This window comes from Rattus rattus, chromosome 9 (genome assembly GCF_011064425.1).
Source record: "Rattus rattus isolate New Zealand chromosome 9, Rrattus_CSIRO_v1, whole genome shotgun sequence".
Lineage (NCBI taxonomy): Eukaryota > Metazoa > Chordata > Mammalia > Rodentia > Muridae > Rattus > Rattus rattus.
Genome location: NC_046162.1, coordinates 11,139,763 through 11,194,006, shown reverse-complemented (window position 1 = coordinate 11,194,006; position 54,244 = coordinate 11,139,763). Strand labels below are relative to the sequence as shown.

General features: G+C 45.7%; 1 protein-coding gene and 1 non-coding gene across 3 annotated transcripts; both read right to left on the bottom strand.

Annotated features, from left to right (window-relative positions):
• Positions 1-589: 589 nt before the first annotated feature.
• Zc3h7a (zinc finger CCCH-type containing 7A) lies at positions 590-39,693 on the bottom strand. 2 transcript variants are annotated; one of them, XM_032911784.1, is made up of 23 exons: positions 39,593-39,693; positions 27,517-27,617; positions 25,855-25,894; positions 23,951-24,148; positions 22,349-22,507; positions 22,058-22,138; positions 21,938-21,976; positions 19,934-19,967; positions 19,445-19,722; positions 15,662-15,869; positions 14,576-14,640; positions 13,869-14,055; positions 13,319-13,480; positions 11,742-11,938; positions 10,955-11,055; positions 9,989-10,170; positions 9,140-9,216; positions 8,450-8,583; positions 7,978-8,083; positions 5,029-5,137; positions 4,308-4,441; positions 2,799-2,962; positions 590-1,476 (listed from the first exon to the last, which is right to left on the bottom strand). In XM_032911784.1, exons 2-23 carry the CDS (start codon positions 27,582-27,584, stop codon positions 1,287-1,289), a joined length of 2,913 nt encoding a protein of 970 aa, XP_032767675.1. In that variant the 5' UTR covers positions 27,585-27,617; positions 39,593-39,693; the 3' UTR covers positions 590-1,286. The 2 variants fall into 2 exon arrangements, with proteins under 2 accessions (XP_032767675.1, XP_032767674.1); XM_032911783.1 differs by lacking the exons at positions 27,517-27,617; positions 39,593-39,693 and having other exon boundaries at positions 25,855-25,912.
• LOC116910692 lies at positions 30,782-30,941 on the bottom strand. The gene has a single exon (XR_004389221.1). It is a non-coding gene; the product is annotated as a U1 spliceosomal RNA (small nuclear RNA).
• Positions 39,694-54,244: the final 14,551 nt, after the last annotated feature.

Genomic DNA, 54,244 nt, shown 5'->3' with positions numbered 1-54,244 from the left:
AGGCAAGTAGCTCTCTTTGAGATCCAGGCCAGTCAGAGCTACACAGAGAGACCTCAGCAATAAAAAAATAAAATAAAAGTGGTAACTTGAATTCAGTCAACAGACCCTCATAAAAGTGGTAGGAGAGATCTGATCAGAGTTGTCACCTATACACACTGGCACATATGTGTCCCCACACATGGTGTGCACACATCCACTAATAATCAACTAGAAAAAACCCAGCTCACTTGTACACCCAGGCTTGGGGGCACTCCTGTAATCCTAACTCCAGCAACCTGAGAGGTGATGGCAGGAGGATCAGGAGTCCAAAACTAGGCTGGACTATGTAAGATCAAAATGCAAAGGCATTTGGTGAGCTCAGCCCAGGGATACAGCTATCCTCACTACTTAGGAAGAACAGTGGGAGGATTACATGTTCAACCGCCTCAAAAGAAAAGGTAAAAACAGGCTGGCTTTTAGTTCAAAGGTACAGTGCCAGCCCCAGTGCTCAAGCCCCAGCACCCCTTACACCAATAAACAAACAAAACCTCTCTAAACCCCAGTTCCAATAACTCCTGATGGAGAAAGGACCACACCAAAACTACGAAAGTCATCTCTATGTAAAATCTTTTATTACAAGCAAATCGGTCCATACGCTACACAATACCAGCAGTACAAGTTTAATCTTTCAAAAATCATCATTTAAACAGCAAAAGACCAAGAAATAAAATTTGTGTCAACTGATTACTTTTAAAATATTCTTGATGTGCATGATCATCAGTTCCCTTATCACAGTGAGACATACAAATACAGAAAATACCCATTTAACAGACCCTAGTGCTAAATGGTTATTTGGCTTAAAAATCTGAGTTAAGAAAATCCTTTTTAGCAACCTACATACAGATAAGTAGCAGACTTTATTATTTTATTAAATAAATTCATTCCACTAAAACACAGAAGGAATTTCATCCCTTGCTCATTCCAATCCCAGTGTGCATTATTCTCTCGTGGCCATGGTTCTTCCCTTAGAGTCATCCTGAACCTTACCCTCTTCCCCAACACACCTCAGCCAAACTTCTGTCCAACAGAGTGCAACCTGGAAGCAAGTCGCCGCCATCTGATGCCAGTGGCTGCACAGAGCCTAGCCAGGCCTGTCAAACAGCCTGTCCTATCTACTATGGTTGCTGCTCAGGAGGAACGATAGATGCTGATCAAGCAGAAAATCTGCAGCTCCTCTGCTATGCGCCGTTCAACACTTGCAATTTTTCTGGTCAGTGCTCCGATTGGGTTACATAAAAGCCAGCATATTACTTTAAATCTTTAAACAAAAAACTATATTTTCCAAAGTCATTATCATTTGGGGCAATTAAATGATCTTTCCGTGCTTTCTGGAGTTTCATCTGAAGGGCCTTCCTTCTCTCTTCCCATTCATGAAGTTCAGCATTTCCATGTGCAAATTTACAGCTGCTTCCTTCTGTGCAGGAGCCATTCATATACCTGTCAGCAGTAAATGATGCAGTTAGAGACAGGATCGTGACTCCTCTCCAGCTGCATGGCTGATCTGCCCACACCTGGGGTCATAAAGTTGTCATTCCCTCTCTTATGGCTGCTGGAGAGAACACAGGGCCTCCTCCTGCCTACTGAGCACAGTTCCTTCTAACCATGGAGTGGCATCCCAGACCCAGTTAGAAGGGTAAGTCTGGGACATAAATCTCTTATGGGCACAATATACACAACAAGGAAATCAGATCTGTAAACCACTTAAAAGTGTTCCATCAGAAAGTCCTGACTAGGGCTGGAAGCCTAGCTCAATGGTCAAGCTTGCCTGGGATGTGGACACAGAGGAGGATCACTGGGTGTCCTGCTCCATCACTCTCCACCCAATTCCCTTAAACAGTCTCCCACCCAAACTAAGCGAGGCTGGGAAGCAAGGTCCAACAGCCCCTGTCCCTGCCCTTCCCACAGGCAAACACGGCTGGCTTTTCACATGGATTCTGGAGGCCTGTGCAGGAAGTGCTGCTCATACCTGCTGGACCAACTTCCCAGCCTCAGCCTGGGGATGGGGTATGTAAGAAGAAAAATATTTTAAAGATCTTATGATTTTAAAATTAACCAACAAGAATATTTTTGTTTTCTTGTGATGTTGGGCCTTATGTATCCTATCCCTCTGATTGGGTCCCCAAGACAAAGGCTCTAAATCTAGTAATTAAACACAAACAGTAATTTTTGAGGGCGTGGGGTGTTTTTTTCAAGACAGGGTTTCTCTGTGTATCCTAGAACTCACTCTGTAGACCAAGCTAGCCTTGAACTCAGAGATTTGCCTGCCTCTGCCTCCAGGGTGCTGGGACTAAAGCTGTGTGTACCACCTAATACTTGTTTGTTTGTTTGTTTCTATGTATATAAATATGCCTGAGTATGTATGAGACCAAAAGACCATGTCCAATCCCTTGGAACAGAAGTTATAGGTAATTGTGAGCCACTTGGTATGTGTAGTAAGAAGCAGATCTGGGGTCTCTCAGAAAGCAGCAGGTGCTCATGACTGCTAAGCCATCTGTCCAACCCAATGCTGTATTCTAAGTTTATATTTAAAATATAACTTAAAGGCCGCTTCTAAGTGGATGAGTACTGGTTATGAGCTCTGAGACTGCAAAGGTGGCGAGGGAGGGTGTGGACAGGTGTACCAGCATAGCACTCCTGGGCGTTCTAGGGCCTGCCAGGGCACAGTACCATTACAAGACTCCCACCCGCTTCCTACTCTGTCTGCAGACACAATGACATGCGATCAGCTCTTTTCACAGGGAACCTGTAGGGCTACATACCTGTCACAAACACTGAAGTACCCTGTGGGGAAGCGGTGCTGCCAGCAGTACTGGTCGTCCTCAGTGTGGAAAACCTTCTCCTTGTGCTTCTCGGAGGAGATGTGGTCTTGCCACTGCTTCTCACTGTTACAGTTCTTCCCACACATCCAGCAGTGGAAGTCCACCTAAAGGGTGCAGGGAGATGTGCTGCCTGAGAGCCGGTGCCTCCCACTGCTGCCTGAGCTTAATGCAGGCTCCAATCTGGGGAAGCCGGCGAGGGACATATAACCCAAAATCAGACCAATGCACAAGAAATGTCATTTGAAAGGCAGTTAGGTGTTCTGAGCTGGGTTAACACCCTGAGGGAAAGCAGGAGCTGCACAAGGTCAGAGCAGGCCAGCCCTAGAATAAGCAACAGCAATTCTACACGAGCGAATCCCAACAACACAAGATTGGTATTAGGCACCCAGAAAGTAAAGATGCTGGCCCTGCAAGGACAGAGGTGCACATCGCGGAAAGGTTGAAGTGCTATAAGACACCCACACTCAGGTTGTCCTGAGCACACACACAGGACCGGGACAGACAACAGCCCTGCAGTGTGAGGGCATGGGTAAGATGCAGGGTTGAAAGCAGGAAACAAGTGGCAGGAGCACGCGCTGCTGCCAGGTGCTGACTACAAATGAACAGGAGCCACGGAGTGATGGCCGGGCACAGCGGTTCATGTCTATAATCCCAGTGCTCTGGAGGCTAAGTAAAGATGACTGCTCAAATTCACGACCAGCCTGGGCTACAGAGGGGCGGGGGCACATCACTGCTATGATATATAAACATAGCATGGAGAAATGCACCCTGGTTCCTCTGGGCACAACACACACACTTCCCACTTTATCTGCAGGACCTACTCTACAGACAGAGCACTAACGTCAGTCACTAGGAGAGACTGGCTCAAGCCATTCACGTTGCCTTTACTTTTTACAAAGGTCTCGCTGTGGAGCCCTAGCAGACCTGAAACTTGCTCTAGGAGGCTGGCTTTGAACTTAAGAAATCACCTGCCTCCGCTCCCCAAGTGATGAGCTGAAAGGTGTGCATCTCCTCAGGTGTCATGATTGGCTTTTGAGAAGTGTTCTCATGTAGCCCAGGATGGCCTCCCATTTGCCAGGCATCCAAAGATGACCTTGGATTTCTGACGCTTCGTCTGGAACTCCCAAGAGTGCTGGGATTAAAAGCATATACCGCCACATCCAGTTTACGCAGTGCCAAGATGAAACAGAGTATTATGCATGCTAAGCAAGGACTCTACCAACTGGGCTACGTCCCAACCAAGCTTCTTTATGGTTTTGAAATTAAGACATCAAGCAAGACAATTTCAACACAAGGAGATTTAAGCTAATGGCAAAAAAAAAAGCACAGAAGGAAAAAGACAGTGGAGGGAGACAGGCTGCAGGGGACAGGGTCAGGCTTTGGAGAAGGGAGGAAGGCAAGGCTGCATGGGCAGCCCTGCAGCAGGCCTGCGTGAGCAGCGGTACTCACAGTGACTTCCGCATAGTCTGTTGGCATGTGGATCTGCTTCCCGTTTTCTTTACTACAGTGACTGGATGTCTCATCACTTTTTTCAGTTTTCTGGTTCTTCAGCCAGAGTTCATAAAATTGCTCTATATCATGTACTGAAAAAAAAAAAGGACCTGTGTTCAGCGACAACCACACAATGCCATTCAAATACACACAAGCATGTGGACTGCCTCTGCTGCTACACCTTCAAAACAAACGTGGTGCACATCTTTACTCCCAGTACTCAGGAGGCAGAGGCAGGTGGATCTCTGAATTTGAGGCCAGCCTGGTCTACAGGTTGAGTTCCAGGACAGCAAGAGCTACATAGAGAAACCCTGTCTCAAAAAACAAAACAAACAAACAAACAATCTGTAGTAAAACTATTTAGATTCAAAAGTGAAATGCTGTCTGAAACACCTCTCAAACGCCCACCTATCTGATGGCCACAACTGATCTTGTCTAGAGTCATAGAGGAACTGAGCTGTCCCGGACAACTTTTAAGGAGGTTACATGCCTATTACATGCAGGGTGTAGAAGTGCAGATTCACACCAAATGTGGCCTAACAGAATGCACATCACAAGTTTGCACACCACAGAGGCTGTGGTCGTGCTCCCAGCAAGCAGCAGCAGCACCAGAGCTGCAGCCCAAACCTGTGAACTGCGTGTGTGCTCACAGGTGTCAAGGACAGACAGATGAACTTACTTTTGTTATCCTTCATGTAAGTCCACACTTCCCGTTCCTCAGGACTATGAGCAAAGGAACAGTTGCCAACATACTGACACTTTTTTCTATTAGCAATATGGTTGCATAGCTGTGTTGAGAAAAAAAATACATATATAATATATATAATACATAACAGACAAAATCACACACATACACACACATGCGCACACACACGCACGCACATGCACACATGCACACACACACACACACACAGGCACGGCACATACGGGCACACACATATACACTAAAGATACTACATATACATTGCTTAGTATAACTGATTTTACATTAGAGCAAAATAAGTCTTGCGATCAGTGCTAATGCTGAGTAGCACAAATTTTCAGATGAGTTCTATTTAAATGCACCAGCAGCCCAAAACACATAGTGATAGCAAACATTTCTGTTTCAGAAAGTTTTCCAAAGAAAGTGAAGCACAGATTTAAGGAGTATAAATTTCCTACAAAACCACATACTAGGGATCTCATCTCTGCAGTGAACATGATACCCTCTCCGTCAAGTGGCTACTGTTCTCTTCCCATAATATTCATGATGCCTCCAAATCAGAACTCGGGACAGAAAGAGAACTTAGCTTGCTCCACAGCTTACTAGATAGTGCCAGGAAGCTTCCAGACTCGAAGTGCTAATGACCTCACACAGCTAACCTTTACCACAAGTCTAGATACAGTGTATCTGAAGACACCTGCTGCCCTAACCAGTGATAAAGAGGCTTTCCAACAGCATTCCTCCGGTTAAGTGGAATTTTAATTAACAAGGGGAACAAGGTGGCAGGAGTAGGAGAATGAAGTGACAGTGATCATCAGACAAGTTTTCTGGAAGAATCATTATTCTCCAAGAAACAGAAGATCCTCCATCACCAAGAAAGGTCTCAGCAGGTGGCTGGCTGTGCTGCGGCAAAAGCCCTTAACTGCTAACTGGGTTGGTGTGCTCTTCACCAGGAACTGGCCTTTCCCACTACTTACCTTACACAACAGTGAGTGCCCAGCATCTGCTTTTGAAAACTCTCAACATTACATTTTCTCCTGGGATGAAATCAGTAACCCCGCATGAAAACCTACAGGAGGCCAGCAGTCTATGTATTGAGTCAGCTTCATCACAGACTTGGATACATTCTTTTTGTTCGTTTTCTTTTGAGACTTTGAGAAAGGGTCTGCTCATATAGCCCTGGCTAGCCTTAAGCCAGGATAGCCTTAAACTTGTAGTGACTCTTCTGCCTCTGCCTTCTAAGTGCTGGAGTTACAGGGTGAGCTGCCACCCCTGCCTTACCCAGTCACTCAAAAATAAAGAACAGGGAGTATGAAGCACAAGGCCAGGCACTGTACTGGGCTTCAGAGACTCCCATAACAGATTACTGTCCTTGTGGCATAATGATCCCATTTACCAGATAGGCAAATAAAGCCACAGAATATTACAGGCTCCTTCTGAAGGAAGGTGTTCCTACCTCCCCACAATCTCTATAACACACACACACACACACACACACACACACACACACACACACACACACACACACTTTAAAAAAGGGTCCTACAACATCTAACATGATTGGGGGGGGAAAGAGTCAATAAAGCTGCTGAGTAGTTGCATTAAAATAGACCTCACCATATTCAAGCTTAAAGAAAAACCAACAGTCCTGGGAAGAACCTCAGGAACTACAAAGAATGACTTATTTGTTTTGGCAGTTCTGGGGATTGAACTTAGGACCTCACACATGCTAGACAAGTATTCTATCACTGAGCTACAACCCAGCCCAGCAGCCCTGTTTTAGCCAACTCTCTAATAACACATCCTCATCCTTTATGGCCCAAGATATCAAGGTTCCAATGCATCTCCTTTTACATAAACGCCTTCTGACTTCACTTCAGTTACAGCAGATCACTGCCTAGCAAGGCCTTGTGACTTACACTAAGCTTTACAAAGCTACAAGGCACAGAGGTGCTGCAACACTCATCCTGTGCTTCCTCCACTTTCCCAGGCACAAAGAGGACCATGTTCCTGGCTTCTCTGATGAGACACTCTGGCATGTTGCTCGTCAACACCCCACCTGTCCCTATCTGTCAATCACACAGTGTGATGCCTCTGGACTCTCTCCACACACTGACTTGTGAAAAGACAGGTCCATAGACAACTAGTGACCTGGCTGGTTATTGGTATTGCCCTGGCCCTCCCAATACAAGCGGTGCCTCTGCATGAGCGAATGCTATCCTTCTGCTAAGACAGTGTATTGTTCTCTTCCCAAGAGGCGTGGAGAACAGGAGTGCACACTGCGGCACTGACATTCCTTCTGGGCCACCACAGCAAGTCTTACATCTTTGAGTGTCTGTGTGTGTGTGTGTTGAGGGTGGGGCTTGAAACAGGGTTTCTCTGTGTAGCCCTGGCTGACCTCTGTAGACCAGGCTGACCTCCAATTCACAGAGATCCTCCTGCCTTTTAGTACTGGGATTAAAGCAGTGTGACATTAATGTCTGGCATCTTTGAGTGTCTTTTAGCTTGCATGCCTTGTTGTAAAACAACCAAGGTATAACAGGAAAAATGAGAGAGACTGCATTTAGCATTGCTGACAAGAAAGGTGGCCCCGGGCTTCACCTCCAACTCAGACAAAATAAAAGGAAATCCTCACTCCATCCCCAAAATAGATTCATTGAAAAATTAATTAAATTATGCTATAACTTTCCCTCAACTCTGGTTATCTGTTTACTCTGTCTACATAACCTATAAAGTCCCAGTCAACATGGAAACTGCTAGTCACACACATACACCAAGGGGCAAGGAAGAAAACCAAACAGCTTCAATTTCATCACAACCGAGGAACAGTACTTAGCGGGCTTTGAGCTTCAGTCGGAATTAGCACTACTTCTAGTAATTGGAAATGCCTAATTTTAAAAAGTGGCTTAAAAATTACGTATGTACATCAAACTGTAAAGGCATTTGTTTCTTTGTGGGGAGAGGACGGATGTTCATCCACTTCTTACGTTCAAAAGACATCGCTCTCATTGCACGACGTTCTTTGGTCCACCTAAAAAAGATGGAGTTCAGAAAAAACAACACTCGGGCAAAAAGCATAACATAAAAGGCGAGCACAGCATGTGCACCCAGAGGACCAGAGTCTTCTCACCCTCCTAAGAGATGCCTTGTGCGTTTACTGTCTCACTTCTTCTGGACCTGGACACTTCAGCACTCAGGACAAACTAAGCAAACGAAGTGCTAAGACCAAACGAAAGGCTACTCATGAAATATCAGCTACCAGATCCTCCAGAGCCTTGTCCTTGTCATCTGTTAGCACAGCTAATCACTGACTTTCCAGTGTCCCGCTCTCCTCTCACTCGCAGGGCTGGGCCCTGTGGAGCGCGCGCAGGGGCTGCAGGCGCCCACACATACTTACGAGTGCTGTGCTTTGGCACTGCAGTATTTCCTGTTCCTGTCGGGTTCGGTGACTTGGCCATTTCTCAGACACTGAGCACAGACAAACTTTATCTCCATGTTAAGTAATCCAGGCATGATCTGATTACCAAGTACCTTGAACATGAAAGATCAATTACAGCAGAAAGCACTTTTCTAAAAACAGCATACAAAATCACCATGCATTCTGTACCAGCAGTTATCTGGCTCTATGACTAGACAAATACATATATGGTGACAGTTAAACTAAACTGTGTCAAATACGCAAAAGAATCTGATAAAAAGATAGAGACTTAGAGATGCCAAACCTCAACTGAGAGAAGCTAGCTTTGGAGCTCAGTGGCTTCGAGTGGGTCAAGGAGAACAATGGATAGGCAGGTTAACCATGTAGGACAGAAAGCTCCAAACCATAACCTATTAGCCTTATCCAAGAATTGCCAGAGGCCAAGACCCAGTGTTTGTCCAAATGAGCGGAGGAGGAAAAGTGTGTCTACACCACTGGTGGATATCACAGGCTCCCATATGCTGGTTCATGGCATCAACCAGCTGCAAATCTGTTTCCACAGAACAGTTACTCGACTGAACAAGTTCTAAGTAAAAGACTGTAAGCATGAACCCCAATCTACCACAAATCGAGCCCTAGCTAGGCAGCTCCTGAAGGAATAGGGAATACCTGCAGTCCAGGCAGGCTTGCTTCCAAACTTCTCCAGTACTGTCTGGATTGTTGAGCAATATCATCATGGGAGATACCTGGAAATGTACAAGTCTCTCTTAATGAACACATCACAGTAACCCACTCCCATGGTCTCAGTCAGCCTAACAGAATTCTTAACTCTTCAAGCCTCAGGCAGCCTGATCCATCAAGGATGAACATATACTACATCACATTTTTAAAAATGGAGTGTTTACAAGCATAGTTCTTTATGTCTCTGAGGAATCGTCTCCCCAGTCATGAAATCCGTGCTACATGTACACACTTGTGTCAATGAAAACGCATCTCTAAAAACACAAACAAATATCACAGTATCCAAGCAAGGCAGCGCAGACCCACAGTCCCAGCTACTAAGGAAGCGGGGGCAGAGTCCAGATCAGGTCTGCTGGGGCTACAGTGTGAGTTCAAGGGCAGCCAGACAATGTAATGGTGACCTATCTGACATAAACAGCAAAGAGGACAGGAGATAAAGCTGATTGAGAGTTCTCCTAGAGTACACATGGCCCTAAGTCCAATCCACCAGAGGGATGGAACTGCATACTCACATTTTTTTATTACATATCATTTATCTGCTGTGGCACTCAGAGGACAGGCTGCATGTCCATTTTCTCCCTTCACGTGGATCCCAAGAGCCAGCTCAAGCCAGCATGCTTGGCACGAGTGTCTTCCCCATCCAGCCATCTCACTAGCCTCAAGCTGTTATGAAATGAGCTGACTGCGAAGTGTGGCTCTCCTTACTACTGTTCTGTCCCCACCCCACACCTGGCTTCTCTCTGGAGCAGGGACAGTATCAAGCCGACACACACACACCTCTTTCATTTTGCATTATCCAAACTTTCAATTCAATAAGACTGTGGGCATAGAAGCACTCATCTTCCCTGACGCAGCCATAACGGACTTCGTGTCGACATAAGTCAAGCTGACACTGTTTATGAAAAGACCGTATTTTGGAATATTTTACTGTGGCCTCTCTCAAAATGTGAACAAGGCACCTATGAAAAAAACAAAGTAACATTTTAATACTGCTCAGCCAACTTTAAACACTATACATATATACATTCATACACATATGTACATACATACACATATGTACCATGTCAACTTCTAGTTTGAAAAGCCATTTTATTAACATTAGTCCCAGAAAAAAATTACACATGCAACTTTTAGTGGTATAATTATATTTAAACAACAACAACAAACCCATAAATGCACACCATGAGAACTTTTATATACTAAGTAATCAGTCTAGTAATTCAGAACTTAATTCTCAGAAAAATGAACAAAAAATACTTTTTAATTTCTTCTATATGTTTAGTGTGAGCACGTGTGCGTGTACACACGCACACACAGGACTAAAGGCATGCACGCTCACTGTTTTTCTTCTTGCTGGTTTCTCAAATGACACCTGCTGTCCTGGCTTGCTATGTAGGTTAGGCTAGACTCAAGTTTGTGGTCCTCCTGCCCCTGTCTCCTAAGTGCTGACATTACAGGCATGTGTCATAACTCCCAGTTAAGAGACATGTTAAAAATAGTTATTACTTCTCAAAACAACAGAAGGGCTAAAGGGATGCCTTCTACTGACATTTTCCCCTTTTTCTCAAGGCACTGTGGTCTTACTATGGAGTCCTGGCTGACCTGAAGTTCAGGGGAACACCGACATTAAATTCCTCTGCTGTGGTAACCATGTGTGCCTCTAGATCTAGTCTATGACTGCCTTTATTGGATCTAAGAACATGTATGTTTGTCACTATAAAACAGGGGAAATCACCAACATACTTATTGTCCTCGAATTCATGCTTTGTGACCGGGTGAGAACAGGCAGTAGAGTTATCTTTATTTCTTTTACTTATCATTCTAGGTTTATGGTCAAAACATTTCTGAAAGAGAGGAAAAAGAAGGATTATCACACAAATAAACACAAGTCTAAGGTTTGTGCCTGGAATACTGCCTTAGTATCTTCAGTATCTTTTTTTTTTTTTTGGTTCTTTTTTTCGGAGCTGGGGACCGAACCCAGGTATCTTCAGTATCTTTATACATTTATAATGACTAATTTGTACCAATCGGTACCCAGCACAAAACCCTACTACTATACGCTCTGCTCTGGTTGCTTTGAGACATGATCTCTATAGCCCACCACACTGGCTTTGAACTTCAGAGTGACGCCCCTGCCTCAGACTCCTTTACTACCAAGCCCAGCTTCCTCCCATTCTTTCAAAGAGTAGGAGTGGCTACTGGCTTAACCCTCATGGAGACCCACCTGCCTTACGTCCCAAAAGTGCTGGGTTAAAGGTGTGTCCACCATACTGGAATACTTTGTTTTAGTTTGGTTTTTGTTGAGACAAGTAGCCTTAGCTGGCCTGGAGCTCACTATATAGACCAAAGTGGCCTGCAATTCAGGAAGATCTGTCTGTTTCTGCCTCCCATGTGCTGGGATTAAAGACTACCAGCACCCAGCCACACCTTCTTTAATGCAGTGCTGGGCCTCCATGTACACTAGGATAATTTACACCCTCCACCACTCTCACCAAATTTAACAGCAGAAAATGAGTTGTGGAGAAATCACCTCACAAAGGAATGTAAACTCTCCAAGGTGCTCCTGGAGGATTTTGACCACAGTCAGGCTGATCTTTCCATTGCCGCCAAAGAAAGCCTCTCGACTGAAGGCCCCTGTCCTCTCCAGGGTCCACACGTCTATCTCTTCTTGGCAATAAGCAAACGTGCAGTGGCCTGAATATCGACATTCATCGTCGGCAGCAACATCTGGAAAGGCAGGAGAGACAGACAGCTGTTTTTCCCGGGCAGTGAATGGCAAACACAGCCAGTGTCCAGGAAACATCCTAGATAACGTAGGTGATTCTGCAGGAACGTTGCTCCCGGGAAGCAGAGGGTGGGAGTCCGTCTTCCAGCTGAGCTGGGTTTGACTGCAATGGGGAGAGGATGCAGGGCTGCACCAAGGTTGAAACTGGTTTATAGGCAAAGTGGGACAGGAGATGGACATGGAGTTAAATTGCCAAAGCGTGTGTCACATATGTGTGAAAATGTCATTGTGAACAATCAATACTATCACAAAAATGGGCGGAAGAGACGGCTCGGCAGTTAAAGAGCACTGGCTGCTCTTGCAGAGGACCCTGGGGTGCATTCCCAGCATCCACACTGCAGCTTACTCTTTGAACTGCTCTGGACTGTGCAGGCCCTGAACTTAGGTACATAGACATATATCCGTGTAAACACTCATGTACATAAAATAAGTGAAAATAAAAACAAAAAGTAAGGTACATCCAGAAATAGCAGCTTCCTTTCTTTTTTTGTTATTCCTCAGTGGCTTTCAAAGCTCATCAAGATGAAGGTTAAACTGAATGCCAGTCTTCTCCCGGGCACAGTCAGAGCTGCAGTCCACTGCTGTAATTCTATGGAGATGAAACCGAGTTCCATATTTAAAACCCGATCTAGGCCGTCGCCACAAACTATAAATGCCAGGGAGCACAGACTTATTTAGGAAAGTAAATCTCATCACTTGGAGGGGAACAATGGAGGAGAATCTACAACATCCTCTTGAGAGAGGTCAGGGGAGCGGCAGTGAGCCCAGCACAAATGTAAAGGCCAGTGAGAGGCTGTCGGTGCTCCTCAGACAGCAGACAGCACAATGACAGTCCACAGTTGACTGTGGGCTTTGTTTACAAATCTACCCAGGCTGGGCCTCCCCACCCTACAATATAAATCCTAATGTCTAAAAAAAAAAGCAGCAGAAATAACAGAAAATATGAACTGACCTGATTCAACACACTGCTGTGCCCCAGTCTAACCATTTTTTTATTACTTTTGTTTTTAAGGCTTATTTATTTATTATGTGTACTGGTGTGTTGTGTGTGTGTGTATGTCAGATTTCCTGGAACTGAAGTTACAGACAGTTGTGAGCTGCCTGGGAACTGAACTCAGGTCCTCTGAAGAGCAGCCAGTGTTCTTAACCACTGAACTATCTCTCCAGACCCTCACCATTTTTAATAACAGGAAATATTGGAACAATCATAGCCAACAGATGCAGATGACAAGGCCTGGGATTAGCAGAGTGACTCCCCAGAAGATGCTTAGTCATGTAACACACACCAACTCACTATAATAAATTGTAATTATAATAAATACCTTTGCATATATAATATGGTCCTTCATAATTTGTTTTTGTTGGTCTTGGACGTATTTTTTTCCATGATTTATCTTCAACATTTTTTATCCTACCAATTAAAATATCTTTCTTACATTTATGATCTAAATTAGCATGGTATATGAAATCCATTAACTTAGGGCCTGAAAAAGACAGAGAGAAGACTGTTCATTTTTGAGCAAAACAAGTGGCTTTCAACTGAAACGTGCAGTTTATAAGCAGTCATGAGCAGGTGAACATTGACCACCACTGGCCTGAAATCCCATCAGAAACAAACAGGCCACCAGAGTAAACTGGTGCCTTGTCAGGAAACAGTGTCCCCTATTCCAAAGCAGCGCTGCCCAAATGATCTGGGTAGGAAATCTAACTGCTCATAAAAGCATCAATTTGGATAGCTTTGGGAACAGATGCTGTCTGTTCTTTCCACTGCTTCCTCCCTAACACTTCAAAGCCACCAAAGCCAGGGCCCTTTCCACCTGGTCATGAGCACCTCACAGCTCACACTGCTGCCTGCTAGTTTGGTGTGCTGACCTGATTTTACAAAGCAGATCTGGCAAGCTTGCCTCAGCTCGTGGGTTCCTTCAAGGGGATGCCTAGGAGTCCCTGAAGAAAATGGTTTAGCGATCACACTTCCAAACAAGTTTCCACAGTCATTGCTAGGCTGACTTGTAATTCCCAGAAAATTGTCAGAGGCAAACAAACTACCTGGTCCATTCATCTGCAAAAAGAGTAAGAAAACAAAACAAAACAAAAAAACAAACAAAACAAAACAGAAACAGGCAACAAATATTGTACTATCACTAAAGAAGACCTGAATTCCTGTGGAGAGGAGGCCAAGGCTGGCACCAACCTAGTAGAGCTTCTCTACTACAAACTGTCCGTTTCTGCATTTCCCTCTCAATTCTGGGCCCCTGTAGCGATCCTCTAATGGCTGGGACTGATGCCCAAGAGTTCTGCTTCTGCAGGACTCCCGTCTTCCATGCTCTGCTCATGTCTCCTCATTCTGTTAGTGCACTAGGGCTTACACTATCTCCATGGTGATTCCTCGCTCTGACAGATCCAGCTACACACTCAGGACATTTGCACTGGATGTTTTGGATGAGCCTTATAACACTATTCCCCACAACACACAGAAAATCAAAGGAGGCTCTCATTTCCATTCACGTGATTTAGTTACTTAAGTACAGGCCTAAACTCAACCTTAGTGACGCATTCACAAAAGAGGAAGTGGCACTTACAAGTAAAAGGGAGGAGTTACTGCTGTTAAGCGCTGTTCCCTCTCTAGCAGTTGAGGTGGACAGATCTAAAATAATAAAAAAACTTCAACAGACTTTTTCACTCTACCCACAGAATCCACACACAAGGGCACTGCAGCTGACTCGCTATGGCTTCCCCAGCTTTCCCGTCCCAATCCTGTAAGCTCTCTCACTCACTGCTGACAAAGAGGGCTTAAGGTCTTTCTTTTAGAGGCCAAGAGCAAAAATAACCCTTAGCCATTATTGGAAAATTATCTACACAGGGTCTACTGAATAGGACTAAGACACATCTAAGAAAGTCATACCCGTATTCAAAGCCTGTGATGACGCCAGTGCCTCTCTGACACTAAGCAGCAGGCAGCTCAGGGCGGGCTCATCTTAGCCTACCACGCACTTACTTTCCCTCTGCCATCCTCTGCCCATGGTTTTCAACCTCTTCACTCAACCGGTGAACTATATAACTATGTCTCCAGAAAATATGAAGCCTTTCCTCACTATTTATGGTGTGTGGTGATGCCAGGGGTAGCCCGACAGTAGAGCACTTTACATATGTGTGTAGCACTCCAGAAAAACAAAGCAAACCAACAACCAAAACCAAGTATTCTGCCTAGTATCGGTCAGACTAAGACCTCGGTACTCCGTGATAAAATAAGGACATGGGCTGCTGAGCTTGACAGATAAAAGCCCAACCAGGTCTAAATGTTCTCATATTAACCCCAGATGGGAAGCTAGTTTCAATGACTTCCCAGTTCACATGCTCTAAGAGGGATCCACTCTAACGCAGAACACACTTTAGGTCATTTGCCCTGAAACAAAAGAACAGTAGCTTAGCCAATCATATGACCTAAAGTCAATGATGTTCCTGTGCCTACCCAGATGCCGTTCATTCTTACTATCAAAATGGCAGTTAGGTCAAGCCAAGTCCAAACCTGAAGGCTCCCTCTTTATAGCTTAGCCACAGTTAAGAACAATTCAAGAGACCACCACTAACGGTGCTTTATAAAAGTGTGGTGTGTTGTCATCTTTAGACAATTGGCTGGTTATTGGTAATTTAGGAGAAAGTCTTACCTCGAGTGGACTCAGTCACCGAAAATGCATTTAAAGAAGAGTAGAAGTCTTCCAAGGGTGAAGTCAGAGGTGGAAAACACTCTGCAAAGGAGCGCTCAGGAGCGTACCTTGCACCAATGGGCAAGGTTCCAAGCAGGGATGGTGCCCTGAAGGGGAAGCCTGGAGCTGCGCTGGCAGTCGGGAGGGGTCCTCGGACCAGGGTGGAGGACTAAGGAGAAGAAACGGGAACAAGACCCAAGACCCTCTTTCAATGCCTTAGCTTCCTGCTTTTACCACCAGCTTATCAAAACAGACCTCCCCCACCACCCCTCCGTGCCTGAACTGAGGGAATGAGCTGCACAGAATGCTCGCCTCCAAATAAAGGTTCAGTACACACTCCTTCCTCTCTGCCCACCACACTGTACCCACCCGGCCATGATGGACTGGGTCCTTTAAGATCCAGTTCACAACTAAGATTGAATCTTGCTGGAGACTTTTTAAAAGACAGGGTCTCGTGTAGATCGGCTCAAACTTAGCATGTTACCTTAGATGACCTTGAGCTTCTTTTCTTTCCCTGCTGCTCCTACTTCCCATGCTACCATGCGGTACTGAGGATGTAGCCCAAGGCTTCATGTATGCTACACATCATGAGCTACATTCTTAGCCCTCAACTCACACTTTTATTTATTTTTAAACTTTTAAAATGTATTTAGAAAGGGGACTAGACGACAATGAGATGGCTCTCAGATTGAGACCCTTGCCCCAACAAGGAGGAAGAGAAGGACCAACTGTTGCAATCTGTTCTCTCACTTCCTCACTCACCTACACACAAACACATGCATGAACAAGTAAAGGACAAACCATAAAGACTGTGTGTGCTGTGTGCATATGTGCATATGTGGCGTGCCTCTCCCTGTGGGCACGTGTGAGGGCAGTGGCTTATGTCAGGACATCCTCAGATCCTTTACCTTATTCTGACACAGGGTGTCTTCACTGAACCTCACAAGAGCTTGTGACTCAGCTAGACTGGCTGGCCAGTCTGGGAAGCACTAGTCTCTGCATGGTCTAGCTCTGGGCATACAAGCAGGGAGCACAGGCTCCCAACTGAAGTCCTTCTACTACTTGCAGTTACCCACTGAGTACACTTAAGGCTTAAAAAATATTGGGGTTTGGGACTTAGCTCAGTGGTAGAGCGCTTGCCTAGCAAGCACAAGGCCCTGGGTTTGGTCCCCAGCTCCGAAAAAAAGTAAGAAAAAAAATAAAAAAATAAAACAAGGGGCTGGAGAGATGGCTCAGTGGTTAAGAGCACTGACTGCTCTTCCAAAGACCCTGAGTTCAAATCCCAGCAACCACATGGTGGCTCACAACCATCTATAGTGAGATCGGATGCCCTCTTCTGGTATGTCTAAAGAGAGTAACAGTGTATTCATATAAATAAAATAAATAAATATTAAAAAAGACAAACAAACAAGGTTTCATTTTTAAAAGGAGATTTGTTTATTTCAATGTCTATTTTGACTGCCAGAATTCCCTGAGAGTTACAGACAGTTGTGAGCCATTGTGTGTCAAGGTGTTAGGAATCAAACCTGGGTGTCCTGGAAGAATAACTAGTGATCTTAACCGATGAGTCATCTTGCCAGCCCCAATATTTAATGTTTTTAAGGGAAGTAATTTGTGCTTGTGTGTATGTGTGTATGTATGTATGTATGCACACATAGATGTGTGTTTAAATTATATGTTTACATATAACACATGTATAATATATATAACATAAATATATAATATATATTTCTGTTACGTGTATAGATGTTCTACTTGAATGTATGTCTGTGCACTACACATGTGCAGTGTCTTCAGAGGCCAGAAGAGGGGATCAGATCCCTTGGAACTAAAGTTACAAACAGTTGTACACTGTCATGTGGGTGCTAGGACTCAAACCTGGGTCCTCTGGAAGAAAAGCCAGTGCTCTTAACTGCTGAGCCATTTCTCCAGTGTGTGTGTGTGTGTGCGCGCGCGTGTATCCATCCCTGAGTATATGCATGAGTTCAAGAAAAAGATCAGCCTCAGGTATCATTGGTGAGGAGCTACCTACCTCGTCTTTAGGACCTGGGTTCACCCCAGGCTACACTAGCTGGCCAGTGAGCCCCAGGAATCTGCTTGCGTCCACCTCTCCAGCTCTGAGATACAAGCTTATACCACCATACCTAGCTTTCTTACACTGGTGCTGGGCTCACACTCAGGTGCCATGCTTTTATGGCAAACGCTTTTGTGGGCTGTGGTCTACGTACAGGTGAGGGCAGGTACAAGATAAGGCAAGGCCTGCGATGGGGCAGTGAAAGAAAGGCAGGCACAGAGTTTTGGAGAGAGGAGAGAGAGAGGAGGAGGGAAGAAAAAGAACCAAGATGGAGGAGGAGAAGGATGATCCAGATTTGTGTGGCCTTAAAGGGCCACAGGTGGTATTTTACAAGGGATGGATTTTTACAGGATGATTTGTCTTATCTAGGTGGGCAGTTTAGATCATTATCAATTGGCTCTGAGTTTATTGTATGGATGTTTTGTGGAGTGAGAATTTACTAATATAAATCTGATAGATAAATTACAAGTTTCTGGAGTTTTGATTGTAATGGTTACTGAAGTTGTGACTGTAACCACAGTGGGTTATGTCACAGTGGGAATGTGAGCGAGTGCGCAGAGAGAGAGCCTCTGCGTGGAACTGGCGTGGCAGCGACCCGCCATGGGAACTAGATGAATGGCAAGATCATTACAGGGCCCAGAGAGTCGCTGTCGGTAACGTGGACTGGAAATTGGGAACTTAACGAGTCAGATGGAGGCATTTTGCTGAGATAAAAATGCCCTGCAGTTGCCTAGCAAGCGCAAGGCCCTGGGTTCGGTCCCCAGCTCCGAAAAAAAAAGAAAAGAAAAAAAAAATGCCCTGCGGATGCCATATGGCCCGCTGGAGCCAACACTAGCATGGGATGGTGGCCATTTTGTTTTAATATTTACCACCCCACACTTTAGTCACTGACCCATCTCCTGAGCCCTCAATGCCAGTCTCTGTCTGAGTGATATGCTGAATTCCCCGTTCCAAAGCACGCACCACTTTCTAGACTGTGTGCTTCTTTGTTAGTCAGCAATGACCAAGTTACCCAGTCACCCTCCAACAAAGCAAGTAAATACCAACGTAAGAAATCCAACATTAATCCCAGATGCAATACAAGTTATCTAGCACATCACATTTATAATTTAAATGGGAGGTAACTATGTCCTTGAGACTCAAGAGTAGGGCTAGAGAGATAGCTTTGTGGGTAAAGTTCTGGTCTTGTAAGCTTGGCTGGAGAGATAGCTTTGTGGGTAAAGTTCTGGTCTTGTAAGCTTGAAGACAGGAGTTCAATCTCTGGAACCTTTGTTAGAAAATAGATAGATAGATAGATAGATAGATAGAATGATTGATTGATTTTAAAAAAATTAAGAGAGAGAAGAGGAAGGGAGGGGAGGGGAAGGGGAAAAGAGGACAGGAGAGGAGAGGAGAGGAGACTAAACAGAACAGGTGAGATGGCTCATCAGTTAAGATACTTCTCTTCCAAAAGACCAGAGTTCTGTTGCCAGCACCCATATGGGGTAAACATCCCCACATACATCCTCTGCCTGTAACTCCAGGATCTAATACTGTCCTCTAGCCTTCATGGGCACCCGTGCATGTGACACACACACACACACACACACACACACACACACACACACACACACACACACACATACACGCCATCATGTTTCTTACAAGAGAAACTGAACAATGAAACTCACCATAACAGCATCGTTAGTTTCTGGGGCAGAATCAAGAAGAGCATCTATTTCATCCCCAAGGACAATGTCATCATCCAGAAAAGCTTCTGATATGGTGAAGGGGATCTTCCCTCCATTTGCAAACACTGTGGACGGAGGGCTCTCATCCACTTGCAGTTGCAAAACAGAAGTTACAGGCATAATAGGAACCGAGGGCAGCTCACTCCCAATAACATGAGAAAAACTGGATGTGGGAAGGGAGACAACCGAAGGTGCTTCTTGCCTTGGGATTAACAAATCTGTAACATACATAGAAATTTAATCACTCTTAAGACACTTTACAAAGCAGGAGTGTTGTTGGGCCAATAATAGAGGACATGAAGGCTAGGTGACAATATGGACGCTGTAACTGGACAATACTATATATAATGTAATGTAATAATACAATACAGTACAAACGCACATCCTAACCCTGGCAGGTGGGCAGCACGTTTCGCAGGAGAAGCATACCTGGCTCAATATCTTCCACAGAATGGTTCACAGCCTGGAAAGTAAAAAAGATGAATCATGTTTTCAAGATTCTGAACTCTAAAACAATCTATAAAAATTCTAAAAGAGTGGTGCAGATTTGCAACGACATTTGAGAAGATTCAAGAAATCAAAGGAACAGTCTCCTGTTGCTATTTTGTTTGTTTTTAGACAGGGTTTCTCTTGTAGCCCTGGCTGGAACTTGCTCTGTTGGGCTAGAACTCAAGAGATCTACCTGCCTCTGCCTCCTGAGTTCTGGGTAACTGAGTTCAGTGTTACCATCATGCCCTGCCTCTTCTTCCTTTAAAACAGGGTCTTGTGTAGCCCCAGTGGCCTCAGACTCAGGATGGAGCTGAGAAGACCTTGAACTTCTGGTCTTTCTGTTTCCATATCTGAGGTTACACAGACCTGGATTTTTACTTTTTTTTTTTTTTAAGATTTATTTAATGTATATGAGTACACTGTTCTTATCCTCAGACACATCAGAAGAGGGCATCAGATCCAATTACAGATGGTTGTGAGCCATCATGTGGTTGCTGGGAATTGAACTCAATACATCTGGAAGAGCTCTTAACCACTGCTGAGCCAACTCTAGATCTCAGGTTGGCCTTGAACTCACAGAGTTCCTCCTGACTCCTCTCACACTTCTAGACCACAGAGTGCATGGCCACACTGACAGGCATTCCTCAGAGGCTATTTAGAAGGGAATAGGGACTGACCTCATCACCATCCACCAGTCCTTCACAATGGCTAATGCCATCCCAACCACCAAAGGACTTTAAAGTTTAAAAAAAGAATAATTGTCAAAAGTGGTGGCAAATGCCTTTAATTCCAGTACTTGGGAGGAGAGGCAGATGGATCTCTGTGAGTTTGAGGCCAGCCTGGTCTACTGAGTGAATTCTAGGACAGCCAATATTACACAGAGAAACCCTGTTTCAAACCAACACCTCCCCCTGGGGGAAAAAGCCAAGACAGTATTTATCTACAAAGTCCTGAATGTCTTGGAACTCTCTATGTAGACCACGTTGGCCTTGAACTCAGAGTTCCTCCTGCCTCTCTGCTTCTGAGACCTGAGATTAACAGCATCTACAGCCATTTCCTGAGAAAGTTGCTTTGTTTAACTTTTTTTTAAGTTTTAAAAATTAGATTTGTTCATTTCATTTTACCTATGTTTTAGCTATGTATGTCTGTACACCACATGTGTGCTTGGTGTCCTGGAAGGACACGTGACAGCATCAAATCCCCTGGAACTGGAGTTACTGAGGTTATGAACTGCCACATTGGTGCTGGGAATTGAACCGGGTCCTCTGCAAGCGCAGTCAGTGCTCTAACCACGGAGCCATCTCTCCAGTCTCTTTCCTTTCTTTTTCTTTTCTTTTTTTATTTTTTTTTCTATCTGGCACATCTTTATTGGCTTTGAGATTTATAAAATAAATGGTGAGAAAACGTAACGGAATTAGAAGACAGGTAAACAAAGCAATGCTGAGCCCCTGGAGGGACATCAGTGCAGTATTGCTCAGCTCAAGGGGAAGTGCATCACAGCAGCAGTGCAGCAGCAGGGCTGTCATGGGCTTCACTGGCTTTTCCTAAAGCACCTTGAGTAAAAGATCCTTACAGTAACAAATGCAAGAGACTCAAAACAGGGCAATACATTTCCATGTGTGCCGAACCAGGTCCAGACTGAACAAAAGGCAGATAACAATGTTCTTAAATCTAGTATCTGGCCCAGAGCCACAGTTTTCAAAGAAAATTGAACATCTGAGCATTCACATCCTGTCACATGCTCTAGTGGCACGCAGGAAATGCTGGCTGAAACTAAAGTATGGGACTTGAATTGCTTTTTTGTTGTCTAAAGTAATAGGAAGCCATGGTCAATTTCATGTTTGAGGCATCAAAGAGAACCACACTGAAAATACGAAGAGCTCAGCTGCTCAGACATCCACTCCTGCTTTTCTCAGAAGCATGACCCCTGTAGAATAACCCTACCTTGGGAGCCCCGTCCCCAGGAACTGCTTTCAGTGAGAGCTGAAATAAAATGAAAACACAATTTCAAAACAGAACTCAAGATTATAAAACAAAAAGAATTCTGAGAGAAGTTTTGCTTACCTCAGCTCTAACATATGCTTTCCTTATTTTAAATCCCAATTTCTGAGCTAATTCTTGAGTTAGCTTTATTACATGTTCATCCTAGAAAAAGCAACATTCATAAATGTATCTGAGATGAAGCAAGGGAGCAGGCTATGACATTTCCCATCTAGACACTTCCTTTGCTATTACATTCAACTGAAGCAGTTGAGGGTTGCATGGAAACTTGGTTATTTAACATGCTATTTCCCCATGTGAAAGCCGTAAAATACTCAAGATGCAAACAAATGAACTGAGGCACCAGTTCCATACCTGAGGCACCGCTAAGGAGCACTTTGCCACGACGTCATAGGCCTCTCTGTAGCGCCTTAAGTCACTTAGAGCCTTAGCCTTCCGATACAGAGCCTTGCAGTTACTGGCATTAACACTGAGGACAGCGTTACAGTCTTCTAAAACTTTATCATGGAGACCCTGGAGGCAAAGGTCAAAAGAGAAGTCAGAATCACAAGATTAGTATCACACTCCATACCTGTTTCATACATGAAAACAAATGCATGACTCCATTTTATAACCTTCAACTTAAACTCAAAGTTCACAATGATATTCTTCATTTGAGTGACCGTTCGACTACTCCACATAGATAAAAGTGGGAAAACTACCATGACTAGCTATATACTCCCTACCCTATATCAGACAGGCATGAGTATTTGGTCATAGGATGGTAGATCTCCAAGGAAGACAGCTTCTGAGACATGTGTGCCCTATTTCCCTCCTCCCTGTCATCAGTGCTCTTAAGTCCATTAAAAATGACAAATGTGGAGGCTCGAGAGATGGATAAGCAGTTAAGAGCACTGGTCGCTCTGAGAGTCCCCAGGTTCGATTCTTGGCACCTGCCAGGAGGCTCACATTTGCCTGCAACTCCAACCCCAAGGAATCAGACAAGACGTCTCTTCTGGCCTCGACAGACACACGGGCAAAACATTCACACACGCTACACACGAATGGTGCACACATGCATGCTCGTAAGACATAAAGCAAAGGAAATAAAGCTAAGAAATATATTCTTAAAGCTGAATGGGGGGTGAGGTGGCTCATCAGGTAAAAGCATCTGTTGTGTAACCTCATGACCCACAGTGCAACTAAAGAATTAAAAGTTGTCCTCTGAGTCCCATGCTCTTGTTCTCCCTGCCTCCCCATGTTAATAAATGTAAGTGCCAAGTGGGTAACTCTAGATGACAGTGTGCTATGTATAGATGTCAGGAGGGCTGAGGAGAGGGCTAGGGCACAGCTCAATGGTGGAGGGCTTGCCTGGCATGTGCAGGCCCTAAACTCCATCCCCAGTCCCATGAGAAATAAAACTTCCTGTTAAAAAACAAAACAGTAGCAGAAATACTGCAAGAGACTGCTCTTGGCTGGCACTCAGAAGCCCTCCAGGAGCATAGAGCTATAACAACTATTCTTTGTAAAAAGAAAATTAAAAAGAAAATTTAAAAATAGAAGAAAAAGGGAAAATAAGGATTTGCCTATGTTCTTACTACAACCAACCAACTCTTACCCTGGCTTGAACACCGATAGTGTATGTTCACATCACTGATACACCACGTGGTGTGCCACAAATCTCCAGTGCTGACTTGTCAATTTTAAAAGGAAAAGCAATGTAACTCCTAAGTAGCTTAATGATCAGAGATCCACTACGGAAAGCAGCATTAGCCATCCACGGTACACATGAACACAGCTTGCAGGCCAGGGGGGCATCTCAGGGGTGGATCTCCTATTCTTATGCTAGGGTCTTGAAAGCACAAGACCCAAGGCTCCACACCTCATGCAGGGCAAAAATTAGGAAAATGACATTTTATTAATGTACTGCATCACTGAAGACAACCCTCTAGAATTATTTTAAAACTCCCAACTTACCATATTAGAATAGCAGGCAATACGATTTATATGAAGTTTTTCAATGATTTCTTTAGGAATTAAAATTTCTTCAGACTTTGCATAACTTGCTATATTCAGAGCTTCTGAATACTGAAGTAGAGAGCCGCTCCAATCACATTCCCGGTAAACATCATTTCCTTCATTAAAAAGATTTCTCACAAGAGCATGCAAATACACCTAAAGAAGAGGAAATAAATATCATCGCTATGCTTAAAACCCCAGCGAGCACCACGGGACAGCAGGGCAGAACTGCAGCAGGAAAGCCTGCCACTCCGCCCACCACTCTGCCCGCCACTGCCACCTGCCACTCCGCCCGCCACTCCGCCTCGCTGAGAAGCTCATCTTGCCCACCTCAGCAAGAGAAAATACACTCGCCTATCGGGAAAACTAGGGCCAGAAGCACGTCGTATGTGTGTCTCTGATTCTGTGCAGATAACAAACACTTGGTGGATATTTATGGCTTCAAATTTGCAGCCATCCTCCTGCCTCTGCTTCCCAAGAGTTGAGATTACAGGCAAGAGTTACCACACCCCACTTTATAAGCCTTTGACCGATGTTTCTGATAGAGCAACAGTAGTAAATGCTTTCAGTGTGCAGTAGTGCAGCACACTAGGAAACATGTACATGGGGTGTGCACATGTGCACAGTACCCTTTAGTATGTGCATGTCTTTAACATGGGGTGTGCACACGTGCACAGTACCCTTTAGGCTGTGCACGTCTCTTTACCAGCACAGTTGAACTTCCCACACCTTCACAGACCGTTCACATTTCTTCTTTATAAGCATCTCATTGCTTGCAGGCTGGGAGGCGTGGTTTGTGCAGGTCACTGCATGAGTGGAGGTCAGACAACCAGTCAGAGCTGGGGGCAGACCTCTCCTACTCTGTGGGTCCATGGAAGACTCAGGTCCTCAGGCTTAATGCCTGGAACCCTTGCGGGCTGAACCGTCTCTCTGGCCCTGTATCTCTCCTTTCATAAGATATTTGCTTAGCTCATTTCCCGATGTAGGGAAGGGAAATGAAGCTAAGTAATTTGATTATTGAGTGATTATACCCATTCTCTGATAAATGCAGATAATGGCTTGATACTTTAAAAGACCTTCTCTACCACAAGATCAGATAATTTTTTTGATCTTAATAACACATTTAATATGATTAGATTACTGACAATCAAATCAGGCCCTGATGCCTGATGTGGCTTGTGACCTAACACTTAACCTCAGTGGACCCCAGTTCCAAATGTGGAAAAACAAAAGGATTTCTCTGGGTATTTCAGCTCAAATATTTTATGACTCTCCTCTGTGGAGAGAGAAGAGGAAGAGGAGGAACTGAACACAGGGGAAAGAAGAAGGTGGACACTTAGACACACACCCTCAGAGATTCAAAGCCACAATTCTGTGGTCCCAGGTCCCAAAGGAGTGAGTCCAGCTCAACCCCAGCTCCTCCTCCTCCCTATCTAGATGATCCTCCTTCACTGCTTTCTGGACTGACCAAAAACTAAAAGAATGACACTCACATTCTCTCCAGATTCTATCCCACTGATTTCTGATAAAACTACAAATGCATACTAATTCAAACTACGCTAACGCAGGAAAGAAGATGCAGGACAATCATCCAAAGATGCCCCAAAGGGTGCACTGTAAAGAGGTCAGCGAGCTTTGCTGTAAATGCCAAAGAGAACATTTAAAGTGCTGTGGGCCATGAGGGTCCCACAGGCACCACAGAGAACCCATAAACAACTGGCTGCAGCCGCAGGGCTCGGGCACAGCTCTCTGTGAAAGAGGACAGCGGTCAGCTGTGACAAGTAGAGCTACATTGCCCAATCCTGCTGCACAGCACAATTCTTGAGCCCCGTGCTCATCCGCAGCCCTCCCCAGATCCTTACCGCATACTGCTCCTGGGTCCCTGGATATGACAGCGGAGACCTGAGAGGAAGAAACAAATCTCTTGTAATTACCCAGCTCTACTAAAAGTCTTGTTTTTTTGTTCTACACAGTAACTGGATTGGTCCGGAACTTCCTGAGATCAGCTTGCCTCCACTCCTAAGTGCTGGGATACAAGACCTCCCAATCTACCAAGGCAGGCCCTATCTGCACCATTCAGCCCAAAGTTATCTTAAACTGTGCTTGTCAGGGCTGGAAACATGGCCCCGTAGTTAAGAGTACTTAGTGCTCCTGCAGAGGACCCTGATTCAGTTCCCAACAGCCACATGGCACCTCAAAGAGCCAACACTCTCTTGGCTTAAGAGGGCACCAGGCATACATAGAGTTCATAGACACGAATGGAAGAGAAACACTTAAACATAAAAATAAACCTTTAAAAAGACTGTGTTTTTAGCTTGGTGTTGGTTCAAAACACATTTTTTTTCCTTCACAGACAGGATTTCTCTGTATAGTCCTGGATGTCCTGGAACTTACTCAGTAGTCCAGGCTGGCCTTGAACTCAGAGATCTACCTGCCTCAGCCTTCCTGAATGCTGCTTTTTCTTTTTTAAACCAGGGTCTCAAACAGCCCAGACTAGCCTTGAACTCCTCATAGACCCAGCACTAGACCGCAAGTGCTAAGATTTTGGGCAGGGAACACTATCAATTATTGTCTCCCTAGGTTTAACACTTCTTTTGCATTTATTCCATTTAAAAATAGTACAGAACTAGGGGTTGGGGATTTAGCTCAGTGGTAGAGCGCTTGCCTAGGAAGCGCAAAGCCCTGGGTTCGGTCCCCAGCTCCGAAAAAAAGAACCAAAAAAAAAAAAAAATAGTACAGAACTATTAACACTTCTTCATCTGACTATTGCAGGCCAATGTCTCCTCCTCAGAAGGAACAGAGAGGCCCTTCTGCCTGGACATGAGCCCCGGGGAAAGCTGTCTGTCACTGGTGCTGTTCTGAACAGTAAAGTCTGACGGCAAAAGTCCTCTGTGCTACAGATGTTCACCTCAGATGTTTAATTCACCAGAATGTGTCTTTATGGGAACACAATTCTTTAAGTAATGAGAAAACACCGTAACACTGGAGCTTTAGCCCTAAAAACCAACAATAAAAGATAATATAAAAATATCCAAGGATAAGAAAAAGAAGTATGAGCATGGAAATGTGTCATTTCTTCTTCTTTTTCTTTTTTTAAAGATTTATTTATTTATTTCAGCTGTCTTCAGACACACCAGAAGAGGGCATCAGATCTCATTACAGATGGTTGTGAGCCACCACATGGTTGCTGGGAATTGAACTCAGGACCTCTGGAAGAGCAGTCAGTGCTCTTAATCACTGAGTTATCTCTCTCCAGCCAGAAATGTGTCACTTCTAACCCAATCTGAATACTATGAAATTTCTCAGCCTTGCTAGGTATGGTGGCTCATGCCTAGAGGCTGAGACAGGAGGACTGCTAGGAGTTTGTGGCTTTCTTGGGCTACAGTGTGAGATTTTATCATAAAACAGAACAGCACAATCCTAGAAAAACCCAAAAGAGTTCCCTGACTTTCTCCATGTGCAGACTCCATAATACAGGGCAGCCCTCAGACAAGCACACCAGCCATGAAGTGTCAAGCTCTTACTGGATGAACTGTAGACCTTCCTTGATGCTGTGCTGCCTCTTTCTTCTCTCCTCCGACACACTGGACATGTTACCCTGTACATCCACTTGCTAAGGAGCAATCTGAAAAGAAACAAGGCACAAAATTACTGCCACCAATTCTGGATCCCCAATAAAACTCCCATAACTCTAGGCCCTTCACTTAGGCCAGGACACACCCACCTCTAAAAGTCCTGGACACTGAAGCCTTTCTTTGGGGTCCCTGTGGTCTTATTACTCTTGCCAATCCTGTATGCCCCTCCTAAATGGCCTCCACTCAAAGTCACATAGTCCTTCCTCACACGGGGGTTTGTTTCTTCCCTGTCAACTCACACTCGTGAACTGCCACAGACCAATCTCCACCTTGTTGAGCTTTTAGAAGATCTCCAGAAAAGAAACCTTTGCATCTGGCCACTTGGAGGGACTGGACATCCGAGAAAGGAGAGCCAAATCTCCTGTGCTCTGACAGCCCAGACAGATCTGACAGCCACTTCACACTAAGGCCATCCAGCCCTGAGCAGCCGTCACGGAGTACTTCCCAGAAAGTGAAAGCGAACCCCTGAGGAGGACCCCCAGATAAAGAATGGATTTCTTTGGGTCAGCAAGATGGCTCAATGGATAAGAACTGGTTGCTCTTCCTGGACTTGGGCTTAAATCCCAGCACCCACATTGGCAGTTCACAACCATCTGAGACTTCAGTTCCAGGTGATCTGATGCCTTTTTGTAGCCCCACTCAGGTACTACACACATGTGGTCCACAGACCTGCACACAGGCAAAACACCCACACACATAAACTTTTAAAGTATGCATTCCCTGATCCCCGAGCTAGGCTCCCAGCTCGGCGTCTACTTTGAGCCTTGGTGCTCCCTTGTGGGGTATCCTCCACACTGCTGGAGGCTAGCAGTCTCTCTATCCACCATCTGTGGCAATCAAACAGCTCCAGATATTGCCAAACATCCTTGGGGGGCTGGCAGGGGAAGGAGCATCCCATCGCCCTCTGCTGGGAACTGAAGCCAACAATGAACAGGGTGTCTTAGCAAAGGCTTCAAGCAGGCAGCTGGGAGTTCTGGTTCACTACTGCTTGCCACTCTGATATCATGGTAAGGTACCCAGGGTTGGATGCCTGGAGGCCGACATCTTTTTGGTCTTTCCAACACTGTCAAGTGCTAAGTATTTATATTTGATACTGTAAAGGTAGCACTCAGAAAAGACATCTACCACTTGTTTTTTAAATTATTTCCCTAACTAAGCCAAGCATGGTGGCGAACAACTTTAATCACAGAATGAATACCAAGACAACCAGGGATACACCCTGTCTCAAGAAACCCAAATAAATAAATAAATAAATAAATAAATAAATAAATAAATAAATAAAATTCTGAGTTTTTAAAACTCCATGCCACTGGGAAAGATGGCTCAGTGATTAAGAGCACTGGCTGCTCTTCCAAAGGGCCAGGCTCAAGTCCCAACACCCACATGGCACCTCAAAACTGTCTGTAACTTCTATCCCAAGGCACCCGACACCTTCTGGAACCAGGCATTCAAGTGCTACACAGACATGTGTTTTTGCACAAAACACCCATGCATACATGCAATAGTTTTGCTTTTCTTTTAAGTTCATGACACTAAAGTAATAAAATGACATTATTTCTAATAATGGGGTTAGTTTTGGTTTTGTTTTGTTGTTGTTGGGTTTGTTTGGTTTTGGTTTTGGTTTTTTGAGAAAGTTTCTGTTTAGCCCTGGCTGTCCTGTAACTCACTCTGTACACCAGGCTGGACTCAAACTCAAGAGATTGCCTCTCTGCCTCTCTGCCTCTCTGCCTCTCTCTGCCTCTCTCTGCCTCTCTCTGCCTCTCTCTGCCTCTCTCTGCCTCTCTCTGCCTCTCTCTGCCTCTCTGCCTCTGCCAGGAGTGTGCTGCCACCACCTGGAATTTTAAAACAGTTTTAAACAGTTTGGCAGCAGAGATATCTCAGAGGTTGACATCCTTTGAGACCTTCCTTAAACAAACCATAAGGATGACGTAGCCTCTGCCTGCTCCATACATACATACATACATACATACATACATACATACATACATACATACATACATCTTGATGGGGTCTTTTTACTTGCTTTTTATGTGTTGGGAGTGTGGCAGGGAGTGCCAAAGGCTGGATCAAAGACTAAAAATGTAATCTACCATGTAGTCTACCTCTAGACTACATCCAAGCCCTATCAGGAGTGATGTAGAGTCGGTGGTACCTGGCTCTGTGAGAACTTGTGCCTGCTATGCATGAGGCCCTGGAGCCAATTCCCAGTACAGGGACTGTGGGAGGGAGAGGGGAAAGGAGAGAAGCTAGACAGATGATTCTGTGGTTAAAGAGCTTAAGAACGCACACTGCTCTTGCAGAAGACCTGGGTCCAGTTCCCTACACCCATATCTAATGGCAACTCTAGTTCCAGAGGACCCAGGGCTCTTTTCTGGCTTCTGAGGGCACCTGAATACAAGTGGCATAGACACGCACAGACAGACAGACAGACAGACACACACACACACACACACACACACCAAATAAAAACAAAGATCTTTAGCTAGGGAGTGGCACACACTTTTGACCCCAGCCCTGGGGAGGCAGAGGCAGGCGGATCTCTGAGTTTGAGGCCAGCCTGGTCTACAGAGTGAGTTTCAGAACAGCCAAGGCTGTCAAGAGAAACCCTATCTCAAAAAACCAAATTAATAATTAAACCCTTAAAACAGGAAAGAAGGAAGGGTGTGTAGGATCTACCGCAGATTTAACTTGACTTGAAAAAATAACCCACCTCACACCGACATTTTTAAAGAAAGAAAATTATTTCAGTTTATCACCTTAATTTGGTTTGTAGTTTTATTATGTCTTTATCTACAATGCTGTGGAATAAAGTGGAGTTTCTGAATCAGTCAGCACTGAGACGTCTTCCCGCCCACCACACCCATCTTTCTACCAGCTTTAAAGAGAATTTTTTTCCTCCTCCTTCTTCTTCTTCTTCCTCCTCCTCCCTCCTCCTCCTCCTCCTCCTCCTCCTCCTCTTCTTCTTCTTCTTCTTCTTCTTCTTTTTTTTTTTTTTTGTTATTGTTGCAAGACAGGGTTCACTGGGTAGTGCTGTCCTGAACTCCCTCTGTAGACCAAGCTGGCCTCAAATTCATGAAGATCCATCCCTCTGCCTCCCAAGTGCTGGGATTTAAAGTGTGTGCCACTATGTGCAGCTGAGAATTTTTTTTCTTTACAGAGAAGAACACAGATGCAACCCCTACCACCACAAAGTATGCAGTTGTGTTTCCTGCATTTGGGGAAATCTCAGGAGTCAACAAACTCCAAGTGCAACAGATGAGCCTCCCCGGGGACAACCACCTTCTCGACCACGGTATCTCCCGTCAGGTAAGTATGAGAATTCTTTTAAAAAAGTCCAGTGGTGCAAGAAGGCCCTGGGTTCGGTCCCCAGCTCCAAAAAAAAGAACCAAAAAAAAAAAAAAAAAGTCCAGTGGTGACTTCTCTCACACAGACAAAAGCTGTGCTACCAGACTACGTGATTCCTTCCTGCTCGCTCACAGCCATGCCTAGGCTATCCCTACCTCACTTGCCACTGCATCGTCACAGCCTGAGCCCCATCATCACCCAGCCTCCCCTCGGGTGAGCGCCCTGAGCTTCATCTGCCCGCCTTTCCAGAGATCTCTACCCTCTTCCCTACAGGACCTCTAGCTCGGCCCTGACTACCGCACACCCATCCATCTCTGAAAGAGCTACAGATGGCTCTCTGCCTCGGTTCACTTGGGTGCCACAGAGACCTTTCAAACTGTTTACAAGGTACTGTGACAGTGAAAGGGATGTCTCCTTCCCAATAGCACTGTCATGTCTGCCTACCTCATTTGCCTTCCCCCAAGGCAACCAATCACTGCTCCCAGTCTCTTGTGTGTCCTGCCAAAATTACCCTATAGAGAACCCTTTATCTAAACCAGGCCTGGTGACGCACACCTATAATCATGACATTCAGGAAAAAACAGAAACCTCAGAAGTTTTAGGTCATCCTTAACTACATAGTGCATTCAAGGTTAGCCTGGGCTACACGAGACCCTGTCTCAAAGGAAAAACAAAACAGCAGCAACAAAACCTCTGTCCCAGTTTAGGAGCTCGTTATGAACCACTGGGCAAAACCACGTACAATGACATGTGACACGGTGCACACAAGCACAAACGTGTTCATAAGAAGTCAGCAGTGTGTAAGGGCAACAGTCTGACACCCATGGCCTTTTCCTACTTGTGATGCATTTGTCACCAGGGGAGATGGGTGAAAGGTTCGTGGGCCTCTACAGACTCCCCCTGTGATTTCTGGAGAGTCCATAACTGACTCTCAAAATAAAAGCCATGCTGTGCATGGCCATTTGTCCTATTAGGATGCTCTGCACTTGGCCTTCTGCAGTAAGCACCAAATAGCACTCATATCTACCCACACACACCATACAGCATGCTCTGTGATTAGGCTGCACCACAACTTACCCATGCCCTGGTGCCTTCCTGCCTTTAACATCCCTGCAGGTTCACCAGACACACAGGGCATCACATGAATGTCAGCACCTCTCATCTCTGTAGGATAGGGCATGGTGTGTGGAGTAACACTGCCCCCCAACAATCCAGCACACCACCCAGGAACTGCGTGTTCACCTGTGTCAGCCAGGCAGGTGGAAGCAGCAGAGAGCGTGGTGAGAGCTCAAGACCTCTCCAGACTCGCATTCCTTGTGCCTCCTCCACGGACTTTGCCAGCTGAGTTTACAGAACTCTTTACCTAAGATCCGCATTAAGAAGCCATCAGGATGTCTCCTTTTTCACTTTGTCTAGGACTTTCCACAGCAAGCACTGTATTTCTCAGTAGGTGGAGTCATCAGTATTGTCCTTTGTGTCTTCTGGAGTTCGACACAGTCGTGAATCTGTATGTCACCTGTGCACAGAGGCCATGCTAATCTTGGCATTTAGTGCATGTGCTTTTGAAGCAAGTACTAGAGTCTGACATACTCAGAAATATATTCCTTCTGAAATTGTAAAATAACTTTTTAAATGATTTCTTCTAGTATTTATTACTTTAAAAAAAAAAATGTGATCTAGGGATGGAGGGGTGGCTCAGCAGTTAAGAGCACTGGCTGCTCTTCCCCAGGACCTGATTCTATTTTCAGTATCCACAGGGCGGTTCACAACCATCTATCTGTACCTCCAGTCCTAGGGTATCTAATGCCCTCTTCTGGCCTGTGTGGGCATTGCATACACTCAAAACCCCTCGATGTGTAAGAATTAACAAATGAAAATCTGGGGGGCTGGAGAGATGGCTCCATGGCTGAGAGCATCAACTGCTCTTCCAGAGGTCCTGAGTTCAATTCCCAGCAACCACACGGTGGCTCACAACCATCTGCAATGGGATCCAATGCCCTCTTCTGGTGTGTCTGGAGAATGACGGTGTACTCACATAAAATAAATCTTAAGAAAGGAAGAAAAGGAAGAAAAAAGAAGAAAGAAATCCAGGAACTGGGGTGATGGCTCACTAATAAAGCACTTGCCCACACATGGAATTTGATCCCAGTACCCATATAAATTCCAGGTCCAGGAATGTGCACCTGTAAAGCCAAGGGAGGATGATCCCTGGGGCCTGCTGACATCAGCTTGTGCCCTCCACACACATATGAATCATTAAATTAAAATGTGATCTACCAGTTTGCTGTAAGCAATAATGTTAAAATACACATAAATGTCCCTCCCTAGGGACTCTCCAGTTACCCATTTAGTAAAACTCCATCTATTCTACACTGACACACTAAAGGTCATCTTTCTCATATACAAAATTTTATAGCTGTTGACACTTTTTTTTATTGATGACTCTAATTGTAAATTCATTTTTAAACAATTTCATGTTGCTACATGTACATGCACTATGAGAGAAGAGGGCCCTGGATCCCCTGAACGGGGTTACAGATAGCTGTGAGCTACCATGTGGGTGCTGGGAACCAAGCCTGGCTCCTCGGAAGAGCAGCAATGACCTTAACTGCTGAGCTAATTAATTAATTGGCCCCACTAACTGTAAGTTTTTTCCCCCAAACCTTGCCAGTTCCTTGATCCAGAAACTCAGTGCAGACTGCCCTTTTGTTCACAATTCCACAGTCTATCTATCACAAGCCCACCAATGACAGCACGAGAGTACTGAGCATCCCAAGCCTGGAAGACCTCCTCCCATGCCCCTGTTCCCATCCACTTCCCACAGGGAACGAAGAGAAAGGCTCTGTAAGAACACAACCTAGGGCTGTAAGAACACAACCTAGGGCTGTAAGAACACAACCTAGGGGCTGGAGAGATGGCTCAGTGGTTAAGAGCGGCTGACTGCTCTTCCAGAGGTCATGAGTTCCCCAGCAACCACATGGTGGCTCAGTTCCATCTGTAAAGAGATCCATGCATCTGAAGACAGCTACAGTGTACTTATATATAATAAATAAATCTTTAAAAAAAAAAAAAAGAACACAACCTAGGGCTGGAGAGATGGCTCAGTGGTTAAGAGCACTGACTGCTCTTCCAGAGGCCCTGAGTTCAATTCCCAGCAACCACATGGTGGCTCACAATCATCAGTAATGGGATCCGATGCCCTCTTCTGGTGTGTCTGAGGACAGCTACAGTGTACTTATATATAATAGACAAATAAAATCTTTAAAAAAAAAAAAAAAAAGAATACAATCTAAAAGTTGGGAATGATGGTGCGCTCCTGTAGTTTGGCTGTTCTGGAGACAAGAACATCACGAGTGCAAGGTCAGTCACAGCTTTAATAAAACACCGTATCTCAAAGAATCAAAACAAACAAACCCTGCCCCCCAGCTTCATTGTGTGGGAAAGTCTATCAGTGAGTGCACTTAAAAGAAGAAAACCTTGCTTCCTGGCACTAAAGGAGCTTCCCTTCCGATGACTCCCTGCACGCCCTTCCTCCTCCAGGCCACATGGGCTTCGATGGGTAGTGAGACAGCCTAAAGCACACGGCACTCAAAAGCACTGTGCTTGCTGCTCTCTGTCCACAGCATACATCCCAGTCTTCCACAGAGCTGGCTCCTTCTCATTCCACAGTCCTGGCTTAAATGGCGCATCTTGGGACCTTGCCTTATCACCTCAAATGTCCACCTTAACCTCTATCAATCACTTAAACAGGGACCTTGTCTCTTAACACTGACTGTATGAACAACAGACATCAAGAACTCTGTAGAACTGTTCACAAAACATGGAACGAGCCGCACACAGCAGCATGCACCTGAGGACACAGTCAGAAGATCAGGAATGCCAGGCTCGTCAGGGCTACAGGAGGAGACTCTGCCTCAAAACAAGCAGTGAAGGACAAGCACCAGAAGAAAGGCTCCACACAGGGAGTGGCTGGAGGGAGGGCACAGCAGCTATGGCGGGACTCAACGTCCAACCAGCCGGAGGAACAAGATGAGAATTAGGAACAGACATAGATAGCCTCGAAGAACCATAAGGGACACCACATGGAGTATGGCAACCCTAAGGGACACTCCCAAGGAGTACATCAACCATAAGGGTCACCCCCCAGGGTTGGGGGTTTAGCTCAGCGGTAGAGCGCTTGCCTAGCGAGCGCAAGGCCCTGGGTTCGGTCCCCAGCTCCGGGAAAAAAAAAAAGAAAGAAAAAAGCAAAGAAAAAAGAAAATAAGGGACACCCCCGAGGAGTACGGCAACCATAAGGGACACCCCCAAGGAGTTTGGCAATCCATTTCCTACACCAACAAGAAAGTGAGGGAGGGCTGTTAGCAGTACACATCCAATCAGAAAACCCAGTTCAGTAGGAATATAGTCTCATTAACTCTAACAAGCTAGAATCTCTGATCTCTTTTCGAGATCAGCTGCCTTAAAATTCATTGTTTGCCTGAAGTTATGTGAAGAGGAGGGAAAGCGCCCTGGATCCCCATTCTAATCCCGTTTGATCAGGGTCTGTTAGGTGAAAGGCATTGATTGTCCTTCAGTCTGGCACAAGCCTAGTATGGTGAAATCCATGACCTTTCAACTTTCACAGCACGAGGAGAAAACAGCTTCCACGAACAGATCCCAAGAACAGTGAGATGTTTCTACAACATCCTGAGACAGAAATGGCAGCTGGTGTTCTCTCTCCTGCCACAGGCTATGCCAAGTGCTTTCCCTGCAGTTAAGTCATCTGACCTCAGTGCTCTGAAGACACACAAAGCTGGCCTCAGGCCACGGAACTAGGAAGTGGCAGAGCCACACTTCAAAGCCAGCCTGGCTCCCATGCACCTCACTATTCTGTATCAAGGGCCCAAGGCTCCTGGAGGAGGGTCAGTGCCTGTCTCAGATGGCCTGGGCACAGATGGGCACTGGATGGTCATTCAAGAGGAATGGCATTAACATGCTCTGCACATACGCACACACATGTGCACACACAGAGGCATACTCAAGAGGAATCACTGAAAGCCTCCTAGCTCAAGCTGGAGCACATCTAAGAAAACCACTCCATGACTACGCTTGGCCAGGACATGTTTAGATACAAATACTCATGTGAAGCAACCTTCTTTATAAGACAGACCAACAGACGGACTACTAGTGGGCCTGACTCAACTGCCATTGTGGGACTGGCAAAGCATCCTGGATGTGTATATGATCAAGATGTGTGTATGAAATTGTCAATATAAATAAAAGATATTTTTAAAGGGTGCAAGAAAGTAGTCTGGTATTTTTGTATTGTTGCTTTAAAAAAATCCCTAAGGTTTTATTATTTTTGTGTGATATTTGTGCATGTCTGCGTGCCATGGCATACACATAAGAGTCGGATAACAACTTTATGCTGTCAGTTCTCTCCTCCCACCTTTATGTGGGCTCTGGGGATCCAACTCAAGGAGTCAGGTCTGCACAGCAAGCACCTTTACCCACTGAGCATTTCACTGCCCAAGTGTCCCTAGTTTCAGGTAAAATTTTTAAGTGTAATTCTCTCCTCAGACTTAACTTTCTGTGAACCAGATTTAAAGCAACCACCAAGTCAGATGATGGTGGCGCACGCACCTTGAGTCTTGCCGCTCAGGAGGCAGGGGCAGGTGGATTTCTGTGATTTGGAGGCCAGCCTGATCTACAGAATAAGTTCCAGGACAGCCAGGGCTACACAAGAAACCCAGTCTCAAAGAACAAAACAAACAAAAACTAACAAAACAAAGCCAAGTGGTTCGAGTCACATTTGAGAACCTTGTCCTGCAATAGTGAACCCTCGCTGACTCTTCACTTCTCCAGCACTGGGCAAGAGGGCAAAATGCCACACCCTGCAGCCCAGGTAGTCAAACCCTGCTAACCAGCTTCTCCCTTCCTTGAGACGGCTCCTCTCCTGGGAGCTGGAAGAGCCCACACCACACAGCACCAGACCTGGCTCCTCATCTTCACCCCAGCAGGAACTGCTCACAGGAGATTCTATATTCTAGAAGGGAAGCAGCCTCCAGCCAGACAAGGCAGCTCACAGGGAACTCTGCATCTCACATATAAACCTGGGCTTCTTCAAAAGAAAAGCTTCCATTGAGATAATCTGTGCCACACAGTGACTGTGTGCCCCAATGGCTCTCACCATGCATGTTCTAGCAACCCCCCCCCAAACTCCCATCCTCTCTTACCTTTTATAATGTTATGAAATTAACTAGACAACACATTGCTGAACTTGTGAAATTAAAAAGCAAATTTCCAAAATTCTTGGTGGGGAAAAACCTGGCAAAGTTAGGTAACCTCACTTTTTTTTTTTTTTAATCATCAATGAAGTCACTTAGAAGCCATGACAGAGTTGGAGGACAAGTTAAGTCAATACTGCCAACCTGATGACCCTAGTTTAATGCCCACCCCACAGGGGGACTATGTCTCAAAAGAAAAAAGTATGTGTGTGTGTGTGTGTGTGTGTGCGTGTAGAGGATGGGAAGGAGGGAGGGAGGGAGGGAGAGAGAATGAGAGCTCACAAACCACTTTTCCTTCATTTGTATATACCTCAGAAGTGTGTTCCAACTGTTTTGCTGTTTGCAGTTTGAGGTGAGACCTCACTGCTGTCCAGGCTGGTTTGGAACACCAGGGCTCCAAGGTGCCCTTCCATTTCACTCTTAGTGGCTGAGAACACAGCACCCAGCTGACACCCGGCAGGCACATTTCACTTGAAGAGTGAGGAGAACATGTGGGTTTGCTGAGACAAAGCACACAAAGGTATTATCTAGAATGCAAGTTTCCTCCCACGGTGTTCTGTCTAAAGATGTTTTTGATTTCTATCTCCTTCTTAACTAGCTACTCAAAACTATTTCCACAGTTGACTATCAACCAGTCATTCCCAAATGGATTGAACACACACAAATCAGCAGCTTTTAAAAGTCAGTCACTATTAACAACAGTAGAACCGTACAGATGGCAAATGGACTGTTAGACCTGGGAACTAGAGGGGAAGAGCCTGTCGGGCAGAGTATACCCCCAACCAAACGTCACACGAACACCGCTGGGAAGGAGTGTTTCGGTTCATCTGGAGAACACTAATCAACCTGTTCTCTCTACAAATATTGAGAGAACACAACTCAATGTTATTCCCATCTGTAGCTCACCCTGTTGGTCCAACAGAGCAGAAAGGGGAAATTTTCAACAGAGAAAACTGTCTGTGCACTTGATTTAGTCCAAAGATGAAGAACGCCACACCCAACACATACCTACCTACACACACACACACACACACACACACACACACACACACACACACACACACACACACACACGTCAACTGAGGTGAAAAGAACCTTGGATTCCTTCAGGACCTCCAGGAAAGGCAACCACTTCCAAAAGCAGCAGGAAAAGAGCAGATGGCAAGGGCTCCCAGCCCCTCCCCCATGCCGACGCTCCACTAGAGCGTTGCCCAATCGAAATACGATACCGGCCGTAAGTGCCATTTTAAATTACCAAGTGGCCATACTAAAAAAGTAAAAAGAAACGGCTAGATTGTTTTATTCTAATGTAGCCACAACAGGTACCACCTCAAGGAACTACGTAACACATTACTTGCTAAACACAGCTGATTTAAAGCATAGGGGCTTCCTTATTTTTTTCTCCCAAACGAAATCTTTCAAACTTTAAAACTGAAACCAGAGCCGGGCAATGATGGCACACGCCTTTTAAATCCCAGCATTCGGTAGGTAGGGGCAGGCGGATCTCTAAACTCGAGTCCAGTCTGGTCTACAAAGTGAGTTCCTGGACAGCCAGGGCTACACAGAGAACCCTGTCTCGAAACAAATAAAAAATTGAAACCAGAAATGTATCTCAATTCTTGCTACATTCCAGTGCTCCGTGGCCCCACATGACCAGTGTCCACATTACTGGACAGCGGAAGTCTACGCCAGACCCTCTTGGTCTTAAATACCTAACACTATGATCCCCTTTGATCCCTTAACATCTGGGGATCCGAAAACGCCCAACCCCGGAGTAAATTCACCCAATCAGTTCGCAGGCGCCACCCCTTGGGCCCAGCCAAGACCTTCCAACCTGACCACACCCCTGCGCTGACTACCCCTAACCGGAAATTCCCGCTAATGGGAACTGACAGGTCTCCATTCTTTAAGGGTGGGGAAAGGAAAACCGAGAACCCCCGTACAGTCTCCGAACCCCGGCCGAACACCGGAAACCAGTCGCCACCCATACCCGGGGTGGGCCGCGCATAACACCCGCAAGGGGCGAACCCGATAACCGCGAGCGCGCACTCGGCTGGCATCGCCGAGACAACTTATTAACACGGACCCCGGCGACCACCCAGCACCCGAGAATAACGAAATGCTAAGCCACCAAAAGAGAGTGCGCGGATGTCGGACAGGCAGTCCGAGTGGCAGGGGCCGCCGCGCGTGCCCGGCTTGAGACCCCTGAGGATCCCGTGCAGCCGGTTCCGGGGTCCGCGCCCCTCCCCCGCCTGGAGTCCGTTAACGGTCGTCCGTGCTCACGAGGGACGGCGGCGCGAGCGATTGGGAGAGCGCGACCCTCCCGGCGGTGGCCGTGGGTTCCCTTCCCTCACCTGCGGGGCGGCACTCTGGACGTGGAGGTTGCAGAGGCGACAGCGGGATGTGCGTTCACCCGCTCTAGCTCTCAGTCTCACGGCTTCCCTGGGCGACCCACCGCAGCAGCCAGCCCGCGACGCTCGGGGCGGCGCCCTCTGGCGGCGGGAGGCCTTGCGCGCCGCCCCGCAGACGCCACCATTGGCTGCGCTGCCAGCGTCAGGCCGGGAATGGAGGCGCCACGTCGGGGCCTTGGGGCTGCGGAAGCGGCGGCGATAGGCGGAACCCGAGGTGGTCACACGGAAAGGGGTGAGCGACCGCAAGCTCGTGAGCCCAGTGTCCTCACCCTCTCCCACGGCCCTTGGACTAGAGAAGGAGACCTAGATTCATCTGCGCACAGGGTGTCACTTTCTCCGGAATTTGTTCCCTGCAGCAACTTATGCCGAGCGTCCTGCTCTGCATTCCGACTCCGTTACCGTCACCCTGAAAAAAACAAACAAACAAAAAACCAAAAAAACCCAGCCATACAGTTGTCCTAATCAAATAAATGGCAGGTACCTAAACTCATTTGGGCGCCGGGAGCGTCATTCTCTCCGAAAGCTGTTCTCAATTCCCTATTCCATGAGTAATTATTCGCAGTCACTATTTTTATGGTCTTGAAAACAAGATGCGGGGTTTTTTTTGTTGTTGTTGTTGTTTTGTTTTGTTTTGTTTTTTTACAAATGAATGGTAGGGACGGATCTCGAAGCCAACACAAGCTCCATACTCTTTTTCTCCCTGACCTTTAGATCTCAACTTAGATGTCGCTGTATTCACCCGTATTTCAGTGGCCAGGTGTACACTAGCTCAGACAGAGCACTGGGTAAGGCTGAGTCCCTGCGACTGGAGAGGTGGAAAATGCTCCTAGGCAGGGCAGTAGGAGGGAGAGTGCCCCCAGGCAGTGGGAAAGATCCTGAGTAGCTGTGGGACAGGGAAGACCAAAGTGGTGTGTGTAGAAAGCTCAAAGAAGATGAGCCACAGCCTGAAATTTGGAATTCAATGTTTGAGATGGAAATCTCAAGGTCTAATTTACCGTTTTAGGAAGTTTTCTTCATGCTCTGGGGCAGATACTTAGAACAGACGAGCAGGAAAGTGAAAGAAGCTGAGGATGCAGCTTAGTTGACAAAGTGCTTGCCTAGCATGCACAAAACCTTGGGTTTGATTCCCAGCACCAAATGAACAGAGCATGGTGGGATATCCTTGTCATAGCAATACATGGGGTGAGAAGGGGCCAGGTCTTCTTTGGCTGTGAAGCAAGAGATACCCAGGGCCAGAACCACTGGGAACAGAAAGAGTTCACATTAACAGGAAGACCCTGAGATTCACTGTCTGAACCCACAGTGCTACTGTAAGCCCAGGAAATTGTCAGTATTATGCCAACACAAAGTGAAACTTGATGAGTTTGTATGAATTTCCTGTTGTTACCTACATTTTTGTTGCCTTAAAACAAAGGAGTTCTAAAGGATCAGAGTCTGCAGTAGGTGTTTCACTGGGCTGAAATCATGGTGCTCACAAGGCTTGTTTTTTCTGAAAACTCTTAAGGAGCCCCTGCCTCTTTTTAGCTCCTAGAGCCTCCTGGGTTCCTAGGGTATGCCCTTCATCTACACAGAAAGCATTTCCCTCTTTGAATGAGGTCCCTTCTTCTTTCTCCTTCCCTCAGAGAGCCCTGGTGGTTGTACTTGAACCATGTGGATAACCCAAGGAGGACCTGGATCCCACTTGGAGATTCCCAGTGATTTTCCAGGCAAGGTAGCAATAATCAAAGGTTCCTGGTAATAGGTGATATTTGGGAACCCATCACTACATGTACTGTTGGGAGCAAAGGAAAAGGAGGGCTACCTTCTCCAGCCTTGGAGAATACTATGTGATGTGAGAGTTTCTGTTTCTTTGACTTCTATACTAGTGAGGAAGTTTGCTGTTCCTTACTTGGGTGCTGTAGCAGACAGATGCATTTGCTGAAGAACGATTTTATGCTCCTACCTCCCAAGGGCTGGCATTAAAAGTGCACCACCATCCTAACACTCTGTTTTCTATCCTCTGGTACCTTACAGAGGCCCAGGACACATACTGTTATATGATCCCTATGAAACCTGGTCTATGTAGAGTTCCAGCCAGGGCAACAGAGTAAGGCCCTGTCTCAAAACAACATAAACCGTCCACATGCCGACTGCCTGAACACCAATTTATACCTATAGCTAAATGCAAGCTAGCCACTAGTCAATGCACAGAAAATACAATGTATACCAAGGGCAGGAGAGAATAGAAGTCGATAGGACAGATTTTATATTTCCTCATTCAGTATGATATGCCCGCGAACTGGTGGTGGGATAGAAAGCCTTGCATATGCTACACAAGCTCTCTGCCACTGAGCTGTATCCACAGATCTTTAAAACTTATGTTTACACATCAAAACCATCATCATGATCAAGTAGGCTTCATCCCAGGGATGCAGGGATGGTTTAATATAGGGAAATCCATCGATGTAATCCATTATATAAACAAACTCAAAGATAAAAACCACATGATTTTCATTAGATGCTGAGAAAGCATTTGACAAAATTCAATACTCCTTCATGTTAAAAGTCCTGGAAAGATCAGGAATTCAAGGCCCATACCTAAGCATAGTAAAAGTAATATACAGCAAACCAGTAGCCAACATCAAACTAAATGGAGAGAAACTTGAAGTAATCCCACTAAAATCAGGGACTAGACAAGGCTGTCCACTCTCTCCCTACTTATTCAAAGTCCTAGCCAGAGGGGTTGGGGATTTACCTCAGTGGTAGAGCGCTTGCCTAGGAAGCGCAAGGCCCTGGGTTCGGTCCCCAGCTCTGAAAAAAAGAACAAAAAAAAAAAAAAAAAAAAAAAAAAGTCCTAGCCAGAGCAATCAGACAACAAAAGGAGGTCAAAGGGATACAAATTTGAAGGGAAGAAGTCAAAATATCACTATTTGTGGATGATATAGTATAATTAAGTGGCCCCAAAAGTTCCACCAGAGAACTCCTAAGCCTGATAAACAACGTCAGCAAAGTGGCTGAGTATAAAATTAACTCAAATAAATTAGTAGCCTTCCTCTACTTAAAGGATAAACAATCTGAGAAAAAAATTAGGGAAACGACACCCTTCATAATAGTCCCAAATAATATAAAATACCTTGGTGTGACTTTAACCAAGCAGGTGAAAGATCTGTATGAAAAGAACTTCAAGTCTCTGAAGAAAGAAATTGAAGAAGATCTCAGAAGATGGAAAGATCTCCCATGCTCATGGATTGGCAGGATTAATATAGTAAAGATGGTCATTTTGCCAAAAGCAATTTACAGATTCAATGCAATTGGAATCAAAATTCCAATTCAATTATTCATAGAGTTAGAACAATTTGCAAATTTATTTGGAATAACAAAAAACCCAGGATAGCTAAAACTATTCTCAACAATAAAAGAACTTTTGGGGGAATCACCATCCCTGACCTCAAGCAGTATTACAGAGTAATAGTGATAAAAACTGAATGGTATTGGTCCAGAAACAGGCAGATCAGTGGAACAGAATTGAAGACCCAGAAATGAACCCACACACCTATGGTCACTTGATCTTTGACAAAGGAGCTAAAACCATAATAGAAAAAAGAATTTTCAACAAATGGTGCTGGTTCAACTGGAGGTCAGCATGTAGAAGAACGCAAATTGATCCATTCTTATCACCATGTACAAAGCTTAAGTCCAAGTGGATAGAGGACCTCCACATCAAACCAGATACACTCAAACCAATAGAAGAAAAAGTGGGGAAGAGTCTCGGACACTGGGGAAAATTTCCTGAACAAAACACTAATGGCTTATGCTCTAAGATCAAGAATTGACAAATGGGACCTCATAAAACTGCAAAGCTTCTGTAAGGCAAAGGACACTGTCATTAGGATAAAACAGCAACCAACTGATTGGGAAAAGATCTTTACCAATCCTACATCTGATAGAGGGCTAATATTCAAAATATACAAAGAACTCAAGAAGTTAGACTCCAGAGAGCCAAATAACCCTATTACATAATGGAATACAGAGCTAAACAAAACATTCTCAGCTGAGGATTATCGAATGGCCAAAAAGCACCTAAAGAAATGTTCAACATCTTTAGTCATCAGGGAAATGCAAATCAAAACAACCCTGAGATTCCACCTCACACCAGTGAGAATGGCTAAAATCAAAAACTCAGGCGACAGCAGATGCTGGCGTGGATGTGGAGAAAGAGGAACACTCCTCCATTTTTGGTGTGATTGCAAATTGGTACAACCTCTTTGGAAATCAGTCTGAAGGTTCCTCAGAAAATTGAACATTGCACTACCTGAGGACCCAGCTATACCTCTCTTGGGCACAAACCCAAAAGATACTCCAACATACAACAAAGACACATGCTACACTATGTTCATAGCAGCCTTATTTATAATAGCCAGAAGCTAGAAACAACCCAGATGCCCTTCAACAGAGGAATGGATACAGAAAATGTGATACATCTACACAATGGATTACTACTCAGCTATCAAAAACAATGTCTTCATGAAATTCACAGCCAAATGGAATGAACTAGAAAATATCATCCTGAGTGAGGTACCCCAATCACAGAAAAACACACTTGGTATGCATTCATTGATAAGTGGATATTAGCCCAAAAGCTCGAATTACCCAATATGCAATCCACAGACCACAGGAAGCTCAAGAAGAAGGATGACCAAAGTGTGGGTGCTTTAATCCTTCTTAAAAGGGGGAACAAAAATATCCATAAGAGGGGATATGGAGACAAAGTTTAAGAGCAAAGACTGAAGAAATGGCCATTCAGAGCCTGCCCCACATGTGACCCATACACACACACACACACACACACACACACACACACACACACACACACACACACACACACAGAGCCACCAAAACTAGATAAGATTGATGAAGCTAAAAAGTGTATGCTGACAGGAACCGGATATAGATCTCTCCTGAAAGACACAGCTAGAACATGTCAAATACAGAGGTCAATGCTAGCAGCAAAACACTGAACTGAGAATGGGAACCCCTTGGGGGGAATTAGAGGAAGGATTGAAAGAGCTGAAGGGGCTTGTAACCCTATAAGAACAACAATACCAACCAACCAGAATGCCCAGGAACTAAAGCACTACCCAAAGACTATACACGGACTGACCCAGGACTCCAGCTGCATATGTAGCACAGGATGGCCTTGTTGGGCACCAATAGGAGGAAAAGCCCTTAGTCCTGCCAAGGCTGGACCCCCTAGTATAGGGGAATGTCAGGGTGGGGAGGCGGGAAGTGGGGTTGGTTGGGTGGGGAAACACCCTTACAGAAGAAGGGGAGAGGGATGGGATAGGGGGCTTATGGAAAGGAAACCTGGAAATGTAAATAAAAATATCCAATAAAAAATTAATACAAAACAAAACTTATGTTTAGGGGATGCAGGGTTTACGTGCTCCAACGTGCATGTTGCGGTCCGTCACTAAGGCAGTGAAGGCAGGAACTGAAGACCAGAAGCAGAGCGCAGGGGGCGCTCAGTGGCTCACTCCTAGGCTCTGGTGCAGCTACTTTTCCCTTTTTTATTCCTTTTTCTTTATTTTTAAATTTTTTCATATATTTTGATTATATTTCCCCTTCCCTAAGCCTTACCAGATACAAAGGATGGAATTTTTTAATCGATTATTTATCGAGGAAGGATTTCATTATGTAGTCGTGGCTGGACTAGAACCTGCTATGTAGACCAGGTTGAACTCCAACTCACAAAAATGTGCTACCTCTAAAAGGCATGTGCTACAAATAAAAGATAGCCATAAGCTACACTTTTTTTTCCTTTGCAGCAATTTACTTTTATTTTTTTAAATATTTTTAAAAAGATTTATGTGCATTGGTGTTTTATCTACATATATGTCTATGTGTCAGACCAGAGTGTGTCAAATCCCCTGGAACTGGAGTTACAGACACTTGTGGGTGCTGGGAATTGATCCAGGTTCCCCTGGAAGAGCACCGAATGCCCTTAAACTCTGAGCCAACTCTCCAGACCTAAAATTTATTTTATTAATGTGCACATATGTGTGTATATAGGTGTACAAGCCCCATGAGGCTGGAGAGATTCCAGGATGCCCCCCAGACTTCTCTAAAGGCTTAACTGCCTTTCCAGCTTCTGGAGACACAAACAGCCAAACTCAACCCTACAGAGGGAAAAAAAAGCCCGAGATCAGGCTATAAATTTCACCAATCCCTGAGTTTGCCCCAAGATGAGGCCATCCCATCCTATCAATTCAAGGCCACCCTGTAAAGCTCTACCCACTCCCCCAAGAAACCCCATATAAAGCCTGCCTTCTTCTCTGCTGGTTCTCACTGGAGCAGTAGCCATCACCCTCTTGTGAGGTTTGTTGTACAGTAGACTTTGTGGTATTCCTCAGCTCCTCACTACCAGGATACCTTTCCCCTTAGAGCTCTAACACTCACATATACGCACACTCAGGAACAGGTGCTTGAGGAAGCCAGAAGTCCTCTCCCTGGAACTGGACTCAGGAGTTGCTGAGAGAGTCCCGTTGTGGAGCTGAGAGCAGAGCTGCAGTCCCCTGGAAGAGCAGCCTGTGCTCTGAAGCACTGAGCCTCTCTCCAGCCCAGCCAAGTTTTGTTTTGAGACAGGGTCTCACTAAGTTGCTCAGACGTTTTTGTTTTCCTCTAGACTGTGCCCTGGCTGTCCTAGAACTCTCTCCGTAGACCAGGCTAGCCTCCAGCTCATAGAGATCTACCTGTTCCTGCCCTTCAAATGCTAGGATTAAAGGTGTAGCTACCATACTGGTCCTGGGCTATGAGATCATTCTGTGACCCAGCAGGCTGTGAGCTGTGATGCTTCTCTGAACCCGAGGAGCTGGGGTTCTGCCACCAGGCCCTGCTTCTAGTATTATCATCGTTGTTTTGGGTTGAAGTGGTCACATGCTGCTCCCAGAGGTCAGAGGACAACTTCCAGAAGTTGGCGATGACTCAGTGCTTAAGAACACTTGTTCTTGGGGTTGGGGATTTAGCTCAGCGGTAGAGCACTTGCCTAGCGAGCACAAGGCCCTGGGTTCCATCCCCAGCTCCGAAAAAAAGAAAAAAAAATAATAAGAAGAACACTGTTCTTGCAGAGAACCCGGCACCCAGGTAGTGGCTCACAACCATCCATAACTCCCATTAGAGGACTGAGTGGCCTGCTCTGACCCCTAAGGGCACCGAAAAAAAAGATTGTCAGTTCAATTTGGTAATAAGTTAATATTATAGTACATGAGTCTGCTTGTATTTGGGGATGATGACACATCGAAGCATGGCGTTGTGTTGCCGTTGCTTTGTAAGTTGTGTGTGTGCGTGCACACACAGAGTGGGGCATGTGCAGAGGTGCATGTGTGGCTGTCAGCTGGTGACTGTGCGGAGTTTTTTTTTTTTCTTATGTCATGGGACAAACTGGGTTCCAAACTCTGGTTGACAGACTTGTCTGTTTGTGCCTTTGCCCACGAGCCATCTTACCGGCCTGACAGAGTTAGACTGAGCATGATGACACACATTCTTAATCCCAGCACTACGGAGGCATAGGCAAGACGATCCTTTTGAATTTGAGGCCAGCTTGGTGTGAGTGTAAGTTCCAGACTACCTCAGGTATATAGCGAAACCCTGTCTGTATTCCCTAAGCAGTACACTTCAAAATCCATCAAAGTGGTTGGCCCCTCCTTCCTGCCCCAGTCTATGGCTGCCGTAAGATGCCCCCACAGGAGCTGTCAAAAATGGCAGGCGCCTGTCAAAATGGCACCTCAGACTGCAGCAGTCACAGGATCTGTCCACGGTGGAATATCTTCTTTCCCCCCCCTCAGCAGGAGCTGTCCAAAGGGCAAGGCCTTTCCTGTCTCAGCCCACAGCCTTCTTAAAATGCCATCTCAGGAGCTATACATCGGGAGCCGTCCACAGTCGCAGCACCTCCTCTCCAGCCTCCCCAAACAGCTCCACAGAGATGGTGCCTCAGCCAAAGCTTCCTGCAACCAGGAAGGACTTCCCATCCTAACCCGTGGGCCCAACGCAGGGAAAAGGGGGAAAAAAAACCCACTAATCTCTGAACAGAAAAAAAAAAAAATTTAGCACCCCATCCCAGAAAAAAAAAAAAAACAGAAAAAAAAAAAAAACCCCCCATCCTCAGATTCCCCTAAAAACTGCCTGAGCCCAAAAACCCATCAATTGCTGAGCTCACTAAGCTCAGGACTTGAAATCCCACCAACTTCAATCTGGAAATCTCTGCCCTGAGAAGCTCCACCCCCTCAGAAATCCTATATAAGCCCCCCCTTTGTTTAATTTCCTGTAATCTCATTCTGGGGGCAGAGGGCAGCCATCCTTGGATTCCTCCTCCACATCTTGGACCCTCCAATAAATCATTTTCATGAGACTTACTGCCTGGAGTGGTTCTCTCATTGGAAGAAGCCAAGAAGTAAAGCACTGAAGAGTAGAAGCAAAAAGTGGAGCAGGGCGGGGGCTCCTCAGCTCAACTGGGGATACCTTACCTTAGGAGCTTCAGTGCTCTGCTGAGAGGCCTGGGCTGAGGGTGTGCTTCCCTGGGGACATTGTCCCCCTTCCAAGCTGTGTCCCCTGAGCTCTGTGTCTCAGGATACCCTTCTACTGGGATACTTTTCCCCTCAGATCTATATGGTTCCTGGGCATCTGAGTCCCAGGACACCCTCCCATCTGAGTAGAAACATGAAGTCTTAAAATGGATTCATTTATTTTTCAAGATGATTTCATTGTGTAGCCCTGGTTGTCCTGGGACTTGCTCTGTAGACCGGGTTGACTCAAACAGATCTTCCTGCCTCTGAGTCCCAGGGGCCGTAATTTAAAAGCATGTGCTAATGTGCCAGTATCAAACATTTTTTAAAAGAAAGAATGAATTGTATCTCCAAGAGTCTCTGGGGGTAGGAGCATAGGAAGTCTGGCTTTCCAGACCCAAGTCCTATTACCTTCCAGTCTTCTCTTACAGCGGGAACACGGTCTGTGTTCCAATGTGCATTTGCATTCACAACTTCTGGGAGTTTATTTTCCCAAGACTCACAAAGATGTAGAGCTCTCAGCTCAACCTGCACCATGCCTGCCTAGATGCTGCCATGCTCCCACTTTGGTGATAAAGAATTGAACCTCCGAACCTGTAAGCCAGCCCCAATTAAATGTTGTCCTATAAGCCTGGCCTTGGTCATGGTGTCTGTTCACTGCAGTAAACCCTAAGACCCCTGCATATGTGTAAGTGCACCGTTTGTCCTTGCGGTGTCTTCGGAGACCAGAAGAGGTTGCGGACAGTCATTAGCCATCACAGTGTAGGTGCTGGGAAGTGAACCTGGGTCCTCTGTAAGATCAGCAAATGTTGTGGAACACTGAGCCATCATCTGTCCAGCTCTGTATTCATTTTTTATATGTGTGTCTGTGTGTGTAAGTGTGGATGTCCACAGAAGCCAGAAGAAATCACTGGATTCCCTGGAGTGATTGTGAATTCTCACCACATGGTTGCTGGGGATGGCTATCCTCTGGAAGAGCAGTAATCACTCTTAGCTGTTGAGCCACCTATCTGGCTCTAAAACATCTATCTTCACTTGTGTGTGTCTATACGTGTGTATCCACATGTGTGCAGGAGTGTCAATGAAGGCCAGAAGAGGCCATCAGTGCCTCTGCATCCAGAGCTATATGTAGTTGCTATGGGTAGTGGAGGAAGTCCTGAATGTGTGAACTCCTGAGTGAACGTTTCCTGTTGAGATGAGCCAGCCATATCAAGAGCTCTCAGATCTATGGAAAAATGGCAGAGTCCCTCCCCATCCATAATGGGGGACGCATAAGGTTCAGGCGGTGGCAAAGCCTTCCTTCTGGACCATGTGCTGCTGTTAGTGTGTGCAAATAGTGTTCACCATGAAGCTCAACAGATATTTACAGCCTGAAGACTGCTGTCTACAGAGTCAGATCCTTCCAAGATTAACTAAAAGTACCTCCTTGTTCAGCCGTATGCAGTAATCGGCCACTCTGATGGTCTATATAAAAAACACGCTGGGTTTCCTAAGCTTCCTCCATCAGGGAGCCCAGACTCCCTGGTCCAGCTTTCCAGTGTGTCCGCGTGTGTGTGTGTGTGTGTGTGTGTGTGTGTGTGTGTGTGTGTGTGTGTGTGTGTGTGTGTGATCTTCATACCTTCATAACCCAGTAAGGTCCATCCTGGAGTCCTGCAGGGTAGCACGTAGGCATCTGACATGGGTGCTGAAGACTGAACTCAGGTCCTCTGGAAAAGCAGAGTTCCGAACAGCTAAGCCAACTCTATAGCCCCCTCATACATCCCAAATTAATCTTGCTATAAAGCCCAGGATAATTTTGGATTTCTCATCCTCTTGGTTCACTTTCCTAAGTGCTGGGATTACCAGAATGTACTGTGCAGTCCCAGCCTAATATTGTATTTTTCAGCCTTAAAGATTGTCACTTTTAACAAGAGTGAAAACTGGGGATCCTCGGGGCTCTAAAGAGTGTGGGAATTTACATGGGGTTCATGTTGGACGTGTGCATTCTGAGAGTCTTTCCTGAATATGCACACCACACTATCAGATGAGCTTAGTTCATGTGGTGTCTGATATGTACTGCCAGCTGGAGTTTGTAACATGCATTTGGAATCTTTTAAATTGGTCCAATCACAAACATACCATTTGGATGAGGGGAGGGTCTTATGAGGAACAATCGCTGGGGCAGTGTGTGTGGAGGGGTGACATTTTCTCCAGTAGTATAGCCACTGGTAAATCAGTGTGCTCAAGCCATAATTAAATTCAGTGGATCAGACCACACACAAGACACGAAAGTGGAAAATCTCCTTAGGGAGACTTTCAGTAGAAAAGGAAGGGATGGAGCTGTGGTATTTCTAGGGGAACTCCTTGTGGTACTAAGCAAAAGTGAAGCTGGGGAGCAGGGAGGCTGGATAGTCTTACCACAACAGAAACAGATCGAGCAGAGACATGGATAAAGACAAGAAAAACAGAGGCCAAATTGTCAAAGAATGTGAGGTACTGAACATTCTAGGGTCCTATAAATAATTGAGGTCTCAAGATACATAACACTATAGAAGTGGATCCCCCTAATGGGGAGGAATAGTATGGGTAAAAGGGTATGAGAGAAATAGAATTAACAAAAAATAACCCACATTATTTCTGTGGGCACAGAGACATGCACTACCACAGCTGTGAGGGCAGAGGTGGTTTTTCTCCTCCAGCCATGGGGTTCCTGGGAGGGTCAAGCTCAGGCTCAGTCATCTTGCCAGCCCAGATGATATTTGTACACAGAAGGAACAGATCTTGAGTGAGTCACCTGGGTCACCTCTGTGTAAGCTTCAAATTGCAAGAGTCAACGTGAGACGCCAGGAAGAGCAGGTAGCCAGCCCTGCAGCGTTGGGAAGAAGAGAATGAAGGAGCTGGAGTCAGGTCCTGACGATACGGGCCCCAAGACTGAACTTCCTCAGAGGGGATCTGCAGTGCCCAGAAAACAAAGTCAGACCTTTGGGGATTCTTTTTTTTTTTTTTTTTGAGATTTTTTATTTATTTATTTATTTAATGTATATGAGTGCACTGTAGCTGTCTTCAGACAACAGCAGGAGAGGACAGCAGATCTCATCACAGACGGTTGTGAGCCACCATGTGGTTGTGGGATTTGAACTCAGGACCTCTAGAAGAGCAGTCAGTGCTCTTAACCACTGAGCCATCTCTCCAGCCCCCTTTGGAGATTCTTGCTTTTGTTCTGTTTTAGGAAACAAGCTATTAAAAGACTGTTTTTATTTGTACTTTTTAATGTTCAGATTATAAGTTCGGGGGGCCTAGGATATCAAGTTCAGTATAGAGTTACAGTGGAGTGGAAACATATGGTTTCTTTGGAAAGTCAATTGTGTTAGATGGTGTTTTGCTGGGGCAAACACATGAAGGAGTGTTGTCCTGAAGCAGACACAGGTGAAAGTATATTTTACTAAATAAAGCATGTGAAAGGACACGTGATGAAGGATTCTTTCCTAACAACATGCATGTATTGGTTCACCTTCTATTACATAGCTGAACTCCATTTGTCATGACTCACCAAAAAAACTTCTGATGGTGCTCTGGGGCTTCTTGCCCCTTCCATGGACTCAGCCTGCTTGTCAGAGTGATGTCAGCTGACACAAGCTCACATGCGAGGCAAGACACACAGTGAGGCAAGACCTGTGGAGAACACACGATGTTTGGAGGGAGTGCAAGTAGGACTGAACGGACAGTGATGGAGACCTGCTTGCAGTGCTAGTTTTGCAATGCCTCTTGGTAACCTGCTTCGCTGATCTTCACTTGAGAGAGGCACAGCAAAGAACTCCTGGTGTGGTCCTGGTTGCTCCTGCTGGCTTGTGCCGATTTAGCTGAAGCCTGGCTGGTTCTGCTCGTGCCACTGCCACTGCACTGCTTGCTATCCCAACGCTACTGAAGCAGCAGGCTGGTCTATTCATGAAGAGTTTGTGAGAAGATGGAGCTGCTGCTGCTGCTGCTGACTCCTGTAAACTGAACTGATGATTTCCTGACAATGCAGATGGATTTCCCAAAAGGTCCAGTTCCCCTGAACCCTAACAAACTTTCTTTTCCACTACCTCTGGTAGGTGGTGGGCTGTAAGGGAGGTTAAAGCATTTAAGAACGCATAGTAAACATAGAGTTTGAAAAACCAAAACCATCATTACAGTCTGGTGCTAGCCAATTCCAAAGTCTAGGAATTGAATAATGGACTCTCTGCCTTCCTTTCTTCCTCTGGTCCTTGTGTCAAATTCTCATTGTGCTGAGACATAACTGCCACATAACCGAAGACAAGGATAGCAAGGCTTGCGGCCATTGTGCATATTCCAACAAAGAAAGTCTCATGGTGGGAGCAGTCTCAGATGAGGAGAATGATTCCCAGAGTCAGAGAAACCACGCCCACATGGAGATGACGAGTATGTTACCACGGGCAACATCCAAGTGATAGACAGCAAACACGCTCCTCTTCAGGTTCCTCCTCCCTTCTTCCCAGGAGGCTGCTCATAACAAGCAGTTGGAGAGGTTGGTTCAATGTGGTTATTTTCCTACAGTGATTGATGGGGGGAAATAAGCAGGTCTGAATTTGGGCCGTGAACTGTGCCTACCACAGAAGAACTGGTAAGGTTGCAGTAAAGTTCAGAACCCCCCAATAAAGCATAAACAAGAGCGGCACAAGTACAAACAAGCTCCAGGAGCACGTGACCAAGTGACAACTCACTAGGAAGACCACCTGAGGCCCTTCACCACACAGAGCATCCCTAGCCAAGCCAATAGGAAAGCAGCTACCCTGAGATTCCACCACAGCCCAAAATATAAGGTCCCTGTTTATGAGGAATAAAGTGCATGAGTTCCTTCTCCAAAGATCATGTAAAAGTGCCTGTCTAATTGGGCTGTAACAATCTAGGGAAAAGTCTCTTACACTGCAGCTTTAGTCACTGGATCTCGGAGGCTCCAACCTTGGCTCCATGCTACAGAAGAGGCCCTGCAGCCTCATTGCCTGGCTCCAGCTACCCCACGGAGAGGCATAACACCGGGCATTCTGACCATTTTCAAGCACTGAGAGATTTTTTGCTCCTGCTGGCCAGGCTAAGGATTTCCAACAGGCTATGCCCAGCTGGCATCCAGATGTGGGGCCTGAGCAGCTGACTCACTACAGCTGATGCCCATGCAAACTCAATGAAACTCTGGACACTGAAGGTAGGCCCCACCCTCAACCTGTCATTTTCCCACTGTGATTTCAGGCAGTGCCATCACGTGGATTTGGACAACTGATGACTTCTGGCCATAGCTACTCTTTGGTGTGGGCTAAAGGGACCTTTAGCCCCTTTCTAAAACCTGATAGCCCATAATGGAAATCAGCAAAGACTTGCTAACTTCTCCTTATAACACAAACTCTCCCAAATCCCATGGGAGAGAGAGCTGAACACACAGAATTGTGGACAATCCTGAGACTGCAGGGCAGGACAGACTGCTACTTCTGCCCACCTTTGCCCACATCCCTGGCCCAAGAGGAAACTGCATAGTGCCTCTGGACACAGGAATATATGAGCAGTCAGCTGCAGGAGCCCCACGGTTCAGATCAAGATCTGAACTGAACCAGTCAAATAGCTCCCTGCACCCAAATCCCATGTGTGGGGAGATAGCTAGAAACTCAGAAGTGTGGACACCACTGAGAAACCAGAGGAGACTACTCTCTGCCCACATTCCCAACTCAAGAGGAAACCACCCAGTGCCATCTGTGCCCCCTACGCACAGGTACCCTAGGAGCAGTAGGGGCAGGACCCTTCTGTTGCTGCCTTCATCGAGAACTGAAAGCCAGCTGCCAGGAGCGACTACACACCTGAGAGCATAACACTTTGTTCTCATAACTGGCTGAAAGAAAACAGGAAAACAGGTCTACAGGAGTGCTGACACACGGGCTCTTAGAAGGGTCAAGCCACCATCAGAAACAGCAAGACAAACTAACACCAGAGATAATTTGAGGGCAAGAGGCAAGCGCAGGAACACAAGCAACAGAAACAAAGACTACTTGGCATCATCAGAGCCCAGTTCTCCCACCAAATCAAACACTGG

Excerpts from the sequence above, each read along its gene's own strand:
- Zc3h7a (XM_032911784.1), bottom strand. The coding sequence starts at position 27,584 with ATGTCCAGTGTGTCGGAGGAGAGAAGAAAGAGGCAGCACAGCATCAAG. Across the intron at positions 14,056-14,575 it reads GTAACTCCTCCCTTTTACTT|ATGAATGGACCAGGTAGTTT; the intron begins GTAAGTGCCACT and ends CTCTTTTTGCAG. Across the intron at positions 8,584-9,139 it reads CAAGCCTGCCTGGACTGCAG|GTACTTGGTAATCAGATCAT; the intron begins GTATTCCCTATT and ends TTCATGTTCAAG.